General features: G+C 36.3%; 1 protein-coding gene across 1 annotated transcript; it reads left to right on the forward strand.

Moving 5' to 3' along the window:
• The first annotated feature begins 37,890 nt into the window (after positions 1-37,890).
• LOC131036046 (uncharacterized) lies at positions 37,891-38,859 on the forward strand. The gene has a single exon (XM_057967845.2). The coding sequence runs from the start codon at positions 37,891-37,893 to the stop codon at positions 38,857-38,859; it is 969 nt and encodes a 322-aa protein (XP_057823828.2).
• The last annotated feature ends 33,230 nt before the right edge of the window (positions 38,860-72,089 follow it).

Here is a 72,089-nt window from a genome sequence, read left to right on the forward strand (position 1 = left end):
AGATGATCCACCAGTTATTGACACTGAAGATGTTACACATGATGACACAAATCTTGAATCTGAGATACTATTCACTATGAATGTGGATACTCAGGAAGTGAATATTGTTGTAGATAAGGACACTGTAGAGGTTAAGGAAGACAATGTTGACAGTGGCAACATGGCTGAGAAACCGGTAGAGACTATTGAGGTTGAGATCCCAACCCAAAAAAAGCAACCATTAGAAACAGAGAAACCTACTGAAGGAATTGATGCTGGCACAAGGCCACCTGAGACTGAGTTTCTGGCAGTTGAACTTACTGAGAAACTCACTAAGGCAGAGGTACACACTGAGGCAGAGGTACATACTGAGGCAGAGAAACCGGCAATCACTGTGACATCAAAGCAGTCTGAGAAACCCTTGCTAGTTGAGATGCAAACACAGACTGATCCACCCGAGGTAAACACCAAGCAAAATGGTTACAACTGATGGAAGCACAGAGGTAATAAAGGCAATTGGTCAAACATGCGGCACATCAACAAGTGAACTCAGACCTACCAATGTTACAGAGGTACTCTTGGATTCAATCAAAAAGATAACGGATTGCAATGCTTTGGCCTACAAGGCAATTGATAACACTATACCAATTCTTAAATTGGTTGCACCTAATTGTAACATAGATCATATTAAGGATTCTTTAGGTAAATTGGACACATTATCCAAATTTATTGCTGACAATGTAATAATGATTGATAAAGTGAATGAGGATACAATAAAGGACAGAGTTGCAAAAGAGAAGAACAAATTCTTTGATGACACCATAAAGAAGTGCACAGAACAACTGAATACATTATTACCGGCATTAAACTCTACTATTTTGGAGTACAAAGAACTATACAGGGAAACATGCAAATGTCACATTCTGACAACGGACATAGATAAGGAGATCAACCAAATATAGAAAGAAATTGATGACATAGTTGATAACATAATAGGTTCATCTGGTCGCATATCAATTTTTGAGCAAGAGATGGCAGGTTTTGAGGAAAAATTAGAGAAACTTGAGAAAGAAAAGGCAAGGATAAGGTCTAATGCCAAAGAGCTTAAAGATAAACTTGGTCCTAAGTTGGAAAATCTTATCTCCCAGAGAATTGACATAACTAAGGCATTACTTCAGGGAGAATGATCATCGGAAGATCACATGCATTATCTCACCGACATGATCCAATGAATTGAGGCAACGTTGAATCACAGCAAAAGGTTTATGCAGAGTCTAAATTTGGTTTTAGCAGATATCTTTCAGATTGTAACCAACCGGTTACAGAATTTGAGGTGAAATTTTTGCACTCATTTGACTATTTTTGACAACCATTGTCATTGATGTCAAAGGGGGAGTAGTGGAGAGAAAAATACTTCTTCAGATGAGATCATTTGCTCAGGGGGAGCACATCTTTTTGGAAACTTTTTGGACTTCAGTTTTTGGATTTTTCTCATGAGTGTTGCCATCAATGCCAAAGGTGGAGATTGTTGGCATTCTACACTCTTATGAGAATATTTGATATTGTCATTGATGGAAACCAACTGGAAAAAATATGTCAACCCACCGGTAGTTACCAGCACCGGCAATAAACTTCTACATGCACCGGCAGGAACTTCACCAGCAGCGGCAATAATGCATACCGGCACTCAAGCCGACATGGAATAAACTTTGTTTATTGTTTTATATTGTAATTATCTTTTGTACAAGCCAACATGGCATATTGTAAAAGACTCATATATATGTATGAGATCTTATAGGTCATTTTGATAGAGGAGATGATGAGAGGATAGGATATAAGGATAAGATAGATGATATTTTGATATAGTTGACAGCGAAGGTTTTGGTAATAGACTGAGCTTAAACCGGTACTGAACCTGGCATACTTGATGTTGATCTGAAGCAGTACATTGTATTGGATTTTGATAATCCATTTTGTAGGTCAGTGAGACTTTTGTTTTGTAATTGAGCAGTGAGCTCTAGGCTACTAGCCTTCCTGCATGTGTAGGCCCCTCATTGTAAATAATATTTATTCATTGGCCAGTGAGTGAATATTGTGGGTCACAAATCCCACTAAGGTTTTTCCCACACTGAATTTCCTCATTAAATATCTTGTGTTATGGTGTGTTCTCTATGTTGTCTCTGTTATTCTTATTTTCTGCATTAATTCTTATTTATTGGTACACTGTTTTGGGATACAAAGTTCTTAATAAGTTTAAATATTCTACTAACCGGTTAGAAATTGATTCACCCCCCCCCCTCTCAGTGTCTTTGGGACTGTCATTGATTCTAACATTTGTGGAGGTGTAAGTCACCAACGTAGGGGTTTGACTAAGGCAAAAACCTATATAGCCACCCCAAACCCTTTTTTTCAGCTTTAGGTACAGGTTCAGATCCGAGCGTCGTTGGAAGTTTCGGGACCGAAAGAGCACACAAGGACAATTCTGGGTTGCAGATCTCAGTAAAAACCCTAAGGACAAGGGCATGATGCCCTGGTCCTACCCAAGACAATGGCATGGCACCATGGTCCTGCCCTTTGTCAGCAGGATTTGGCAGAATAGTGTCTTGCAAGCTCTGGAATCCATCTTATCAGTTGCAACTCCAGAATTGCAGAATCAGGACAATGGCATGGCACCCTGGTCCTAAACATTTCTGCTTAGATTTTAGACACATTTGCACTTCTGTTTTTTCCTTCTAATTTGTACTTTTTAGCAGTATATTTGTTATTCTTTGAACTACATTCTCAGATTAGGGTTTGCTTGCTTACTTGCATTCTAGGTTAGATTGCATTTTTACATCATTCCTCTCTCTCATTTACACCAAAGGAATAGAAAACCTAAGAGGTAATCCATGACTCTCTCTTTCTCATAAGAAGTATCCAAAGTGTGTTACCTCCCTAGGCTCTTTCGTATTCCATGAGTGTGTATGGGAGTGGGATTAGGGTTTCCATACTTAGTCTCATTTTTTCCCCTACACAACAACTTTTATATTTTTTGCCCAATGGAGCTCAAACTTGCCCAATTAGGTCAAAATTCATCATAATGGCCTCAAATGGCCTTATTTACATGAGAGAACACAAAACAAACAAAAAACTCAAATTTTGACACTATTGGCCAAACCTAGGTCTCTAGGGTGATCCTGCACCATTAAATTAGACACACATTTAACATGGGTCTCACATCATTACTCTATAACATTAAACAACTTGACATAACAACCTAGGTGGTGCAGGGCACCTATCACTCCATGCATCTTTTTTGGTTTGTTCTTAAGTCTTTTATGTTTTCTTTTATGTTGTAATAAGTAGACCAACCATTTGGGACTCCATGAAGTCATGGTTGAGTTGTCCAAGCTATTGTTTTGATCAGGATGTTGATATCCTAGAAAGATGTAATGTTGATGTTGTTCACAGGTGCACTACTCTAAAATGGAGTCATCATATGATTAGGGTGTAATGTATTTTTTTAGGTCTCCTAGAATGCCTAGAGGGCCTTTGGAGCCTTGGAGTACACTTGAGTGCAAGTTTGCATCCTAAGAATAGAAAAGATGTACTAATTCTAACCAACATTTTTGCAACATTGCAAAAGTTGCACTTGTTGTTGTTGGCGGTGAAGAAGTTGGTTCTAACCAACTGAATCATGTTTTTAAAATCCAAACACAACATCATTGTCCAGGTGGGAAGATTTGGAATACAAAGCAAGTTTTGGTTGTTAGGAAAAAACCTTGCTTTACACCGTTTTCACTATTTTTCTTCGTTTCTACTATCTTGTACGGTCCAGTACGGACTTGTCAGAGGATTATAAATGTAGGGAATGAGGTACTGGTGACTCCACTTTCCAACAAGGTATATTAGCAATTTTGATTATGTCTGGTTGTAGAGATTCAAACCATTCTCTGTGACTAGATGCAAAACCTTTGTAAGCTAGGGTTTAAGAAAGAAATAGCTCTAACCTAGGCATCCACTTATGGCATCAGTTGAAATACAATGGAATGCTAGGTTAGGGTCTTTAAATATGTTTAGTGTAGGTTTTTTGGTTTTGCAGGCCTTTGTGGTGATTTTCTAATGATACCCTAGGCTCACAGCTAGGAGCTGGTGAGACTAGGACAGTAGAAGATGTGCATTTTCAGAGCACACATGGATTGGTAGAGAAAAATTTGACACATGGTTGGAGACCCCTTTTAATTCCCTTAAAATAATCCATGATTATTTTTTGCACTGGTGAATCTTTCTAAGGCCAAGTTTGCAAGTCACCCAGGTAGGCCTAAAACCCTTAAAATTAGGATAGTTCTGTAAACCCCATGTGTACGGAAAACACAGATGCCATTTTGCAATATTGTTTGTATCTAGGAAAAGGGTACTCATATATGTAATTTATTTGTGGCCTTGTGTGGGTAGATGTGTAACTAAGCCCTGAAAACCATAATAGGAGGGCTAATTGAATTAGGCCTATTTGGAGCTCGGTATAGGCAAGGTGACCTTGGGAAGGCTTGAAAATGGGTTTAAAGGTGACCAAACCATTAGAAGACACCAAAGACAGTGTAAATTCATTTTACACTTATGGGGCAAGTTTGTGAATTCAGATCCTTTGCAAAGATTGTTGGAGCATTAGGAAGGTGTGATAGGGATTGAGGTGGAATCCTCAATAGGAAGAGTTTTTGTAAAACACTTGTGGCTATACCTTGGAGGAAAGCTAAATTTGATTAGGCCTTGGAGGTCTAACTATAAAAACCCTTACCAAGTACCATTGGATGGGCTTGAGTAGTTAGTAGGTTGGAGAGAACAAGAAAGAAAACTAGGTGATTGGGATAATCTCCAAGAATCTCTGCATCATAGTGGTATCAAAGCCACCTTTTGAAATATTGGTGTATGTCAGACTGTGAGGAATTAGAAGCAAGTTCAATGCCTCCAAAGGCAATGACTCCAGAAGCCATCCAGCAGATGGTGACAGAGATGTTAGAAGGATTGAAGGATCAGGAAGGAACTAAAGGGACCCGAGATGCTAAGAAGGAGAAGGGGAAGGTTAAGACATAATGGGGAGATGAGACAGTTGAAGAAGCAGAAGATGAGGAGGACCAGACAATAGTAGATATGCCTCAAGACCAAAAACTATTTTGGGATGCATTCAAATCCATCTCCAAGGATAAGTCAGATGGATTACCCACCTATGAAGGAAATCTCAATGGAGAGGAGTTATCAGATTGGATAGAAGCATTGAATAATCATTTTGATTATAAGGAGGTAGCAGAGGAGAAAAGATTAAATGTAGCCAAGTCAAGATTGAGGGGATCAGCCCTGGTTTGGTGGAATATGATGCAAGAAGAAAGGATACAAGTAGGTAAGAAAAAGATAACTTCATGGGAGCGTATGAAGATGAGGCTTAAAGCTCAATTCCTACCATGGGATTATAAAGTTCAAATTCACAAGAGACTACAAAATTTGAAACAAAGGGAACTAGATGTCAATGCAAACACTGAGGAATTCCACAAACTAAGTTTGAGGGCTAGGAAACATGAGAATGAAGTGGAGAACTTGGCCATATACATGAATGGTCTTATGCAAAACATACAAGATGAAATAAGCATCCTCACACCAAACACTGTTCATGAGTGTTTTTAGTTGGCATTAAGGGCAGAGGAAAAGATTAAAAGGAGAAGTGAACAAAATTTGAAGCATAGAGGTGGTAAGAACTTCAAGGGTAGAGGAACCTTTGGCAGAGGACAGAGTGCTTCAAGAAATGAGAGCATCAAAACCAAGAAGGAAGTGGGGACTCTCAAAGAGGAACATATAGAGGATCCTTTAGAGGGAGAAGCAATTTTAGAGGCGGGTTTGGAAGCTCAGGGAGAGGAAATATAGTCTTCACTGGTAGGTGTTACCACTACAACCAAGCTGGACATACCATGAGTAGGTGCTCGGGAAAAGCCTCAAGTTAATCAAGTTCATACATGAGTGAGAGAAGGACTCAGTTAGTGCAAGAGGAGGATACTCAAAGTGAGACCTCTCCAATCAGCAAGTTAGAGCTAGTAACACATGGGGAAACTTTGATGATGAGAAGAACAATGTTAAAGATACCCCAAGCTCCAGAGCCACCACAGAGGAAAAGTCTATTTAGGACCACATGTAAGTCACATGGAAAAATTTGTAAGATGATTGTGGATTCAGGTTCCACAGAGAATAATGTCTTAGTTGAAATGGTGGATAAGCTCAAACTGAAAAGATTGCCTCATCTCACTCCCTATAAGGTATCATGGCTCAACAGGGGTCAACATGTCTTAGTTGATGAACAAGCATGGGTGGACTTTGAAATTGGTGAATACAAAGACAAACTTCTATGTGGCATATTTCCTATAGATGCTTGTCATCTACTTTTGGGTTGTCCATGGCAATATGATGTGAAAGCCTGTCATGATGGAGAAAAGAATAGTTATCTCATCACCAAGAATTGTAAGAAGTATCAAATAGATCCATTACCTGATCCAAAGGGGGAAAAACAAGTAGGGTCAAGTGTTATGTTGTTTAGTGGCAAAGAGTTCCTTAAAGTGTTAAAACGAGAAGGTAATCAGGGCTATGCTACAATGCTAAAGCCTAAAGATGAAGCTAAGGCGGATCCAATGAGTGAAGTGCCTCAAGAAGTGCATGGTTTATTAAAGAAATATGCAGAGGTTATATTAGATGATGTGCCTAATTCTTTGCCTCCAATGAGGGATGTAAATCATCAAATAGACTTGATACTAGGGGCAAATCTACCTAACAAAGCTGCTTATAAAATGACACCTAGCCAAAATGAGGAGATTGCCAAACAAGTGCAAAAACTCTTAGACATAGGGTTTATTAAAAAGAGTTTGAGTCCTTGTGTTGTTCCTACTATTCTAGTGCTTAAAAAAGGAGGAAAATGGAGGATGTGCACAGACTCGAGAGCAATTAATAAGATCACAATATATCGGTTTCCCATGCCAATGATAGAGGACCTATTGGACAATCTAGGTGGAGCATGCTACTTCACATAGGTGGATTTAAAATCTGGTTATCATCAGATAAGAATCAGACCTGGTGATGAATGGAAGACAACATTTAGAACCAATGCAGGCCTATATGAGTGGTTGGATATGCCTTTTGGCCTCACCAATGCACCTAGTACCTTTCAAAGGCTCATGAATGAAGTCTCAGTTGAGTTTATTAGCAAATTTGTTATTTTGTATCTTGATAACATTTTGGTCTTTAGCAGGTCCAAGGAGGAACACCTTAAGCATGTGGTGATGGTCTTGAAGAAGTTGAAGGAGGCTCAACTCAAAATCAACCTTGAAAAATGTGAGTTCTTGAAAACAAAGTTAGTTTACCTGGGTTTTTTCATTTCACAAGGTTGTTTAAAGATGGATCCAAGTAAAGTAGAGGCAATATTTAATTGGCCTACACCTACGAGCATAAGTGATGTTAGAAGTTTTCATGGAATGGCATATTTTTAAAGGAAGTTGTGAGAAAATTTAGCCATGTTTGTGCTCCTATCCTTAACACCATTAAAGGAGGGATTAAATGTCAATTTAAGTGGATAGAGGAAGCCAATAAGGGATTTGAATTATTGAAAGCTAAGATAGCAGATTTTCCAACCTTAGATTGCCTGATTTCAGTCAGTTGTTTACAGTAGAGTGTGATGCTATCCAAAGGGCAATAGGGGCCGTTTTGAGTCAATAAGGTCATCCTATAGCATTCTTTTCAGAGAAATTGAATGAAACCAAGAAAAGATACTCCACATATGATTTGGAGTTGTATGCCATGGTGTAAGCATTGAAGAAGTGGCATCATTACTTGCTACCCAAAGAGTTTGTAGTTTATACTAACAACCATGCCCTTAGTTTCCTTAATGGGCGAGAGAAATTGAATCAGAGACACCTAAAGTGGGTTAAATACTTACAATCCTACACCTTTACTATCAAGCACAAAAAGGGCACTACAAATAAGGTAGTTGATGCATTAAGTATGAGAGTCATGACTATGCAGGAGATACAATTGCAAAGTGTGGGATTGACTGAGTTAAAAGACCTCTACAAGGATGATAAAGACTTTGCCAAGATATATGTTGTTTGTTCTGATTTTTCTAACACCTCACATGTTTCTTATTCAGAATATATGATACAAGAGGGTTTGTTGTTCAAAGGACACCTTCTTTGCATTCCCCAATGTTCTATGAGATAAAACATTATTCAAGAAAAGCATCAACGAGGTCTAGGGGGTCATTTTGGCATAGATAAAACTATGGAGCAGGTTAGTAGGTTTTACCATTGGCCCAAGTTGGAATCATAAGTGAGAAGGTTTGTAGAGCAATGTGCAATTTGCCAAAGAGAAAAAGGTTCATCAAGTAATGCAGGTCTTTACCAACCTTTGGGCATACCTCAGAGGCCTTGGGAATGTTTAAGCATGGATTTTGTGTTAGCACTAGTACATTCGGAGCTGATTTCCGATAGTCGTTTGTCAGATTTTCGATGAATTTTCATTGGAGTGTCGACAAAATCCACCGTCAAAAACTCAGCGTCGGATTGGTCGACGATGCCATGCCCATCAGAAATTAGACAATCCAATGGACTCTGTCAACGGTCAAAGAAGTCGTAAGTCAAAAGCTTAGTATTCGTCGTAATTCCGACGATGATCATTTTTATAAAATAAATAAATATAAAAGAGCCATCAAAGGAAGGAAGTTCTTTCAATTTGTTTTAAATCCTAAGGGGTTCAGGGTTTAGGTTTTAAGTTTCTTCAATACCTGAGAAAAGCCCTTTTGGTTTCTAATTTGGCGTTACTATATTCACTTAAGCGATGGGTCCATTTATCATAAAAGTGTTCTCCCCTTGTCATTTACCTAGGCGGTCCCTTTAAATATTTTATTCTTGCTCGCTTTTAATCTTCCTTTTCTAATGTCTGTCGGGCCTTATAAGTATCATGCGATTTTCTGTTGATCTGACGGCCCGTGTTGATTCACGACCAAAAAGTGCTCGAAACTTAGTTTCCGTGAAGTAGCAAAAGGTGAAGGTGGACTTGGCATATAGGTTTGGACCAAAGCTAAACACCAATCAAGTTTCATTTGATTGAACGGACAGCGTGGTTTTGTGAGATCAAGCTGAACGTGTTTTAAGCTTCACGAAGTGGCGAAAGGGTTTGGCGGGTCCCAGAGATAAGTGGTCTTCTTTGGTTAAAGAATGATCGGGTTGGAAAAAGATCAATGGCTTCTCGTTGTTTTGTGGCCGGGAGATGCATGAGCTATACCTTCAGCGAAATAGCGAAAAGGTGGAGGGTCCCACTAAGAGTGGTAGTAAATGTGGTAACCCCAGTTGGCGATGACATGGCAGTGATAAGGCACTGAGTTGGCGGTATGCAGTGGGTCCGGGCAAGGTTGTCATAAAAAGAGTAAACAACGAGCAAGTTCTTGAGATCTAACGGCTCGCGTGAATTTGCGAAGATAAGATGCTAGCAAGTTAGTCATTGCGAAGTAGCAAAAAGGCCGATGGACCCAAGGGACAGGCATGGCATGAAGTTAAAAGCAGATCAGGTCTATTTTGATCTAACGGTTCTCATGGTTTCGTGGCTGCAAGCCAAACGAAGAATAATGTTCGCAAAGTCGCGAAAGACAGGTGGAAATCACACAGAGGAGTGACGTGATACGTGGTTAAAAAAAGTGGTTGAGGGCCCGCCTAGGTGTAACTGGCAGTTATGTGGGAATAGTAAAAGGGAACACATGGTAGATTAAGGGTGGTAACTGGCAGTTATGTGGGAATAGTAAAAGGGAACACATGGTAGATTAAGGGTGGAACCAAAAGGAGTTTCCAGAGCTAATGGCCAACTGCCATGTGGCATTTATTAACTAGATAACAAGTGGGGTGAGTAATTCCCAGATAAAGGGCCCACTTAAAAGGCATTCATCTCAAGATTGATCCAACGCTTCTCGTTGTTTCGTGACCTGAAGATGCCCGCAACTTAACCTTAGCGAAATGGCGAAAATCGTTAGCTATCAAGATGAGGTGCAGTTAGTTAAAAGGATTGACGGGCCCGGTTGGAGTTAAAGGCTGGGTGATTTGAGTTTGATCTAACGCTTGGCGCGGCCTCGCGAAGGAAAAATGCACGACTGTTAAACTCCGTGAAGTGGTGAAAAGGAGGTAGGGCCCGACACTAAAGCAAAGAGATTAAACGAAGATAAAGGCAATGTAAGTTCTCGAGATCCAACGGCCAGCATTGTTTCGTGAAAGAAAAGAGCATGGGTTTTATGTTCTGCGAAGTAGCAAAAGAGCGAAACAGAGGAAAGACTTAGAGAAATTATGACCCGTTGGAGCCAATTTTGAATTCAATTTGGCAAATTTAATTCTGAAAAGAAAGCCGAAGCATGCGGAGTTAATTTCTAAAAACTTAAATGCCAACTTGCCCTTTTCAGTTCGCATCAACTTGATTGCTAAGTATTGTTTCATTGAAGTTTGTTGCAGAGCGAATTGTTGCAGAGTGAATTGTTGTAGAGCGATTTTCTTCAGGTGAATAATCAGGTTTCTTGTGCTTTTCTTGATAACTCTTGGTTTGTTCTCAAATACTGCTATGTGAATTACTTCATTAGAGGTCTGTGCTAGCTTCTAGTGGTATAATTGTTTGACCAGAATGGCACCCAGAAGAGAATTTACAGGGAAAGTGAATTACGAGGACCGAAATATCTATGATGATTTTTTAGAGCAATTAACCATGTCCACCAATGCTGGGGCTAAGGCCAAAGAGCTAGTACCTAAGAACCCTCATCTAAAAATTGGAGATGGCCTTTATGATAAGGGTAATTGGTTGAGGGACCCTGAAATAGGATTGTCAGGCTTAGGACTCTTCAAAGTCAGTTTTGGGCAGAGGAATTCCCCAGCTCCTTTGAATGGGATATGGGAGCAGGATGTAGGAAAGCTTGTGGTCCCAGGTGTTTTTATGGATGTAGGTCTGTTAGCCCTGATTGCATAGAATTATGACTCTGTGGAAAGATGCATCAGGAACATAAAGGGATCAGTCTTGATTGAGATAAATGAAGATGAATTCAGGAAAGTGTTTAAACTCAGTGAGTCCTCCAATTTGTTAGAACCCATTGACTTTGAGTCGTTAGCCCAAGTTTACAACACACAAAGGGATCATCTTAGAAGTGGCCCATTGAAAGAATTCTTTGTAAAGATAGGGGGGTTAACAGTTGTAGGCCCCAGCACAATGGAACCATTCTCTCTCAACCTATTCACTCTAAGAGCTAAGGGTATGTATTGGGCATTATGCCAAATTTTTGGAGAGGATGCTGAAAAGAATATGCCAACCCATTATATGTTAATGATTGCACAAATTCTAAACCCCTCCCTAGTAATAGCATTTGATTATGCCTCATGCCTTGCTGATGCAATTCATAAAGGGCTAGTAGGAATCAAAAATGGTAAGGTGGATAGGCCATTTGGATGGCACTCCATGTTAATGCATATGTTTCTATTCAAAGGGGCTAATTATTTTGGAAAGGAGATGGACCTGATTAAGGTCAAGGATAAAGAGGAGATGCCAGTGCAATTGTGGAGTACTGTTCTATCTTGGGATAGAGAAGATGCAAGTTATTTAAAGTTTGATAGATGCTTTGCATCTAAAATTAGGATTCTTCTATGCAGAGAAAACCCTAGAATTCATAAGGCTCTTTTGGAGTTTCTCAGACCAAAGGAGTTTGTAGAGGATATCAAGATTGTTCACAATTGGGGAGACATATATTTGTACCCTGCGTCTACTATTTTTAGAGTGTTTAGATTTAGAGGCACCCCCTTTTTACTACCCTATCAGGTCCCATTGAAGATAGGGATTGCAGAAGTCTTGAGACAAATTGGGGGAGTACAAGAAGCAGAGCTAACCAATAGAGGTAAAGGGACTATTTTCCCAACTATTACCATGGCTCACCATTTTGTGATCACTAAAGGTGGATGGAGATTTTTTGAAGAATTCTTTAAGCCATATAGGTTGTCTACTGCAGTGTCAAGATGTGTAGACCCCGAGGATTTTTTCAATGGCATGTTCAGAAAAGGAACAGTGTGCAGAGGTAGGCCACATCAATTTCAGTTCCCAGAAGATCTGATTAGAAATGAATTCAGCTTAGATGAGCAAGAACTGAGGAAGGAGAAGTGGGTGGCATATAAGAAATCCCTTGATTTTATCCATCAATTTGACACTGGCTATGACCCCCTTTCTAGCTTCAATCCATTTGAGGAGAAAATAAAATTCTTGATTCTTTATATTGAAGATCTCATGCAGACCTTAAAAGAAAAGAGGGAGGCCATAATGCAAAATGAGCCTGATAAGGCTAAGATGGTATTGGCTAAGCCTTCCTTTGCTAGAGATATCCCACGTGGTGACTATATAATGCACAAAAGGTCAAAGTACACTATGATAATGTCAGTGATAGGTGAGCCTTCCACTTCAAAAGGGAAGAGGAAAATTGAAGATGTCATTGACATCCAGGATTCCCCTAAGAAGCAGAGAGTGGGAAAGGAAATTGAAACTGATGAGCCTCAATATTCTCCATCTTAGTCTCCTATCCACATTGGAGATGAACAAGTTGTGGTTGAACAATTATTGCAGTTAGGGAGTCTCGGTGAGATTGCCTATACCTATGAGGAGACACAAGAGGGGATGCCCGAAGAGCCACCTAATGCTGAAATGGATTTGACTGATGGTGAGTTAAAGGGCCAAGAAATGGACCTTACTGTTAAGCAAGCTAGTGAAGAATTCCTAGCTGACAGTAATTTTGTCACATCAGGAGCTTTTATATAGTTTCTATGGAAGCAAAATATTGATCAATTCAAGACTAGATGTGAACAGAGGAAAAGTGAACAGCCTCTTAAAAATACAACTCAAGTAGAAGAAGAGGTTAAGCAAGAAATGATGGAGGAGTTCAAATAAATCACCCTTGAGAAAGGAAGACAAATGGTAGCAAAGGTTGGTGTGTTGATTCTCCCTGAATGGGATATAGCTGATGCCTTAGTGCTTGATGCAGTGAGGAAAGAAACAAAGCCTATGGAAGGAGTGACATTCAACAAAGATAATGTTTCTCTTGTCATGTGGTCTTTAAAGAAGGATGAAAACAAAAGAAGGAAGGATGCATTAGATTCTAGCCTCTTAGGAGGCATGATAGTTAAAAGAGTCCAAGACACAGGGGTAGTGAAAGTTGCAAGCACAGTCCTAGAGACTGCAAAATTCAGTGTTGCGGTGGCAGAGAAAGAGGCACAAGAAAAGGCTAATCTCCAATTGAAGTTGGAGACTATTTTAAAAGCTTACAATGATGCTAAAGAAGGAATGGCCAATAGAGACAGCATAATTGCTAGACTCCAGAGTCAACTGGCAGGTCAATATCATCTTGGTGAATCTTCTACACTCATGATAGCCTCCTCTCCAGCAAGACCCCCTCCTACTAGTCCCATCATCGAATATCCCCCTTCTCCTATGCCTTCTAGTTCCCAATTACCTGAAAATGTCGAACATGAGTTGGAAAAATTGAAACAAGCTCAGACATTGTATGCAAACAAATATGAGGAGAAGGTGAAAGCCACCATCTTGAAGTTTGCTGACTCAGTCAAAACCTCCAATGTATACATAAATATGAAGAGGATTCTTGATAGTTTGATCAAATTGAGAGAAGAAGAAGCCACTTTGGAACCAGTCCTGAATAAGTGGGTGCCTAGAGGTAAAGAGTTAGAGCTCATGTGTTCTTCCCATGCAGATGTAGAAGAGAATGACAATCTAAGGTCCACATGTGAGTTTATAAAAGAGATGAATATTCTTTTAGTGGAAGGAGTAGGTATAAAAAGAAAAGCCAAACTTTATAGGAAAGAATATTCAAATCATAAATTTGAAATGTTTCCAAGAGGTTTCATTGTTCTTGTCCAGCTAAAAGAAGAGAAGACTTGGTTAAAGGAGGTGGACCACAATTTGTCCCTAAGGATCAATCAGATTATTAGTATTGATGACACATCCTTATTTGTCCAAACAATTGAGGAAATTGAAAAAGTGAAATCTCATTATGGTTTCATAGAAACAGAGATTGGGCATGTACGAGTCACTTGGAAGCGGCTAGAAGATATGAAATAGAAGATTGCTAGTTTTACTTGGCCTAGTGATGATGTGTATCAGGAGTGGAAAGATAAGTATATGGGACAGAAAGAAGATGCTTGGGAGCAGTTACAAGAGGTTGCAACAGAACAACAAGCAGAGGAAGCCACAGATGCTGAAAAGGACTTATAACCGCTTCTTGAAAACCACCAGTTGTTTGTAACAAACTTTCTTTTGAAGGGTCCAAAGCTTGTATGCATCCATACTATTATAAATGGATACCAGGACTCCTAAAAAAAGATCGCAAGTAATTGTAAGAAAACGCTACAAAAATTTATCTGAGCTTTTTTCTAGTCTTATGGAGAATACTCTAAGTTTTGTAATATTTTCTCAAAATTAATATCAATATACAGACTATAAATAGTGTATATACATAAATGTGCATAGCAGTCATAGGGCAAGTCATGTCAAATGTGCAACTCAATACAATAAATAATCTTAGTTTGTAGCCCTATAGCATCATAATGCAATCCTTGACCAAGCATGCATACAAGAAACATCTAGTTCTATTAAGGCACAAGCATCAAAGTCAGAGGTTATGACAACTAGTGAAAAACATCAAGAACAAAAAGTTTAGTCTCAAGAATTAGGAGTTGTAATAAAAAAACTTATAAGGATGAGGCATATTCATAACTTTTGCAGTCTCACCTTGGATATCAACACTAGAAGCAACTCATATTGTTCGTGTACAGACAAGACAATATGGGAGTTCATTATACCCAGCAACTCATGGTGTTGTTGTTTGTGTTGGCTCTGTTGGACCCTGCAATTAAGATTCAATATACATTATTCAATAAGATTAACTGTGCAACATAATGAAATATTGAAAAGTGTATTACCTTGTTGAACTTCGCTTGGTTTCAAGAATAGTTTAATACTCTCTACTTAACAGGGCCAACCACGTGAAGGTGGAAGCTCATTTGGCCCCTCCCCCCCCCTAACATCACTCTAAATTCCCCGTTAACATCTTATAACATTCATTCATTAATTCTTTCTACCATTAATAAAATATAGCATTCATTCATTAATATCATCTAACATTCATTAACACATAACATTGATTAACATTAATTAACATGCAACATTCATCAATATTAATTAACACATATCATCCATAACCATTAATTAGCACATAATTACATTCACTAACACATAAAAATCAATCATTATCAAATAACTTAGATTACAATCATTTATTTCTTTGTTTTTTCTTTGAAGCTATGAAAAGACTAAGTGGAACATCGGTGTCTTCATCATTTCCCCCCTCTGCAGATGTTTCGCTAACTGCTCATGATCTCAATGTATACCTAGTCCTATACTGAGGACGAGGACACTGAAGCGAAGGGGGTCCTCTACAAAAACAAAGAAATGGGTTAAATTCAAAACAAAAAAATTATTATTGTTACAAGTATTTCATTAATTTAGAGAACATAATTGTTGTGCTCTTTACCTGATGGGGCCACATCATTTTGTGTAGCCTCAACCTCAACATGCTGAACACCACGGTCCTCTTCACCTGAGTGGGGAACATCACGTTCTTTAGGTTGTGTACCCAGATCATGCTCCACTCGCTCACCACCGACTACATGCTCTAAAATATTAACAAGAAAGGTTACATTAAATACTACTCTAATTACAAATTAAGATGTTTAATTGTATTAATAGCTAAATAAATAAATTTGAACAGAAAATGAATACCTCCACTACTGGGATGCACATCCGGACCTTCATGTGCAGGTGGTGTTTCACAATTAGCAGGTTGCGTTCCAATGGCATGCACATTGTTATCATTGCTTGCTTATTTAAAACAAATATAGTCACTTTATGTTGGAACTCAACATCAATTAGATTATTGGTAAAGTATTCAATTCGAAACAACTTCCATTTACCATATTTACCTGTGTGACGGATGCACTCGAATATTGTGTATGCCCAATCAATTCTTGTAGCCGATCAGCCACGGCTGAATAGCCTTGCTGGTAGGCAATTCTCTTGTCATCTTCTATGGGCGCTCTATTGAATTCAGAGCCCTGCATTTTTGCTTGGTACCATGAATTTTGCTTGCATTGTTTGATAAAAAAAAATGTTTTCAATTTATTAATATTTTGAGACAATATGGGAGTTTACATGAGATACTTACAATTCATGCAGCAAGTTTCATGTAACCACCAGAGCTGAGTTTGTGTTGCCCGTTCTTTTCTTGCCTTGGCTTGGTTACCTTTGACGTGTCACTCAGTCTATAAAAAGTTTGAAATATGTTAGATTATATAAATATAAAGAGTAATTAATTAGTACATAATTACATTCATAAGGCATTTTGTGGAATTCCTCTTCGTCAGCGCTTTCGATATCCGAAGAAGGACTAGAAGGGGCACCGGCGATAGTAATCTTAGGCACCGGGGTGTACCCCAAGCCTCTGTTGTATCTGTAGGAGATAGGATTTATGGGTTCTTTTCTTCCTTTCTCCTCTGGTCCCAGACCGTGTCCTTTGTAACCCATTTTTTCAACTATGGCAAATGTTTTTGGGTACATTTCTTTGGATATTCTTGTTGGATCATCGTCCTCTTCTCGGTACAACCATGAAGAGATATCTGCTTTGAGGTTCTCGTTATCAAGTGGGCCCCATTGCTAGAAGGTGGTGTTTTGATATTGCATGATTGGTTTTGGGTCCTTTTTTAGCTCTTTTGGTTTACCAAATGACTTAGGAGAGAGAGGGAGGTTGCCTATTAATAAGATGTCCTCCAATTTGTATTCTCCACAGCCATTGTCCAAGATCTTGATTTTATTATTTGGTTGGGATGATGTGGAGGCAACATTTGATGTGTCAGATGGAGGTGTTGGCGAAGGTCTATTTAGTGGGAAATGATATGGATGCTTCCCTTCTAATAGTTTGCAATATTGAAAAGGTTGGGGATCACCTTTGACAGTGATCACTTTTCCATTATAGGGAAATTTGATGCATTGGTGATAGGTGGAGGGTACGGCCTGCAAGGAATGAATCCATGGCCTCCCGAGGAGAATGTTGTAGGGGAGATCAAGATTGAGTACTTAGCAAGGGGTTTCAATTGTAATGGGGCCCACTTGAAGAGGTAAGGTGATCATGCCCTTTGAAATTCTTTCCGCATCATCATATGCCTTTATTGTGATCCTTCCTGATGTGTCTATCAGATCCTCAGAAAGTCCCAATTGTTTTATTAATTTGTATGTACACAGATTAAGCTCGGATCCACCGTCTATCAGGATACATTTGACCTTATGCTTGTGGATGAGAGCTTCGATGTGCAAAGGTTTGTTATGGTCCTCATTTGCGGGAGCATCTTGGGAGTTAAATACTATGTGCTACTGGGCAGCGAGGTTTCCAATGAGGGTTTGAAATTGGGTGGTGTTGATATTATCAGGAACGCGTGATTGGAGAAGGGCTTGTTCCAAAATTTCTTTATGGACCAGAGAAGTCTTGAGAAGTTCCAAAATGGAGATCTGCGCAGGTGTCTTCCCAAGTTGATCAAGGAGGTCATATCGGCGGGTGGAAGACATGGGTAGGGGGTTTGGTGGGGGAGGAACTCCTTGGATGGTGACTCTTCCTCGACGTGTAGTTGCATTACAGTCATTCTGGAAATGGGAGGTGGAAGGCGTGGCACCTTGAATGACTATTCTAGCCGGATTTGGTCTGCTTTGGGAAGAAGGAGGATTAACTCCTTGGATGGTTATGACATTGACATGATTGTCTGCAGGTTCAATGCGACTTACTAAAAAATCAAAACCGGTTACATGATTAGCGTAGTCATAATCCATTGCGTTAGATGATGAGCCTTTTCCTTTATCATGCTTTGGGAAGGGTTCCTGGTACATTTTGAGTTTGTCATTGTTATTACCAGGTTTTGCATTTGCTACCTCAATCTCACCTCTATCAATGAGATCTTGTATGTAGATCTTCAGTTTCATACACTTTCATGTATCATGTCCCTTGATACGATGGTATTCACAATACTCATTTTCATTATACCATCTTGGTTTAGGTTGATTGGGATCAAACGGGCGAGTGATTGGAAAAACCACTATACCTGCTTGGACAAGTTTTTGAAACACCACTTCAATAGGCTCAGCAAGAGGAGTGAAATCTCTTGGAGTCCTGTTATTCAATCGGGGTGGTCGTCCTTGGATTGAGACATTGTTGTGAGGTTTTTGAGATTGATTTGAATTGTTTTGATTGTTGAATTGATGAATATTGGTGGTGGATTTTGGGGGAGCGGCCACGGTTTGGACCCCCTTTGCATCAGTTACACCATCATTGACCACGTTTTTATTTTTAGCCTAGAATTTTGGCTTGTCGTTATGATAAGAGGAAGAACTTTGTGATGACTTCTGGTAATGTTTCAAGGTTCTTTCCTCCAACAAGACACGTTCGAGGGCGAGGCCCTTATCGGTCAAATTTTGGAAGGATTTGATACATTGAGATATTAAAGGTCTTGAAAGTTCAGGCACCAAGTTCTTTTGAAATAGTTCAATTTGATGTTGTTCTGGCATGTCCCACTAGAATTTTTTGATAAGATGTCGCCATCTTTGTAGGAAATTGGCGAAGGTTTCTCCAAGCCTTTGTTTTGTATTACATAGGTCCATCATAGAAACATCATTACCCATGTTGTATGCATAGTGGGCCACAAATTTTTCTACCAAGTCTGAAAAAGAGACAATGGAACCTCATGGTAAAGATGAGAACCATGCCAGGGCATCTCCCGTGAGACTCTTGGGAAAGAGTCTGCGAAGATAAAGGTCACTATAGGAGACTTCTTGGCATAAGATGTGGAATTCTCGGACATCGGTCTCCTTTGCCTTCATACTTGGTGAATTTAGGGATCTCAAATCCCGGGGGATATGGTGCAACTGATATAGATGGGTCATAAGGACAAGGGAAAAACTCTTCGAATGAGTAAGCTTTCCTTTTATTAGTCTTTTCTTTCATGTTTTTGATGATATTCTTCATGTCTTGAATTTCCTTGATGAGGTCTTGTTGTGGACTTTGATATTGATGAATTGTATCTGCCCCAAGAATTGGATGAACTAAAGAAGGTGCACCACCACCAATATATTGATATGATGAGGAGGTGGGAATGTGGGATGTAATGACCGATGTCATTGGGGTTCATGTGATAGTTGGTTGCGGTCCGCCAACTGTTGTGACGGGATTGAATGCGGTCTAGATAAAATTTGTGACATTGTTGGGAGAAAGGGAAGTTCTTGGAATAGAAATATGTGGTTGAATAGAAGGAGGTGGTATAGAAGTTTGTTGGAGAATGGATGAGATTGGATTTGATAGTGGTATGGATGGTAAGGAGGAAGAAGGCGGGATGGAGACCATGGTGGGAGGTGTCGCGGGTGGCATTGATTGGGCTTGGATGATTGATGGGGCTGCAATTGATTGAGTTTGAATAGTAGGTGCAGCACTTTGTGTGGGAGCGAGGTCTCCTTGTGGTTGTTGGACGAGAGCGGATCTATTAAATTCAGATGGAAGTTGAGCTCCATGTTCAAGAAGAGTTTTCAGAAGTGCAGTAGGATTATGTTTAATAAACTTTTCTATCATCTCTTGGTTATAAGAATCCGCTAGGAAAGTTTGCACTTCCGAACAAAGTTCATCTTGGTTAACCATGTCAAGATTTTGGCTTTGATCTTTATCGCTTGGTTGCCCACTTTGTGTATGATCTTGTGTGGGATCTTCATATAGGACACCAATGTCTGGCATGCCATATTGTTGATCAGCCATCTTTTTCTTTTGGGATCGAGTTGCGACCATACACGATATTTGTGTTGAAAAGACTTAGGAAAAATGTGATGAAATGATTTAGAAAATTTGTGATGGAAGGATTTTAGAAACTTGTGATGAAAGGACTTAAGAAATTTGAGGATGAAAGGACTTAAGAAATTTGTGATGAAAGGACTTAAGAAATTTGTGGATGAAAGGACTTAAGAAATTTGTGATGAAAGCACTTAAGAAATTTGAGGATGAAAGGACTTAAGAAATTTGAGGATGAAAAGACTTAAGAAATTTGTGATGAAAGGACTTAAGAAATTTGTGGATGAAAGAACTTAAGAAATTTGTGATGAAAGGACTTAAGAAATTTGAGGATGAAAGGACTTAAGAAATTTGAGGATGATTGATGAAGAAGGTATGGTAGTGATGGTTTAGAAGAAAACTTGATGACTAGGTTGTCTTTGGCATGAACATGAAGGATCTATTTAAATGGCAAGTTGTATGAAGGGATATGACCACCCTGATTTGGACGATAGTAGGTGTTTCAAAGGACAAACTTGAATGTTGACGTAGAGGATAAACTCTTAGCTTCTCTCTTAGGCTTTTAAAAAATGGGACGGACGGAGTTTTGACGCAATTTTGGACTTGGTGTGGGTAATGACTTGGACAATTTGTTTGTGTCTTGACAAATATTTTTGCAAAGTGTTTGGGGATAGTGATGTGTTTTTAGTCTACTCTTGGCAAGTATGTATCAAACAAAGTAAACACAATGATTAAATGCATATTATCTCAAAGACACTCATGCTCACATACAACATTCTTAAGGTTGGCAAGGACAATAGTCATTGAATCCCAATTGGTTTCCCATCTACGCTTACCCAGAGCGGACACTTAGATGCTTGACCCCACTGGCTCCCCTCCACGGCACTCACTTCTCAGGGCAGCCAAGCATCAATTCCCATGAAAACTCCTCATGGCGAACTTTGTGTCTCTACTAAGGGATGTAAGAATATGGGCTGCTTCAGAGGTCTAACCTCCTGCACCGATGACTAGAGGGTTTTTGGCCACTATGAACAAGGTGTTTAGTAAGTCTTCCCGTTAGGAGCTACCCTTCAAAGTTGCGCAAGCGCAATTGAGGCCTATAGCCCAATGAAGCACCAAGAACTTAGTAGTCACGCAAGCATGATTGAGATCTCTAGGATCCTACTAAGCATCCAATGTGAGAGTGAACTCTCATATAGCCCCAACCATTAACCCTTTCGTAGTCAATGGCCTATTTATTATAGTGAGTTGGGAACCCCAAGTCCGGGTGTACTCACTTGGGTCGTTCCCCTCTTACCTTCTCAAAGAGCAAGTTGGGAGGGCAGGCCCGCTAGAGGTAAACACACAATCAAACAAGAAAAGGTTGGAGGGTCTGGATTTCTGATTGTCTAGTAAGACAAGAGCATACTTTCCTACCTTTACGCTTTTCTTAAAGACACATAAGACAATGGTTCATTCCATTTTAATTAATATCTAAGTGCCTAATTTAAATAAATGCACAATATTTGGTTGAATCAGCTAGGCAACCTACAAAACCACTTGATTAGTAGTTTGAAAAATGGAGTCTTCAAAAAGCATCCTGCAAAACAACTTGATTAGTAGTTTGGAAAAAATAGTCTTCAACAAGCATCCTACAAAAATCAACAAAATGACAAAAATAATATTTTTTTTTTTTTTTTGGGAATGAATAGAAAAACATGAATAAAAACTTTTTTACTAATGACAAATGTGGATTTGAAGAAAGCTTTGATGGGTAAATGGGGTTTGACTAGGTTTTTACCACTTTCTAAGAGATAGGCAAGCGAAAAATGGGGATTTTGGAGGAGAGATGAAGGAATGGGAAAATTTGTCCAAGAGGGACAAAGAAGCAAAAGTTGAAGATGGATAATATGGGAAAAAATTGGAGGTGATTGGATGAAAAGGGAAGAAGTTATGTCAAACCCTAAAAATAGATAAATATGGGATTTTGGGCTTCAAAAAGTGGATTTTTGAGATAAGGCCTCCAAGGAAGAAAATGTGGAAAATGGCAATGTGGAGAATCTGGTGAAGTTTGAAGGGAAATGGAGTCAAGATAAAGAAGATATGGCGAAAAAACAGAAAAAAAATTTACCCTAGATTTAACGGAACAAAAACCCTAAATTTAACAGAACATAAACCCTAAATTTAACAAAACAGAAACCCTAGATTTAACAGAGCAGACAAAAACCCTAAATTTAACAAAACAGAAACCCTAGATTTAACAGAGCAGACAGAAACCCTAGATTTAACAAAGCAAATTGTCGCACTAAACAGAATAAAATAAAAATGTCAAAGGTCCGGATTTCTGATTGTCTAGATAGACAAGAACATACTCTCCTACTTTCACACTTTCTTGCGGGCGGACAGATTAAATTTAAACAAAGCAGATAACAAATCAAATAACAAATCAGATAACAGAGTTGTCGTGCTGCAACAGAAACAGAAACATAAAAAAAAAAGAAACAGAACAGAATAAGGAGGAGCTGTCGCGCAGAAATGCAGAGCCACGATTCTGGAACCTGCGAAAAAGATATATATATTATTTTTTTTCTGCAATCGCGCTATTCTGGAACCTGCGTCTCACAACTCACAAAAACCTAAAAAAAAACAACAACATTAGTTCTCAGGGATGTGAGTCCCACCGGGTGTGCCAAAATGAAGAGGGGAAAACATATTTGAAAGGTAAACTGATCAAAACATAACGAAATAAACATACAGAATGCTAAAATATCATTAAAAGACCATTTCACCTTGCTATTTTACCTTCTCCTTCGGATTGAGCTTGATGAAGTGAAGGTGCCCCTTGATAATGCTCCACTTGATGTGCTCCTTTGATTGCTGGATGTAGATGGCTCTCCAATATTATGCACAAATGATAAGGATGAATGATAAGGATGAGATGATCAAGTTGCCAAGATGATTTCCTGGGCTCAAAAGGGCAGCATAAGCTTACTGGATTTCAAGATGTTTTTGAATGAAGGGATGGAGCCCTATTTTATAGGAAGAGGAGAGGAAAACGGATGGCTAGGATGAATTCGAGATGAAGGGCTAAGATTTACTTATGAGGTCACACAAGGTCCAAGAGAGGGTGTGGAGACCAAGAAATATGCCTTAAAGGCATTTCGTATCTCCACACTCTACAAGATGCATTAGAGGAATTTAAAATTCTCCAAAAATGGATATTATGGGGATTAGAAGAATAAAAAGGAATTAAAAATTCCTTGGGAGAGGGAAATGCCTAGAGGAATGTGAGATTTCGAAAATCTTACATTCATCTAGAAAAAGAGCATTTAAAGCTAGTGGCTAGATGAAAGGACAAAGAGTTGACTTTGTGGCTAATCATGATGATTAGCCATTAACGACTCATTAGGAGGGGAATTAGAGGAAATGTTAGGTGGGATTTATATTTGTAGGAGAATTTGACTAGGAGAGAGAATGAGTGGAGGGAATAAAAAATTAGAAGACTAATGTTAAGTGAGTTTAGGGAGTTTCTAGAAGAATTTATTAGGTTAATGATGAATTAAGAAGATGATTTGTAGGAATCATGTAGGTTAACTAATTAATTGAAATTAATTAGCTAAGAGGAAGATTTGTGAGGATTTGATTTTTTAGAAGAATAAAGAAAGGGATTGATTTATTAAATAATCAATCATATGCTATAGTGACAATATTAATTATATTTAATTAATATTGAGAAGAATTTTAATTAACATAATTAATTAATTAATTATGTGAGGAATTAAAAATAATTAAAATAATTATTTTTAAGTGTCTACACATTCTTAATAGTATCTCGTACCTTCTTCTGGCGTCTACTAGTGTATTTCCTTTTTTCCTTTCAATTCTCTCCTTGGCATCCGAAATCAGGTCCTTCCACTCCCTCTCTGGAATCATGGGGGGACGCTCGTACTTTAGGTTCCTCTCCAAATGGGTCCTGTATTGGTCCCTCACATACTTTAGATATGTGCCAGCTTTTTCAAGGAGCTTGGTTTTGTCAAAGGTGTCATTTCCAAACCACTCAACCATTTGGTTTGTCAATTCATCTTTTAACCTTTTTTCTTGGTCATTCCACCTTTTAAAGCAAAAACAAACCTGTTAGATTTAGAAATGAACTGAAGCTACATTTATTACACTTCAAGAAATGGATCAAAGGAAAAGTATTCTAGCAATGATATGAAATCAAAAGTGGATAATGGTTAGTTCACATATGATGTACCACCTTTTACGTATGGTGGGCCCAAATATCTGCAATGCAATGTCACTAAGATGTTTATAGAAAATATCATTGCCTGCAAAAAATTCATGGGATCAATATTAGTCCAAAACGAGTGATCATAAAGTAAATTACAATTAGAGTATATATAATAATAATTTTAAAGTACCTAGAACATTTTGTATCTTTAATGGAAGCATTTCTTCGTCGCTCACCACGAATGTGGCCTGCAATGTTCCCGTACTAGCAATACGAGAAGATCCAGGAAACGATGCTATGTTATCAGCAGTAGTCGCCTCTGGCACATCCTCACGTGCATCTCCTCCTGCAAAAAATGAATCCACTATGAAATGGCATTAGAATTCAAGAAAGAACACTTGAAGGGAAATAAACACATGATAGAAGATAGAGCAAAAGAGGGATCTACCAACAGTGGGCAGGCCAATATGACGTGCACTAGAGGATGTTTGCATGCTACGTGTTGCTGACATTGCAGTCGGCAATACAGGTGAGGGTGAGCTCTGATGAGGCGGCATCGACATTTGGACAGTAACATTGACAACACCTAAAGAATAATACATTAAATATATCAAACATTAAATATATGAAAAGTGCAAGAATTGTAAACAAGGATGAACCTTTATTTTGAAAATTGACAGTATCAAGTATGATGTGTTTTGGGTACTCAAAGTGATAAGCCAAGCAAGTGATAATATAAGAAAATCTTCATCACCTGATCCTGCAACACCCTGATCGTAGGAACAACTTTCATGAGGGTGGATAAATTGTTGTAAAAACAATACGTACTCATTTTAGTTAATGACATAAAAAGAGAATAAAATATAAACCATTATTGAACTTTTGTTATAATTAAAGCTTTCATTACTGCTTACTTGCAAGTTTTTTGTTGTCTTATACAATAATTCCACCCTCTGTCATATCTCATCAGTGGTAGGATGCACGGCTGCCAAAGCAACAATCTCTTTTCTAATTTTTATAAGAGGCATTTTAAAGAATTTCACAAGGTCTGTGGGATCTTCAGGGTCATCATTGCTTAACCCTAATGATTCCACATCCATAGAAAGGTGCTCAGGTACTACAACTCCCTTTCCCTTTCCCCGAACATCCGCCTATGTCAAGAATATCATTAACAATTACAAAATTAGTATAAATCACTAAAAAAAAGAACATAATAATGTAACAGTTTGCTTCTACCTAATTTGTACAATTAATGAGGTTTACCTACTCGGTAGAAGTGTTGCAAGGTACATCTTTGTCTGTGATATGTGATGGATCCATGTCGGCCTGTGACAAAGAAAAAATATAAAAAATGTTAGCGAAATTACACCATACACAACATGAACAACATGAACTTTGTAGACAAAAAGAGTATTAAATAATAAAAAGATGTTGTCATCAAAATCATTGTAAATTTTGTAATTTCTTACCTTTAATTTATGTAGACTATGTAGGATCCTCAACTAAATGGTCACATAAATAGTCACATAGCTAATAAATAATCCAATTTCCATAAATAAACACAGTTTAAAAATTGTCACATAAATAGTCACACCCCCTATCTCCATCTCCATATTAAAAGGTGCATCATGAATTAATTATGTAATGGCATTAGAATTCAAAATAGAATGAATTAATTATGTCAAAAAAATTCTATCAAGAAGTCAATATTCAATAGATAATATACTAATCGCATTCCTCATACATTTCATTCCTCATCATCATGAACATCAAGGTCATCATCGCCATCATCATCGTCGTCGTCGTCGTCGTCGTCGTCATCGTCGTCATCATCATTGTCATTGTCGTTGTCATCATCATCATCATCAACGTCTTCGCCATCATCATCACCACCATCATCATCAACGTCTTCGCCATCATCATCACCATCATCACCATCACCGTCATCATCATCATCATCATCTTCTTCTTCTTCTTCTTCTTCTTCTTCATCGTCATTGTGAAACTGTCAATCATGATCATCATCCACTTCATCTTCTACTTCTTCAGTATCTTCTTCTTCCATCACATCATACTTTATCGGCCTTCCTCTTGGATCATGTCTAACAACAAATGACCAACCCGGTTTATGTGGAACCTCTGAGTAAAATACTTGCTCACATTGGCTTGGAAGAACATAGGGCTCATCCCCAACTGGTTCAAATGACCTTGTATTTAGCATTATAAATCCATTATCATGTTCGATAATAGTTCTATCAGGATAATTTTTATTCAATCGTAGCCTGTACCATTTGACAACGAACAAAACTAATTTGAAGAAATTAAAGTCACAGTCAAGTATATCATCCAAAATGCCATAGTGTCAATTTTGAGACTATTGAGGATGAATGTCATTTCTCGATGAAATATTTGTCACCTCAAAGACTGCAGTGATGCTAAAATCACAATTTTTCTTCGTGTCATCCAACTTTTTTATGCGAAATTTATGACCATTGCAGCACATAGCGTTGTGGTGTTTGACCTGCGATATGTCAAACATGTAAAATTTATTGCATTGTGAGTTGATAAACATATGGGTGATTAATAAATTTATACGTACCTATTTATCTCTTAAGCCATATGCTAAATCAATTTCCCTTTGCGTAACATTGGAATCTCCATTACGATGTGCTTCTTTAACCAATGAAGCCACACCTTCCCATGTTAACATGCGTCCAGAATGTTGACAACGTTCAATCCATACCATCATCCAATCAAGATTGTTTGCAATATACAAATGTAGTGCATCCCACTCTCGACCAATTGTACAAAAAATAAATAGACGTCTTGCAATCGATTTATTTTGAAGATTAAGAATTAATTAACTACAATAACATCTTATAATTACCTCTCACTTTCCTTAATCTACCTTTCCCCGTCAAGTACTCCTCTTCAAATTTTTTAATGGTGTTGGGATCCCAAATGTGATCCATGTGGATGTTTGCTGCAAACTTAGGAAGATATTCAGAAATGTACACCATAGTCTGGTATACCATATCTCCCTCCACCATAGAACCCTCAGGATGTGCTCTTTGTCGAACCAAAGCCTTCAAAAATTTCAAGTGCCTCTCAACCATCCACATTGACCTAGTGTGTACAGGTCCACACAATTCAATCTCCTCAACTTGGTGTATGAGGTAGTGTTCTTGTGCATTGAAAAAAGCTGGAGGTAGACACTTTTGCATTTCACACATTAAATGAGGAATTTTTCTCTTCCAATATTTTATATCGTCTTTATGGATTTCTTTACATGAAAACCACCTACAAGGTATTCAAGATGCAAAAAAATATATTACATAAGAAGTAAAACAAATCGCAAATATAATATCTATACAACAAACTAAACAAATATCACTACTTACCTTATGTATTTTCCAAGATCATATATGACTTGCTTGACATTATTGTCGAAGTCATCTGGGAGAGATAGAGGTAGAACATATTGCAACAATTATAAAATTATCTTTTCATTTTTTTGTAACATAATGAAAAGTACACGTACGCTCAATACTTAAATACATACTAAAAATACAAGAACATGAATTACATTAATGAAGGTATGCCAATCATGCATTTTCATCCCTGGCCCAAATTCACTTTTCTTTGATATGAGATTGTTTATGTTCGCAGCAAATCCTGTGGGAAATCGAATTTTTCGTATGACTTCTTTTATAGCATTGCTTTGTTGATCCGTTAATAACCAAGGAAGCTCACTTATATTAATCCGGTTTCCATGGCTATTTGATTGAATGACATTTATCATTGCATGATTGGAATCCTGAATGTCACTACATATTTTGACAATTTTTTCTTGATCACGCCTTCCATCCAATATTTTCCATAATGTCTCTGTTATATTCTTTCCAATATGCATACTATCAAACAAATGAAAAATTTGTAACTGCTCGTAGTAGGGCAACCTACTAAATTGTCGGGGATAACTTTTTATTCCCTTAGGAAGGTGGTCATTTATGCCTTCACGACCTTCATGATCATCAATCACATCATCAGTAAACAAAACAAAATAGAAAAGATGTTTTATGACAAACCAATAGATGGAATGGCATTACCTTGATGATTAATTCTATTATATTCCAACTTCCACAGGTGAGGTGTCATTCTTCGTGGCTTTGATGTATTCTCTTCTTTCCCATTGAAAAGATGTTTTTCAGTATTTCGATACTTATGATTTTTGTGGAGAAAGTGCCTATACTCATCAAACACCTGCTTTCCTAAACTTTTTGAATGACGAGATTTCATCTTTGGACCACAAACAGACATGCAAATTTTCCCTTTGTTTGAAGACCTACAAGATAATGTATAATTGGATTAAATATGATAATTTTTTGAATTATAATGTTCATGCACAACTTAAACACTATAACATACCACAAAAATGTGTTAGCCCCGGGGCATCATGTATTGTCCATAGAAGCATCGCACGGAATTGAAATTGTCTTTGTCCTATTGGTCTAGAGACGTCATACATAGTGACACCATTCTATAACTCCAGCAACTCGTCGATAAGAGGCTCAATATATACATTCATATCTTTAACTTGGTACTTACCTAATCGAATGAACAAAAACATTACATAATTATTATGACCATTTTACAGCAATATTTATAATTAAATTTAGATGACTATATTTAAATGATAAAATACCTGGAACAATCATTGCCAACACTATGTACTCCCTCTTTATTGACATCCATGGAGGAATGTTATTGTTGATAACAAAAACAGGCCACACTGAGTAAACAGATCTCATCTCTCCAAATGGATTGACGCCATCCGCTGCCAATGAAAGCCTGAGATTACGAGGTTCTTCTTTAAAGTGTGGCCACTTTTCCTCTCTGTCCATAAATGTTGAACCATTTGTAGGCATTCGAATAATGTCATCTCGACTTCTATTGCGTGCATGGTAATCCATAAATTGTGCCAAGCTAGTGCACTTGAATAATCATTGCATACATGGACTAATGGGAATATAGCGAAGAACCTTGCGAGGAACCCTTTTTGTTATTTGATCTGTTTGATATCTACTGATGTGACATTCAGGGCATTCAGTTCAAAATTCATGTTGTTTGTGATATATAATATGATCATTGGGACAAGCATCTATTGCTTGATACTCCATTCCAATATCTTTCATAACGGCAGATAATTCTTGGTATGAGCGAGGTAGAATATTTGATGGTGGTAACAAAAACTCATCTATTAATCTACAGCAACAAAATATAATTTGTTATAATAAAGAATATTAATGGTACAGCATGATTCACAGTTTATTATGACATATATGACATGCCTTAACATACGTGACATTGTTATGTTGGATAAACCAGTCATAACCTTCAAGTTCACCAACAACAATACAGCGGAGAGAAGAGTTGCCTGCGAGCCTTCATAAAGGGCCTCAGATGCCTTCTCAAGTAGAGGTACATCATGAACAACATCAAGGTCATCTTCATCATCATGATCAGTTGCACGAGTACTAAATGATTCATGGATCAATGTATTTGTACCATCATCTTCAATTGTGTTTTCTGGCTCATGATCGTCATCTTCCATGGGATCATTATCTTCAACTTCGATATTCACACCTCCATGTTCGTCCACTTCGAAAACCATATTCTCAGGGTTGTGTTGATCCATACCATGTGCTCTAGGGTGCTCGACCTATATAAAATTGATATACATAAATAAAATGTGATCATGATCTCATCATCACGTGATTTATTATGTATATAAATTGTCAAAATGATATAATGAAAAACTTACCAATGGATGATAATCATGTCCACCTTCAATGTGACCATGCAGCCTACAATGTTTCTTCGTTGTTTTGATTAGAAGTCTTCTAGTCTTTAACCCCTTACAAATTTTGCACGGACAATAACATTTTCCATCACCTTTTCTTTTCAAGTTAGACCACAATCTAGCAATTGTCTCCTTATTTTGTTGTTCGTTGATATTGTCTGACATGGTCTTTCTTCATAGGCAAGAAAATAGAAATTAGTGTCTGACATGGTCTTTCCCTCAGGAGCTGGCAAATCCTGCTTCCATACTTTAATTCTATTTTCTCAAAGGACAATCTTAAAAATCCATGCATTGCAAACAACTTTTTACACCTTTGTTGGTTGTGGTGGCGTCACAGAGAGTTTACATCAATAAATGAAGAACATGCCAATGCTTTTAATGCAGCAATAGAAGTCTATCTCTTATTCAATATCTCTAGTGAAACCCCCATGATCTTTTGTTGGAGTAGAATTTGTTATATTCTAGAAAGGGTCTTGTCCTTTGTTGATGGGATATTCATCTACCTCAAGAAATAACTGTTCTTTTCTCCAACAAGAAGTGGAACTAAATGAAGATCTAGCACCATGAAATTAATCCTCAAAAGGATTACTATAGTTAGTTTTGGTAGATAATGATCTGGGTAAAATACTAATGTGTCTTTACGAAACATTATGTACTAGCTTAGCATACTCTAACAACTTTGGTGCGACATGCTACATCCAATTAAGTCTACATCGGTATCTCTATTGTGTTTATGGATTGGGATTCAATGTACTCTTTTTATACACAGATTTTACTTTCAACTGAGGAGGTTTGTATGTACTTACTTTTCTTTCAATTGTATCCCTATTTCAATAATTTCTTCTATCAATAAATCATTTGTTGTAAGTTGTACAAGTGGAAGCTTGAACATGCCTTCCATGCTAGCCTTGTTGATACGTTCAACACCATCTTGTGCAACAAATCTTTAGAACTCCATTTTTCCAAATTGAAGAGGGAGTAGTAGGGACAATCTAGGACACTTACAGAGGTTTTGCAAGAGAGATAAATAGACCTAAATATTATGGCTTAATAATGATCAATAGGTAAACAGATAAGAAACTCTCAATATCAAAATGACTTTCTCAATTGTCTTTACTAGAAATGGATAGATCTGCCAATATTGGCTTTATGACTGTATATCAACTTTAGATTCGATCCAAGAAGAGCTATAACTAATATGCAATATCTAGATTTATGATCTCTATAATATAACAATCCCATAATTATGTTTCCATGCATCTATACCACAACACAAACATCATGCTAGTGTCCAGCCATAGCAATTGATATCCTAATTATAGAATGTGAAATATGCACATAACTATGAATAAAGATTAAGAAAAACAAAGAAAGATGCTTATTGCAAACATAAATGACTAATGGAGAAGAATTGAATTCATTGTAGATAGTTTTGAATATCAAATTCACTTATTTGTGTGCATTTAGTAACTCATGTACTTGTGGCCAACCATTTATCTCTTTCATAAATTAAACACTTATTAATAACATTAAATGGCTGAGTAATTATGTTTTAGTTGAAATTGAAAATAAAATATTTTATTTCAGGACAGCTCACACTATTACCCTATCATATTTTAGACTCTTGGTTTTGTTAGTAGTGGTTTGATGTCTTTGGAGCTAATCATTGCATTTCTTTAGTTACTTTGCCAGCCTACTCCCAGCCTGTGCCAAAATGGGAGCTTTGGAACAGGGTATGGACATCCATCAAAGCATAAAAGATAGAGGAATTTTGTCAGATGTAGTTGCAACTACACAAAATGGATTTGTTGAGAAGGCTTTAGAAACTTTCAAGCAAATGCAATCGGTAGGTGTAAAGCCAAATTCCACGACCATTGCTACTATCCTCCCCGCCTGTGCCAAAATGGGAGATTTGGAACAGGGTATGGACATTCATCGAAGCATAAAGGATAGAGAAATTTTGTCAGATGTTGTAGTTGTAACTGCCTTGGTAGACATGTATACAAAATGTGGAAGCATAGACAAGGCACGTGAACTATTTGATAGAATGCCTGAAAGAAATGTTGTCTCGTGGACTACAACGATTGCTGGATATGCACAAAATGGATTTGTCGAAAAGGCTTTAGACACTTTCAAGCAAATGAAATTGGAAGGCATAAAGCCAAATTCCACAACCTTTTCCAGCATCCTCCCTGTCTATTCAAAAATGGGAGCTTTGGAACAGGGTATGGACATCCATCAAAGCATAACGGATAAAGGAATTTTGTTAGGTGTTGTACTTGCAAATGCCCTACTTGACATGAATGCAAAATGTGGAAACATGGATAAGGCTCATGAATTGTTTGATACAATGCCGCAAAGAGATGTGATCTCATGTGAACAATCAACACGCGCGTATACGGGAGGAAGGGATTGTTGATACAAAATTGAACGCTCACTCCTCAATCACAGTTCTATGGTTTTACGAGATTAAACTAGGACATTTAACCACCACATGTATATTTTTTGCAACATGAAATTAAAAACTAGGGCAATTTGAATCTACCTCCTGTGTGGGATTACCCTTGACGCAGGTTTGATGTTCTTGGGGGTTGAAGTCGCCACGAACGCCTACGCGGGATTGCAATTCACAAATGAATTCCCCGCCTCTTTTTTTATTTTGTAATGGCCGCTGTAGTCGGAATTACGACGAACTCGAGCAATTTTTTGAAAAAAATAAAATTCTCATTGCTAATGCCTTCTTCGTCGAAACCAAATGGGTAATTGTCGTCAGAATTACGACGAATGCGGGCATTTTTTCAAAAAAAAAATCAAATTTGGCCACAATATACCTTCTCCGTCGGAAACCTCAGTCGGAAATCCAGTCCAAATGTATTAGTGTAGGCTTACCAAGAACTCCAAGGGGATTTGACAGTGTGTATGTAGTGGTTAATAGGCTCAACAAAATGGCACATTTATACCTTGCAAAAGCACCAATGATGCCACCTATATTGCAGGACTCTTCTTCAAAGAGATAGTTAGAATTCATGGCCTTCCAATCAGCATAGTCAGTGATAGGGATGTAAAGTTCTTAAGCCACTTTTGGAGAACACTATGGAGAAAGTTGGGCACAAAATTATCTTTTTCATCTGCCTATCATCCTCAATCAGATGGTCAGACAGAGGTAGTAAACAGATCTTTGGGTAATCTGCTAAGATGTGTTACCAAACAGCATGAGCAGACTTGGGATTTGGTAATCAGCCAGGTAGAATATGCATACAGTGACTCGGTTAACCAAAGTATAGGTAAAAGTCCCTTTGAAATAGTGTATGGTTTTCATCCTAGGGGCATACTAGAGCTCAGGGATCTCGGTTCTATGACACCTAAGGGTGCACAAGGTGAGAATTTTGCAGAAGGAATCAAAGAAGTGCATGATAAGGTAAGATAGACCTTACAACAAAAGTCCGAGTAGTATAAGATGAATGTTGATGAAAAAAGAAGGAATGTGCAATTTAAGATTGGAGATTTGGTCCTAGCATACCTAAGGAAAGAGAGACTTCCAAAAGGGTATCCTACTAAGCTATTGATGAAGAAGATTGGGCCTCTCTAGGTGGTGCATAAATATGGTCAGAATGCACATGAAGTTGAACTCCCTCCCACCTTGGGTATTTCTCCTATCTTTAATGTATGTGATCTCTATCCATACAAGAGAGAATCACAAACACAACAGTTGGACACCTCATCACAGGGTACTGAATATTGGGTGAGTGATTTGCCACCAAGCCAAACAGTGAAGTTGGAAAGTATCTTGGACACCAAGGTAATAAAGAAGACAAGGAAAGGTGTATACAAGAATTATCTTGTAAAGTGGGCAGGGTTACTTGAATCAGATGCTAGGTGGATGTCAGAATCATATATACTTCAGCATGGTGTGGAAATTGCAGACCTCTTAACTCAAGGGACTTGAGTTCTTTGTCTCAGGGGAGTATGGTGCAGGGAACCTATCACACCATGCATCTTTTTTGGTTTGTTCTTAAGTCTTTTATGTTGTCTTTTATGTTTTAATAAGTGGACCAACCATTTTGGACTCCGTGAAGTCATGGTTGAGTTGTCCAAGCTTTTGTTGTGATCAGGATGTTGATATCCTAGAAAGATGTAATGTTGATGTTGTTCACAGGTGCACTACTCTAAAATAGAGTCATCATGTGATTAGGGTGTAATGTATTGTTTTAGGTCTCCTAGAATGCCTAGAGGGCCTTTGGAGCCTTGGAGTACACTTGAGTGCAAGTTTGCATCCTAAGAATAGAAAAGATGTAAAAATGCTAAGCAACATTTTTGCAACATTGCAAAAGTTGCACTTTTTGTTGTTGGCGGTGAAGAAGTTGGTTCTAACCAACTGAATCATATTGTTAAAAGCCAATGACAACGTCATTGTACAGGTGGGAAGATTTGGAATGCAAAGAAAGTTTTGGTTGTTAGGAAAAAACCTTGTTTTACACCGTTTTCACTGTTTTTCTTTGTTTTTATTGTGGTGTACGATCCAATACGGACTTGTCAAAGGATTATACATGTAGGTCATGAGGGATTGGTGAATCCACTTTCCAAGAAGGTAGATTAGCAATTTTTATTGTGTCTAGTTGGAGAGATTCAAACCATTCTCTGTGACTAGGTGCAAAACCCTTGTAAGCTAGGGTTTAAGCAAGAAATAGCTCTAACCTGAGCATCCACTGATGGCACCGGTTGAAATCCATTGGAATGATAGGTTAGGGTCTTTAAATATGTTTAGTGTAGGTTTTTTGGTTTTGTAGACCTTTGTGGTGATTTTACAATGATACCCTAGGCTCACAGGTAGGAGTTGGTGAGACTAGGACAGCAGAAGATGTGCGTTTTCAAAGCACACATGGATTGGTAGAGACAAAGTTGACACATGGTTGGAGACCCCTTTGAATTCCCTTAAATAATCCATGATTATTTTTTGCAGAGGTTTTGACTTGTGAATATTTCTAAAGCCAAGTTTGCAAGTCACCCAGGTAGGCCTAAAACCCTTAAAATTAGGACAGTTCTAGAAACCCCATGTGTACAGAAAACCCAGATGCCATTTTTTAGTATTGCTTGTAACTAGGAAAAAGGTACTCATATATGTAATTTACTTGTGGCCTTGTGTGCTTAGATGTGTATCTAAGCCCTGAAAACTGTAATAGGAGGGCTAATTGAATTAGGCCTATTTGGAGCCCGGTATAGGCAAGGTGACCTTGGGAAGGCTTGACAATGGGTTTAAATGTGACCAAACCATTAGAAGACACCAAAGACACTGTGTAAATTCATTTTACACTCATGAGACAAGTTTGTAAATTCAGATCCTTTGCGGAGGTTGTTGGAAGATTAGGAAGGTGTGATAGGGATTGAGGTGGAATCCTCAATAGGAAGAGTTGTTGTAAAACACTTGTGGCTATACCTTGGAGGAAAGCTAAAGTGGATTAGGCCTTGGAGGTATAACTAGCAAAACCCTTACCAACTACCATTGGATGGGCTTGAGTAGTTAGTAGGTTGGAGAGAACAAGAAAGAAAACTAGGTGATTGTGATAATCTCCAAGAATATCTGCATCACTAGGACACATGAATTAAATGTCAAACATAAGATAAGATCTTATTCAACAATTAAGACTTCTAGAAAGAGTCTTAGGACCTAAGTTAACATGTGAATAGGACCCTGCTAAGAAATTAGTTAGGTACAAAATCTTAATTACGCTAACACTTTATTTATCAATTAAGATCTAGCCACATTTAGACTTTGAAGTGTCACTTCTTCCACCCATTTTTTAATGTGAATACGTAATGTAACATTTTTATGCAAGTAATATAAGGTAATTATTTATTAAAAAAATTAACAAATTTAGATAGATGAGAAATGAGAAAAAAATGGTCTAGTATCTCCTCAAATAGGAATCTAAAAGAAATGATACAATTAGGAAAAGCATAGATGCAACACCATGCCAAGCACTGACATGAAATGGTGCTTTTTGGCATGACATTAGTGAGGTATAATATTATTTATATTAAAATAAAAAAATTGAAAATAAAATTTACACGAAACACATATCATGGTGTTTTTATGTATGAGTGTTGGGGGTTCCTACCTACCAAAGACATCAAATACATCTTTGAATAAAAATTTTGTGTGAGAAAGAGGTAAGACAACAATGGTTCTTCCATGGATTCAATCAAACATACTTGAAAATATAAACAAGTTAAAACATCCCTCAAAAGGAGGTGGTTCATTATTATTATCTCTATTCAACATGGCCTAAACTTGACTATCCATTTGGTTATAATGGATGCACTACAATAATGGAGCATCCAAGAATAATTCTTATTACTCTTCAAACTCTATAAGTTTAATGAGAAATTATGGCTCAAATTAACTAAGAAAGTTGTAGTCTCAAATAGAAGGTAAGAATGGATTGTCATTAAAGAGAAAAAAACCAAATAAAAGCATTTGGAATTCAACATGCATACAAAATGCTAAGTATAGATGTATATATAAGACCAAAAACTGATATGTAAAGCCAAATTTGTTACCCTATATTTTCTAGCCCTAATTACATGAAAATTACTATTGACATCATTATCAATTTGAACAAGAAAAATTTGGATGATTCTTCACTTTTGTTAAACATCTTATGGTCAATTCTTTAATCTAGTTGATTAAAATTTGCAATGGTTGTTTCATAAACAAAGCACTTTCTAAAAACTAAAACATTTAGAAACCTTCAACAACTTTTAAAATAACTTAAAATATATAATCATATCATAAAAAAACATCATATATCAAATTTATAGTATATTGTTAGAAACACCAAGCCTAAGACCCTTACAGAAATAAATGATAAATTATGAGAACGATTATTTACTCTATAAAAAAATGAAGCAAGCATTAGAGATTTCAAATACTCATTCATTTAGGTGATTCTCCATCTTTGTTAAAGGGGCTTATGGTCGACTCTTGAATTTAGTTGATTAAAACCTACAATTGTTATTCCATACACAAAGCACTTTCTAAAAACTAAATCCTCTAAAAACCTTCAACAACTTTTAAAATGACTTGAAATATATAATCATATCACAAAAACATCAGATATCAAATTTATAGTAAATTATTAGAAACACCAAAGACCCTTAAAGAAATAAATGATAAGTTATAAGAATGATTATTTACTCTACGAACAAATGTTGCAAGCATTAGAGATTTCAAATGCTTGTTCATTTGATTTCAAGACACTAGAATGCAAAACAAATCCATTTTATTTACTTTTATGATACACTCTACTTCTTTGTTTCCGAATTCTCGTGTGTATGATTTTGTTTGCATCAACGTTTCAGATCATACTGTGATAAGTGACTTTTCTCCTATAGCTCTCTCATCATAATGATAAATCATAAAGTATGATTTGTAACATTCATGCAAACAAAATCATACCCAATAAAATCTAAAAACAAAACAATAATCATTATGTACTATGAATATCTAATCTCTCTTAAACTCTAATTTTTTAATAATTCCATAAAATTTGTTTAAATAAAATACACCAAATGATGTTATACAACATCTTTTCTATTCACTTCCATTGCCATTAATAAGTTATTGGAATGGAAAAACTTGCATAAAAAGCTGCATACCAAGATAAATTAAAACTAGTAGCCTAACTAATTCTCCCTCACAAAAAAAATATAGGATTGGCCCCAACCGATGCGTTTGGAAGCACCACCCGGTTCTCTTTCCATTGCTATTTAAACAAACGCTTCATTCCCTCCTTAACAAGAAAACCCCTCCTTAAACAAAAAAAAAAACCAGTTCATTCATTCATTCATATTCGACTGCAGGCAATCAGGAAATTGTTTTCCCTCCACGACATGTTCAGGCGATTCTCCAAAAAGAAGCGCACCTCAACAGACAGGGCCAAAGACTACAACTCCTCGAGGTCAGAAGATCAAACCCCCTCGACAAAATACACCTACAATGCAGCTGAGGAGGAAGAATTCATTGAACAAATGCAGAGACAGAACAAGCTATCCATGGGAATTTCAGAGCAGAGGAGAGCAATAGTCTGGCAAGCTGCAATGGGTGGGCAAGATCTGTACCGCTCAAGCGAAGGAACCTATGCCCAACTTCTATTAAGAACCTCTGTGTGGGAATCCCAAATAAGAAAAGACGTTCCTCGCACATTATGCTCGCATCCCCTGTTCAAGGACCAAGGTGGGTCAGGGCAGAGGGTTCTGTTCAATGTTCTCAAGGCTTATTCAGTCTATGATGTCGAGCTCGGATATACCCAATCCATGAATTTTGTGGCGGCGGTTCTGCTGCTCCACATGACCCAGGAGGAAGCATTTTGGAGCTTAGTGGGCCTGCTCAGAGGCGGAGAATTGGGTGAACCGCTGCGAAATCTTTATCTCCCTGGACTGCCCCTTGTGAATCAGTACTCATTTCAGCTATGGAGGCTTCTGCAGGAGCATCTGTGTGATGTTGCAGAGCATTTCCAGCGCCATGAGGTGAAAACCATTGTGTTTGCAGCCCAATGGTTTATGACCCTGTTTGTTTATAATCTGCCTCTTCATGTTGTGGAGAGGGTGTGGGATGTGTTTGTGTTTGAGGGGGTCAGAGTTCTTTTCCAGGTAGGCTTGGCTCTTATCAGGTACCATGGTCGTGCTCTGCTCCAGTGGGATTGTGGTGAGATTGTGGGGGCATTGGCCCGGTTTCAGGACATGGATGCCCATGTACTCTTGAGACTGGCCACTTCCATTAGGATTACCAATACCCAGTTGGAGGAACTTAGATTAGAGTACTGGACAATGAATAAGGAAACTAGACATATGCTTTACTAATTTATTATAATATTAGAATGCCACTGTGAGGGGGCAACCTCCTAATCTACTTTAAAGGGATACCATAAAGCTTACCAATATCTAGTTGGAGGAATTTCGGTTGGAATACTCAATTATGAATATTGAAACTTGACATATGCTTTACTAACTAATTATCTGACATATGCTTTACTAACTAATTATCTATATAATTAATAAGTAGAGATTTTAGACTTATTGTGTGATATAATAAGTGGAGATGAAATACTTATTATGTTAGGGTCTTGTCTATTGTATGTTGATTTTGATTAATTTGATGATTGTTCTTCTATTTATTCTTCTTTTCTTCTTATTTTTGTCTTTCTACTTCTTATTTCAAAGATCTCAATATGCATGGTCTTCCATAAGTACCAATACCTAGTTGAAGGAACTTTGGTTGGAGTACCAGACAATGAATAAGACACTAAACAATATGAGGAGCATCCTATCCCAATAGCATTAGTTCTTACTATGGTTTTTTAAAGGCTTATTTTATAATGAATATTAGATTTGTGTAACATGACATTTAACTATCAAAGTTTGTTGTAAACACAATAAAAAATTGGTCTTCATAACTTAATCATATTTTGTGACTTTTGCTTCTCTATGTGGGATTGAGTTTAATCATACAAGAAGTTATTTATGTCTATGTTATAATTGGGTGAGATGGAGGTTTAATGTACAAGTTTTTATGTAGTTGATGTATTCTATTGATAAGTCAGTAGTGGAGTGGGGAACTCTACCTCTACGTCAATGATACTTACAAACTAAAATTTGTTAAATCCTACTACTTACTAAAGATCCAATAAATTAACATAATCATTGGCAAATGGCCACCAATAAGGAAAGAAGAGGTAATTCAAATATAATGGACAAATCAAGGAGAGGGATTTTAGGATTAGGTGTGTTATTAACATTAACTTAATTGTGTAGATGAGAAATATGTAATAGGAAATATGAAATTGTAACTTAGTTGCACAATAGAAGAATGTAATAGGAAATATGCTAAAAAATATTTGATTATAGAAATGCCCCTTTAAAGGAGTAACCTCCTACTCTATTTCAAGGGGGATACTCCAATATTCTTCAATAAGAATTTGATACTCAGCATAACTTAGATACTTAACTTTAACCTTTAGAATGACCTAAATACCTATATATAATTATAACAATGATTATGTAACTTATAAAGAGTTAAGGTAGCCACAAGTCAACTATTTGTAACCCAACACACACTATAAGATTACAACATAACATTCTCACTCTATTTACAAAAATATTGATCTTAATGTTAATTATTTATGGATGCTTCTACATTAAATTTTCATTTTCATTTTTTCTTCTCTCTTCTTCTACTTCTTAAACTTGTATATTTCTTCTTCATATCTTTTTTTGGCTTTTGCTTTCTCTTTTGTTGTTGCTTATTGTTCTTGTTCTTCTACTTCCTTTTCTACTTCTTATCGTGAAGATGTCACTTTCCAAAAATATCTATGAACTCCTTTGATTGGTTAGGGTGAATTTGGTGGAAACTCTAATTTTATAATAAATAATACAAAAATAAATTTAGTCAACTTAAAATTTAATTATTGTAGCTTAATATGACTTAGCACTTCCCCAAAAAATATCTAAGCATTTCACTAATTTGTAGTCATGAGATATAATTTAGTGGAAACCCTAATTATTTAATAACTTCCTTTGATATCTACTTCAAATCAAGATTGCGAGTATATAAATTCATTTGTTGTCAACTCTCTAAATATTAGTAAAATATTCTCTTAATTGAAGCCTTAGTTGTGAATTTTATAAAAACCCTAATTTTGCAATAACTACTTTAGTTTTGATCTAATTTCCTTCAAATTTATATTGTTATATTTTCAATGTGACCTTAAAAGACTTTTAAAAACAAGAATTTTTTAACCGAAATCAAAAAGATATTTGCTTCTACATATAACCTCTTAAATTGGAAAAAAAATGTCTTAATTTCATGTTACCTAGATCAAGCTAGGGTACCACTATATCACTTGTAATGAAACAATTTGCATAGTTTAAAAGAATGTAGTAGGATATATGCTAAAAATAATCTATAATAGATTCCACTTCAAGAAGAACACCTCCTAATCCACTTCAAGGGGGATACCTCCAATATTTTTCAATAAGAACACAATATTGAGCATGATGAAAATAACTAACCAATAACACATACACTTAAATATGCCTTAATTGTCACATAGGCCAACTTAGATACTTAACTATAACCCTTAGGACAACCTAAATGTATATATATGATTATAGAAATGATTATGTTGCCATTGATCCAACTACTCAATCTCAATACACATTATAGAGTTAGAGCTTAGAAAAATGTCTAGTCTCCAAATATCATTAAGTGAGACCAAGTTGGATGCCCATATGAGGGGGTAAAATTTATTATTATTTATTTAGCCTCTAAGATACTTGAGATATTGTATAAAAAGATATTAAATAGGTCAAGCTTGCAAGTTGTAAGAAAATATTTTGTATTTGGTGTTATGACAAGGAAATTAATGCTCTCATGGAATGATTAGTATTGATGTCTTAGTTTAATCATTCTAATCAAATTTATGGTATTAATGATGTGTAAGGGGTGTGTAAGAGGTGTAAAAGGTGTTTTACATACTTTTCAAGGTGTTCAACCATGGCCATAGGGGCATTGGATTTTTGCTATGACTCATGGTTTTGGATACCACTTGATGATTTCTTATTTTTTAGTTTCCTATATATTGGAGATATGGGATAATAGATCAAATGATTTTTTGTAGGTACATTTATGTAGCCAATCTATTGTCAAAGAGATACGTGGATTGTATTATTATACTTCATCTTTTGAGAATAATACAAGCTTTGGTCTTTTGGGAATTTATTTTTTCTTGCAAGAGTTTCTTCATGTGTATAATTTGGTGTCATGGTTCTTATTCAATAAGTTTTATATTTTTTATATTTCTCCTTTTTATCATTTCATTAATGTAATATCATTAGCTTAATCACATCACAATTAGATTAAACTTTAGACTATTCATTATTTCCATTGTGTTGTTTACCTTGAATTTGAACAAGATAAACACTAATTGAAAGGACATGCATGAATGAAATAAAATTAGTCAAAATTAAGGAATTTTTTCTACATATACTCAAGATTGGGGTCAATTTATATGAAAAAAAGTCAATTTGATCACTCTGACAATATGTCCATGATAATGTGCTCATAATATAACTAAAGTGGTGTAAAAGGTACACACTCATTCCTTAATTTTTTTCCTTCACATTGGTTTGCATGTCAAACCAAATGATTCATACATGCTAAAGTAAATTGTAAGATAAATGAAATATCAAGAAGAGATAACTTTTAGTTTTTGGGTGTTAACTTGCAATTCTTTATGAACCTTTAAAAGAAACATCATCCATACATGCAAAAACAAGTCATTAGATATAACTAAAAAATAATAATATCAGCCCAAAAAATATTTCATAATTAAACAATATATTTATATAGATATGTACTATATAATTTGTAAAGTGATTAGGTGTACAACATAGTACATGATATAATATCATGGAGTTGTGAACAAGTTGGATCTTTTGATATCTATAAGCATAAAACCATGTAAAGATGATAATGGAATCATGATGTATAAGGAAATCATGGTATTGTGATAAATTTGACACACATTATATTGCCACAAACAAAGAATAATAGCAATAATAACAGAGTGTTCTAGATGTTAGACAGAGCCACAAACAAAGATCTAAGAAGGGAAAGTGAATTAGAACCCATAGCTGAAAATTTGGGCCAAATTGTTAGGACCAGGTTGGTAGGTCGCCCTGGTCTTGCAACTTATGGATGGGAAAATGGGATGTTTTCCAAATCAAGGAGCCCATACAATATCCACTATCGAAATATCAGGCAAAATTCTTGGGACCAAGGTGGTAGGTCACCCTTGTCCTCCACTTCTCCCTCCTGTAAAAGTTGAACTTGTTCGTCATCGATTATTTTGTCGAAATATTTGATCACAGCTCCTGAGAAAAAAGGTTGAGGATAGGGGTTTGCCTTGGGTCAAACCCCAGCTTATGAATTAACCTTTAAATTGAAATGATAATTGAAATGGAAATAGAATTGAATTGTAGCAAAATGCTTTCCTTGTGAGGGAAAGGCTATATCTGAAATTGAATGCTTGTAATTGAAGTTGATACATTTATGAAGCTTGCTTTAATCCTCACACAAGGGTTTAGGATGTCATGCACTATTTATTCATGTAAATTTGATCATGGATGTAATCTTGAATGCTTGAACTTGACTTGACCTCACCTTGAATCCTCACACAAGGGTTTAGGATGTCATGCATAATTTATTGATGGAAGTTTGATAATGGATGTAATCTTGAATGCTTTAACTTGACTTTATTTATTTCCCACTTGAATTGAAATCGCTAGAGTGTAATTGAGAGAGAGATCCAACTTAGGCTTCAAATTCGACCCCAAATGAGAGGGGTAGGCCTCCTTTTATACTTAACTGTCAAAAAAATATTTAAATTTCCTGAGTAGGCCTAAATTCCCACCCACTTGATGTGACCGTTGAGGGAACCAAATTTGGGTCCTAATTAGGAGGACCAGGGCAGTGGGGCACCTTGGTCCTAAGCTAGGATAATGAAGCCCTAGTGCTCAGGTTCTGTTAATCGGGACTCAAATTTGGACAGGGGACAAAAGGGGAACTAAAAATGCAAGTTTCAATAAGGTGTGAGTAGAATCAAAGCAAACATCAAGCACTTAGATATAGAATGCCAAGGTGAGGTCTTTGTGAGGATGAAATTATATGTGGATACAATTCATGATGCTACATTTAGCCCCCACTTTAGTGCGAGTGTGAGACTTCACCCATACTCACAGTAAACTACAAAGTCACATTGAAAAACTTTCACCAAGATACGAAAGAGACAAGACATGCCAAGCCACCAAGGGCTTTAAGATCTTACTACTCTAATATCGAGATAAAAGGGACAACACATGAAAGGGAAAGGAACATGACTATGCTAGCCTAGCAAGATTTACTTAGTATGAGTCATGAAAAGGAAAATTTTGAAATACCAAATTACAATGCAAAAGGATTAGTTTACAAAGTAACTTGAATATTTAGAACACGTCATGGTGTGTGCATAAAGTGTAACATTGAGTGGAGTGTATGCCCCCATGTTAAAGCGATTGTGTATGCCTTATTTGGAGCAATAACTTTAAGTTAGCATGCACCCAAAAGACAAGCACATTACCACAGTGAGATGCCCCCAAGAAAGGAAAAATCAAAGGATAATGGTCACAAAACATATAAGAAAAAACGTGTAAGGGATCCACTAACTTTGGAATCACTAATGCACTTTTGATAAATAATGTATATCAAGAATAATTGTATTGAACTGGCCTCATCCCCCAAAGGTAGTGGAACTATGAACACAATGGATGAAGAGAACAAGAGATAACAAACAAATATCTTTTTGAGTCAACATAGAAGTGACCAAAAAGAGATCTCAATGCTTTGCATAGTCCTTAAGTAGATAACAAAAAGACACATTTACGAACAATAGCACATGTATCACATAACATAGAGACAACATATGGAAGAATTGAGATACAAATAGAGAAATGTCGCAATGAATTCAGCCTCTTTATTACCTTGCACTAATAGAGTAACAAGGGTCATCCAAAGAGAACCTAGCATAACACAAGAACATATCAAGCAACACATCACGAGGGAAGCACATTACGAACAAGAAAACACATAAAAGAAAATTCACGACACAAATGAAGCTAGTCAAGCAAATCATCTATCTCCCAATATTGCTTAACATCATTTAGGGATGGTGGACAAGATGCAAGATGATACATTTAAGTATGATAGGTGGAGTTGCTCCAAGTTCCAAACAAGGACTATGCTTTAATGATGAATCACTTTGTTTGTCACTAGGAGCTAGGGTTAATGCTTTTGAAAAATGTGAAGATAACTCATGATTAATCTCAACAAGCTAATACATATCATCATATTCAATAGGATCATTGGCATTAGCATAAACAACATTATTATCATTGTATGCGGGAAAAGCGGGTTGATAGAACTTAATATGTGAAAATGTTCCAGAATACTTGTCCACACACACACATGGGACTTCTTGATGCAAGCTATGGAGTAATGAAGTATTACTCAGCTTCCCAAGGTTGGTCTCATGGTTCTCTATCTCACAATGTCCCTCAAACCAATGTTTTTTCTCTCAGATCACTGAGCAAAATGGTTTAGGGATGGCAAATGCAAGAACGAGGGATGCTTTGATAGATTTTAGTATGAGATGCATCCTAAGCTATGCATGATCTTAAAATGCAATAAACTAGATTATAAGATGACAAGGTTAGTATGAATACTATCCTAACATGATATATTAGTCTATGATTGAGCTAAAATGATAAAGAAATTATTCTAAACATGCATATTTAGACTAGTTCCTGATTTAAAAGAGGCTAAATGATGAGCATAAAAATGATATGAAAGCTTGAATGTATTTGAGCATAAGTATGATACTACAAATTTGGAGGATGATTTGAAATGGAGGAATGAGAGCTCTATTTATAGCAAAAACAGGGCAATGGATGGTCAGGATTGAAAGAGTTGATCAAGGGTTGAGTTTAAAAGTTGGGGATCCATGTTTGCAATTTGCACCAATGAAATGGTGACAAGTGTCAACATAGGGTTGGGTTGAGAGAAGGGGTTGGAGACATTAAATGCCTGAGAAGACCTTATGGTTATCTAGAGGGTAAGGGTCAAGTCTAAGTTAAGATTACCCACTGGATTAAGAGTTAATCCAAGGATAAACCTTTGTGCAAATGATTAAGAGATAATCATGGTCAAAGCATTAAAGGCCTGATGAGACCCTTGGGTTGGATGAAGGTTGAGTTAAAAGAAATAATTTAACCATGTAGGAGGGTTTGAGTTAACCATTAATGGTTATGAAGACTTTGGGGATTTAAGTGGTTGAAGGCTTGAAGCCTTTAATGGTTATCAAAGACTTTGAGGAATTAAGTGGTTGAAGGTTGGAAGCCTTTAATGGTTATCAAAGACTTTGAGGGTTTGAGAAGTGACCTCCCCTTGCTTAGGGATGTGACAAAGTTTAGAAAATGGGTTAGGCTAATTAGAAGTGATTAGAAGAGTCTAGAAGGGTTTAGAAAGGGGTTTTGGAAGGCAAGTGGGAGATGTAGGATTTTGCAAGTGGATGGAGGGATAATAGGATTTAATTGAAATAAAGAATTTCATTCAATTTGGTCACAATTAAATAAATTAGATTTATTTAATTTAGGATAACTATTTAATTAAATTTGAATTTAATTAAAAGTGGATGGGGGGGTTTAATTGAATAAAATGATTTATTCATTAAATGGGTATAGTGAATTTAATTTAAATAAATTCAGTAATTTACTTAATTAAATAGAGGAATGTGGATAATTTAATTAAATTGGATTTAATTAAATAGAGAAATGAACATAAAATATTCATTTAGGAATATGGTCATTTTTATACGTCTACAATCATCATCCATATCATCATCTAAATTAATAAAAATAGGATCTTTAACACAGAAAGAAGTCGAACCATTAATTTTATTGAGCATTTTTAACTTAAGTGAGTTGAGTTTAACTTCCTCCCTAGGGTTATATGAAGGTTGTACTAATGGTACCAAGTCAACAATTGGTGTCTTCGAGGAGGAAAGGGTTTGGGAATCAAGCTTGCAATCCTTAGCACAATGTCTTTGTTGACGTTCTCTCATACAACAATTCCTTTTATTTTTAGTCGAGACTTGCGAAGGTTGAGTATTAATTGACATAGGTTCATTTTCTTCCCTTATAGAGGGAGGAACAAAAGAAACCCCAATAGGCTAAGAGATACATGATTCCAAGCATTTTTCTTACTAGGATGTAGGAGGCAGGATTGTGGCACATATAGGAGGGATAGAAGGAGTGGGAAGAAGACCAAGTCCAAGATGAGGAAGAGGAATATCTATGGTGTAGGGTCTCTAGGTTTACTCAAGGCCATTGTCATCTCATTTTTCCATTTTGATAAGATAAGAAAAGGATGTCATTTTGAGGCTTTAAGGGCTCCAGTTGCTTAGGCTAGAATTAATCAAGAGTTAAATTTCTACGTTTAGTTGTGGGTTGGTAAAGGCTATGATTAGTCGTTATAATAGTGTAATTATGAGGGAATTTCAAATATTTATGAAATGTAGAAGGAATAGCTTTCATGGAAGAGATCCAAGGATGTCCCAACTTCACACAAAATTGATCTGATGTAGGAATAATACCAAAGGTGACATCTAAGCACTTAGTACCAACCTCAACAAGTAGGGCAAGAAAAACCATCTTGCATATTAATCATAACATTAGTTTTATCATATGTTGCTTGGTGCAATTGTTGAGTAAAAATATGTTCTTCAATAATCACATTCACTATACATACTAGATCAATGAGAATCCCTTGCGAGAGTTTGTATTTGATCTTTATAATAATATATAATGTGCCATCATGTGCAACAATAGTCTCACTAGGATCAAAAGTAATGCATGTGTCTTTTGTAGGTTTGGCTTTATCAATGAGGTTCACAATATTATTAGATTCTACGCCAAGGTCATTATGGGAGAAGACAATTGGCTTAGACTCAAAAACATTAGTAGAATGAGAAAAGCAAAAAATTGGTGAAGATTTGGAGGTTTCTATTAGGAGAAGCTACAGACTTATTCCCTTTGGCATTCATACTTGCTATAGATATAGTATTGCTATCAATAAAGTATCGAATCTTATTCCTCAACTAGTAATATTTCACGATTACATGACTTGGTTGATGATGATATTAACAAAAATCTTTAGGATCATGGGATGCTAACAATAATTTAGAATGGTCAATTGGTTTTATGGGAGGAAGTTGAAACACATTAGAATTCAACAACCTCACCATTATATTTTGCAGACTCAAAAAGATGAGTTAATTCTTTTCAAAGTATTTGGATAAAGGGGCCACACCTGGTGTTGTGGTTGCCACTTGAGTGTTGATGTTGTCATCTACCTTGATAAAACCTTTGTTATGTTTGAATTTCATAAACGATTGTTGAGCGCTCTCATTCTTATCAACTGAAACCATTAAAGAGGATGATTCAAATTGACTCACTTTAATCTAATAATTATGAAGCACTGCACATAATTGCATGAAAGAAAATAGAAGCTTATCTTTATTATCCTTTTATAAATTAGCAATAAAAATTCTTTGAATGTCATGATTAGGCATAAGATAAGAAATGTGTGAATGCAAATACTTATATCTACCAAAAAAATCAATCACTTTATCTTTAACTCCTTGCTTACAATGAAGAAAATCAGTCAAAGTAATCTTAGGGCCAATGTTATTTTGGAATGGTTGAATGAAAGTATTAGCCAATTTTAGAAAATAAGTAATAGAATAAGGAGACAAAGAATAATACCATTGCAAGGCTTTATCTCTAAAGTTTCGTGTAAATAATTTCTCTGTGTCTTTGATCATGAGAGAAATTACTACACAAGGTTATAAATGTATTCACATGAGTCAAGGGGTCACCTTTTTCATTGTATAACTCTAATTGGGGAACTTTGAAATGCTTAGGAGGAACCACACAGACAATCTCATTAGATTGTGGGATCACTACATCAAATATGGGAACATTAAATTTGGATTGAGTTAAAAAAGCCAATTGGTGTTGTATAGATGCAACAGTTTAAGCTAGGTTATTCATAGTTGCTTTAGCATATGATTTGGAATTGGACATATTGGATTGTGATGGAGGAGTAATATTGTTGTAAGTGGAGGTTGAGAATAAGGAGGGAGAATATTATAATATGTTGGTATGGGAGATGGTTTTGAAATAAATGGAAGACTCGTGAAAGGATGTATGTAAGAATATTGATTAATAGGATTGCCCCCATGACTAACATGTGTAGGATTAACATTTTGTGTGAAAGCAGTCATGATAGAAGATGCAAACATAGGCACACCAGGAAAGGATGTAGACATAGGAATGGAATGGTTAACTTGGCTAGTAGGTTGAGAGTAATCAAGAACTTCCACACAACTTTTGATTGGCATAATATTGGTATCAAAAATATGAGAAAGGCTACACAACACATCCACACCTACCTTATCACTTTGAACCATTCTCTTCAATCCTTCAATTAAGAGGATTTCCTCACCATTTGGATATTGTCGACCCATCCATTATTGAAGATTTTCAAACTCATTATCAATCTTCTCCAATTGGTCAATAGTAACCGTATATATTGATTCATCCTCATCATGAGAAGTATGAGGTGAATGAGGCCATATGAATATTAGGTATGTCATTTATTGGATTATACGAAGCACCAACATTTACATGAAATATGTTAGTCAACTAGGGCTCCATATCCTCAGTATTTAAACCTTGGGAAGCCCTAAGTCTATAACTTATTCTCACTCGGATATTTGATGTAGGAATAAGCGTAACAAAATCATGCACAAAGAGGGAAATATTGAATGCAAAGATTTAAAATCTAAAATATGATTAAACAATGCAATTTATTTGTTAAATGATTAATTAACCAATGAATTAAACAATGTGAATTATGATATTGAACACTTGATGCATCTAAATTTGAACATAATGTTGGCCTTCAACAATCAATAGATAAATGGGCATGCCACATCAACTCAAAGATATAGTATCTTTACTGAGCAGCCATCAGATTTCATCACTAAAGTTGATTTATCTTATCAAACCTAGGGACGTATGACTTGAAATGGCACAACACTATTTATACACTAAGAGATTTTAGGAGTTATGATATCCTAACTTCAAACAACTAAAATGTTGAAATGAACATTTCAAGGAAAGTACTCCTAATGCATATTGACTGCATTCTACTCCAACTAAAATCAGTCTTAAAATAATAATCCTTTTAACTAACTAGAACAACTATGCTGCTTTGCTTCAGCTAGAGGAACAATCACAAAGCTATAGTCCTTTGGCTGCAGGAACAGTCGATTATGAAATCTACCAGAAATAGAATGAAAGTAACTAAGAAGTGAATATGCAAAAAGCAAATACACAGAATCCTCGCCAAGTGGGCCCCCTTGGATGAGTCTTCTCAATTGTTAATTGTAATCTCAAATACTACACACACATAATCACATCACGACTCATGTTGATAACAAATGGAGTTGAATTTCATCTTTATTCAAATGCTCAAATCAATAAGCAGAAAAATTGCATGCTTTCTCCAACACAGTTCTTTAAGAAAGAGTGGCAGAATTTATAGAAAAATAAGACTTAATTTCCTAACTACTACAACCACTCCACTCCTAATATTTAGGAGGAGGGATTTTATTAAAAACATGGAATAACTAGAAACTAGCAGGCAGAAATAGAGTAGGACTTTGTTTCTGCATTATTGCATCTACATATTATTCCTATATTTGCTCTCCCAACAAACATGACAAATTATTGAAAAGGTAATTGCCTTATAACTGATCTGTGGAGTCTCTAAATGGTGACAATAGCTGACTGGCCACATATAATAGATTTGACTCCTTCTTGCTTTGTTGTACATGACCACTTCAAAGTTCTGCCACATCCTAGTATTAGCATTTACTACATCTCAACAACTTAGACTTCTTCTTCCATCAACTGCATCCATCGAAGTTAACATACAAAGATCTTGAAATTTTCATAATTACTTAAAATACAACATTTAACACCATTTATAGATAAAACATATTTATATTGTGTTCGTATATTGTCCATGACAACATCACAAAAGACTAGGGACATAACAAGATTCTCCAACACTATGACTTCAAAAAGGTTATAAACACAAGGTTCATGTCTTCAAATGTAAGATATTTAAAGTCCCAAAACAACTTAAAATATTTGAAATAAAAGAGCATAAAATGGGCTCATCACCCCCCCTAACTTAAGCCTATGTTGGTCCACCAACAGGAGGTTTATGATTTTCTTTCCATGTTAACAACCTTTAGTCTCCTACACTGATTTCTCTCTTAGTCTTCACAATTGAGCTCCAGTAGAATCCCTGATATTTTCTAATGTGCTCCCATCTAGACTTTTGTTGTTCAACATCATAGCATGTGAGACCTTCCTAATGTGGAATAGGCCACCATAGCATTGGTGGCTGAAAGATTAAGGGTATCCACTTCTCTAGTTGATCCCTTCCTAGATGTATATATGTTGCTGCCCTACAAAGTGTTGCATGATAGTTTGCAAAGAATGGGGCTTTGATATTTTCAAATTATCTGGCAACCAATTCCATCTTTGTGTCGGGTAACCAAATACTGTCATAACTAAGGTGTCCACTATCTTCTCATAATTTTGATGAGATTCTTCCCTCGGTGCTATAATTCTTTTCCTCTGATCAAGATCATACACTAATTGATTCCTTTCATAGAAGATCATGCTAGGTTCACCTACTTTAGCCTATAGGGGTAATGAAATAATCTATTCCATATCCTGATATACTTTGATTTGTTCACCTCTATTGTTTTCATTTTGTATGTACAACATAAATTCTCTAAGGTGTATGTCTTCTATTGTCAGAGTGGATTCCATTGTAGATTATAATGAACATTATAATTATGTAGATAGAATTCACAAAGAAAATTTTGTGTTGATGAGTGGTTGTTTGGTAAGAAAGCATAAAATCTTCAGGACTAATAAGAGATGAATTTAGCACAGTGAGTTCTCTAAATAGTTTATAAAAAAAATATAACTCCTTTAAGTAAAGGGCATATACCCTAGGTGGTGGTCTACATTCAACAAGTTGTGGTACCAAGGTAGCTACATTTTGTATCATATCCTTTAGACTATTAATTTCTTCATCCTTCTTCCTAATCTATTCCTATAGTTGTTATTTCTCTTCCTTCCACTCTTTTTCTTTATTTTCCATCAATTTTCATAATTCTAATGCAATGGAAGCCCATGAAGATTGGGGTGGAATATACATACATACCCTAGCCAAATGTCTTTTCTATTGTTTCCTTCCCCTACTTAAATTGGTTACTTTCTCTGCTATTGTTGCAATATTTTTCAACCTCATGTAGTTAAGCCTATAAACTAAGTATGGAATATACATACTTACCCTAGGTGGTGGTCTGCATTCAACAAGTTGTGGTACCAAGGTAGCTACATTTTGTATCATATCCTTTAGACTATTAATTTCTTCATCCTTCTTCCTAATCTATTCCTATAGTTGTTATTTCTCTTCCTTCCACTCTTTTTCTTTATTTTCCATCAATTTTCATAATTCTAATGCAATGGAAGCCCATGAAGATTGGGGTGGAATATACATACTTACCCTAGCCAAATGTCTTTTCTATTGTTTCCTTCCCCTACTTAAATTGGTTACTTTCTCTGCTATTGTTGCAATATTTTTCAACCTCGTGGCAATGGGTTCTCTTCTCAATGGTTGGTCTTCAAAATTGGTGGCATGTGTTTCCTCATTAACTGGTTGCTCCTGACTAACCAATTCTAGTATATGGTTCAATGTAAAGGTCAAATCGTATCTCTCTAGAATGAACTAACATTTTCTCCATTTCCTCTGATAAGACTTGTTCTGCATCCTTATTCTCCTCAGTGTCATAGAAGGATGATGGAGGAGACGGTGTTTGAAGCATTAGAGAACCCCTAACAGGGGATTGATCCTCCTCTTCAGTGTCAAAGCTTCAAATAACAATCTCTTCAGTAGTTGTATTCTTACTTTTAAACATCTTTTTAAGCCTATGACTCCTTCTTGGGGCTTTCTTTGTAGTCACTCTTGTATTCTTTGTTGGTAAAACAATCTTTTTTTACTTCCTAGTGGTTACTAGTTATTCTGGCCTCTTGCCTTTTTGTTTTTGGAGCTCAAACTTCTTAAGAACGGGTTTTGAATTTCAAATTTTCTTTTTGCCACTTGTCTTCTCTTGTGTTGTTGCTTTCCTCTTCTTACCTTTAGCTTTTGAAGGTGATGTTGATACAAGGGTCTCCTCAGGAGTAGAACTAGGGTCTTCAACTACCTTAGCAAAGTTTTCACCAAATAATTCTATAGGGGTTGATTTAAAAGAAGAAGCACCTTCTATCCCCTCAACTCTAGGCCCTTAATTCAGTTCTTTTCAAGGATTCATCCCATGACATCGCGGGGTTTGTTTCCTCTAGGGTTTTCTCAATTAATAACTGAATTAAACAATGATGAGAGATAGATTGAACACTACCTTTTTGTACTTCCTTTGCCATTTTCTTCAATATGTGTTTTCATTTTGTATGTACAACATAAATTCCCTAAGGTGTATGTCTTCTATTGTCAAAGTGGATTCCATTGTAAATAATAATGAACATTATAATTATGTAGATAGAATTCACAAAGAAAATTTTGTGTTGATGAGTGGTTGTTTGGTAAGAAAGCATAAAATCTTCAGGACTAATAAGAGATGAATTTAGCACAATGAGTTCTCTAAATAGTTTATAAAAAAAATATAACTCCTTTAAGTAAAGGGCATATACCCTAGGTGGTGGTCTGCATTCAACAAGTTGTGGTACCAAGGTAGCTACATTTTGTATCATATCCTTTAGACTATTAATTTCTTCATCCTTCTTCCTAATCTATTCCTATAGTTGTTATTTCTCTTCCTTCCACTCTTTTTCTTTATTTTCCATCAATTTTCATAATTCTAATGCAATGGAAGCCCATGAAGATTGGGGTGGAATATACATACTTACCCTAGCCAAATGTCTTTTCTATTGTTTCCTTCCGCTACTTAAATTGGTTACTTTCTCTGCTGTTGTTGCAATATTTTTCAACCTCATGTAGTTAAGCCTATAAACTAAGTATGGAATATACATACTTACCCTAGGTGGTGGTCTGCATTCAACAAGTTGTGGTACCGAGGTAGCTACATTTTGTATCATATCCTTTAGACTATTAATTTCTTCATCCTTCTTCCTAATCTATTCCTATAGTTGTTATTTCTCTTCCTTCCACTCTTTTTCTTTATTTTCCATCAATTTTCATAATTCTAATGCAATGGAAGCCCATGAAGATTGGGGTGGAATATACATACTTACCCTAGCCAAATGTCTTTTCTATTGTTTCCTTCCCCTACTTAAATTGGTTACTTTCTCTGCTATTGTTGCAATATTTTTCAACCTCGTGGCAATGGGTTCTCTTCTCAATGGTTGGTCTTCAAAATTGGTGGCATGTGTTTCCTCATTAACTGGTTGCTCCTGACTATCCAATTCTAGTATATGGTTCAATGTAAAGGTCAAATCGTATCTCTCTAGAATGAACTAACATTTTCTCCATTTCCTCTGATAAGACTTGTTCTGCATCCTTATTCTCCTCAGTGTCATAGAAGGATGATGGAGGAGACAGTGTTTGAAGCATTAGAGAACCCCTAATAGGGGATTGATCCTCCTCTTCAGTGTCAAAGCTTCGAATAACAATCTCTTCAGTAGTTGTATTCTTACTTTTAAACATCTTTTTAAGCCTATGGCTCCTTCTTGGGGCTTTCTTTGTAGTCACTCTTGTATTCTTTGTTGGTAAAACAATATTTTTTTACTTCCTAGTGGTTACTAGTTATTCTGGCCTCTTGCCTTTTTGTTTTTGGAGCTCAGACTTCTTAAGAACGGGTTTTGAATTTCAAATTTTCTTTTTGCCACTTGTCTTCTCTTGTGTTGTTGCTTTCCTCTTCTTACCTTCAGCTTTTGAAGGTGATGTTGATACAAGGGTCTCCTCAGGAGTAGAACTAGGGTCTTCAACTACCTTAGCAAAATTTTCACCAAATAATTCTATAGGGGTTGGTTTAAAAGAAGAAGCACCTTCTATCCCCTCAACTCTAGGCCCTTAATTCAGTTCTTTTCAAGGAGTCATCCCATGACATTGCGGGGTTTGTTTCCTCTAGGGTTTTCTCAATTAATAACTGAATTAAACAATGATGAGAGATAGATTGAACACTACCTTTTTGTACTTCCTTTGCCATTTTCTTCAATATGTTGTAAAGGAAATGTAGTGTCATAAAATTGCAACCTTGCAATTTTTTACTACATTTGGGTCTTTGCATTGGCGGATGAATCCCTAAGCCTGATTGGAGACCCGAGACATGCTCAAAACACTTGAACTTGTACCCCACACTACTTTCTATCATTGTTCATCCTAAATTAGGGCAGGACAGGGGCATGGCACCCCTGTCCCTGCCCTATTTTGGGGTCTCCCTTGACCAAAACCTACATTGGGCTTATCAATTGTGAGCGGTAAAAAGTTTTCCTAATCAGTTAAAAACCCCTAATTGGAAAATCCTTTGTGAAACTTACATTCCTCTTTTGAGGGGAGTAAAGCTTTCCACTTGATCTCCCCTCATCACTTTTCACCACATCACATTTTGGTGAACCCAACATCTTACATGCTTGACATTGAAAATTATTGCATATTTTTCATTTACAAGTTTAATTTTCTTGCAAAACTTAGTGGTTAATTCAATCAAACCCTAGTTGTTAAAATTGAAATTGAACTTGTGTTTTGCAAAAATTGCTATCTATTGTTTTAGATCTTAAAATTACATTGCTTATCAAATTCAATTCTTTCATTGTCTTGTTCAATTTGCAAAATCAAATTTACAAAATTAAGTGGTTAGTTGTCAAAACCCTCATTTTCAAAAATCATCTTGAACTTGTGCAAAAATTGGATTTACATTCAATTTTCAGATTTAGGACTATTTTCAGACTCGTCTTCTTGCCTAAAATTCAAATTTTCAATTTTCCTCCTTTTTCCAAAATTCAAAATTTCAAAATTCAGTTGTTAGGCCTTAAAACCCTAATTTTCAAATTTGCTTGGATTTTGTGCAAATTTCAATCAATTTCAATTTTTTAAATATTATTCAAGGTGACCCTATCCATTAGGTTTGACCTTTCTCAAATTTGCAATTCAATTTCTTATCTTTTTCAAAACCCTAATAGGGTCCTATTTTGACATTCAAACCTCAATTTCGCCTATCTAAAGTTCGTAAAATCAACCATTTTTGGGGGGTTAGCTCTCAAATCATCGTAGCTTTCATCCCTAAAAATTTTTGAAAAAGTTGGGCGGACTAGATACACCTTCAATCTGGTCCCTGGCTTTTTTCCCAAAATTTCGTGACTGTTATAACTGTATTTAATTACTTAGATCCAAAAAATTGGCTGATTTTGTCGAATTTTGATCCCTCTAAAATAAAAAATATTTCCCAATTTCAACATTACAACTTTCAAAGAAACATTTACAATTAAGTGGTTAATTATAATCTGTCATGATTTTAAAACCTTAATTTTGTCAATTTTAATTAACTGGTATCCCATTGGCCCTAATTTTAAATTTCAATCTCTTTTTATCATAATGTTTTTTTGAAAAGTGTGTCATTTCTTCTTTCCACAAAGTTCAAATTTTCTAATCATCATTTTATTGAACATTGCATTACTCAATTTTGCAAACTTTGTTCCCAAAATTCAAAATTCAAATTCAGAATCCAATTTTCCCTCTAGCGCATGAGTTTTACAACTCTTAGTCCTACCTATACTATCCCCATGAGACAAAGCATTAGAATTAAGGATTCCCAAGGTTTAATTCCCGAAGAGATGGATCCTAATTTGGGTGACTTCTTCAATGAGGATAATGCTAAGTCTTCTCATCCTAATAACATCCCTATCTACCCAATTGATGATTCCAATGACGAAGAAGAAGCTTTGACTAGAGTTTTCATATATCAACTTTCAAAATTGGATAATCAATTCAATAACTTCCAACAATGGATGTCCCAAGAATATCCTAATAGTGAAGCTCTTCCATTAATTGAAGGTCTAAAATGCATGATTCAATGTGATAAGATTGGAATTGATATATTGTGTGGTATTGCTCACATTGTTGATTCTAATGTTATGCCTATAAAGAGTTATGCTGAGAACTTAGGTTATTCACAACCTCCTACACAAATCAATCATTCTATTCCTTTGACCACTTCAATGACTAGTATTCCTACTTTCACTTCAAACATCATGACTACATCAACTCAAAATGGTATACCTATAACCATTAGTCATGGGGGCAATCCCTCTTCCTCAATCAATCCTCCATCTTTATCTATGCCTTCAATGAGTATTCCTATTGTCTCTCAACCAATCAATGTGACACAAGGGGCAATTCATCCAGACATTATATCCCTCCTTTCAATATACCATTTCCTACTCAATCATCACCCATGCCTAATTACCATAGTGTTCCACTACCCTATTCTCAATCAATGCCTTCTTTCAATAACATAACACCATCTTCTCAATCAAACATGTCTAACATAAATTGTTCAACAGAAGCAACCATTAATAACCTTGCTCAAACCATGTCGTCATTGCAATAGCAAATCACTTCTATGAGTCAATCCAAGTTTAGTGTACCCACATTTGATGTTGCAAGACCACTTTCTCTTGATATTGTTAGAGTTGCCCCTCCTAAACATGTTGAAGTCCCTCAATTGGAACTCTATAATGGAAAAGGTGATCCTTTAACACATGTCAAAACATTCCAAACTTTGTGTACTGACTTTGCTTATGATCAAAGATTGCTTGCCAAATTGTTTACTAGAACATTAAGAGATAAGGCTTTACAATGGTATAGCTTTTTGCCTTCCTATTCCACTACTTCTTTTAAACAATTAGAAAATGCTCTTATTCCACAATTTCAAAACAACATAGGTCCTAAAATCACTTTGATTGATTTAATGCATTGTAAAAAGGGTGTTAAATAAAAAGTGACTGATTTCATTGGTAGATATAAGCATTTGTGTTCTCAAATTTCTTTTCCAGTGCCTGATAATGATATTCAAAGAATTTTTATTTCTAATTTGGAAAAAGACATTAGGAAAAAACTTCTCCTTTTTGAGTTTACTTCCTTTCCACAGTTGTGCACAACACTTCACAATTATCAACTGATTGTGAGTCAACTGGAGCAATCTACTCCTATGGTTCCGAGTGATAAGGGTGAGAGTGCTCAAAAACCATTTGCCAAGTTCAAACCGAACAAAGGCTTCATCAAATTCAATGACACCATCAACAACAACAATGTGAATGTTACAACAAGTGTGCCTCCTGTAGACACCTAAAAATATCTCATTGATCATGTACTAATTATTCCTCTAATTGATTAAATAATATTTATTATTTAATTAATTTGATTAATCTATTTCTTCTAATTTCATATTTCCTCACTATCTTACTAATTATTCTATTTTCCTATTCTGTCATCATTTAATCATTTTAATCATTTCCTAAATATTAATTAAATATTTATTATTTAATTAATTCTGATTAAATTCCCAATTTAAATAATCTTTATTATTTAAATAAATTACTAATTATTCAATTTCTATCTCTGATCATTCAATCATTAACCCTCTTCTAAATATTAATTAAATATTTATTATTTAATTAATTGTAATTTAATCCCTTTAATTTAAATAATATTTATTATTTAATTAAATTCCATTTCTACATAATTAAATAATTTCTTTAAATTATTTAATTAACTAATTAATTCTTCCATTTCTAAATCCCCAAATTCTAATTTCATATTCTTCTAATTTCTTCCAAATTCAATTACATGTGCATGATTTCAAAAACCAAATTGAAAATCAAAGTCAAGTTCTAAATATATTCAAATGCTAAATTGAATTAATAAATTCAATTATTTGAATTAAAATCTCATGCAAAGATTAAATTGAAAATCTAAATCTAAATGCAAGCACATGCTAAATTAATTAATTAATTAAATTATTTATCTCTTCAACTTCTATTTCCATCTTTTAGTTAGCTTTTTCCAAATTAAGCTTTGTGTCATCTTCTTTATTTCCTCCAACCATTCTTTTTCTTCCTTCAGTCAGCTTTTTCTGAGTCAGTTGACTCAATTAATCTATTCAGTCTATTGAGTTTCACTCCTACAATCAGCAGTTCAACTATCAATTTTCATTTGAGCTCACCTGAGTTCTACCTCTTGATCAATCTATTCCACCTTTCAATCAATCTTCTCCAATTTTCTATAAATTGAGCATCCAATCTCCACTTTCAACAATCACAAACTTTGAATCTTTGTGTCACTTGCAGGTTACCAGCGCAATATCTGAGAGCCATCATACCACGAAGAGGAGAAGAGCAATGGAAGCAATATGCGATCTTGGGATAGGGAGTTTTGATTTGATTTGATTATTTTAATTCCTATTTGCTTGATTGTGTTATTCCATTGTGTTATTTGTTAAATTCTTTGGTTAGGAGGGATTCGTGATTTCCCTTTTGCTTCTAATTGATTACTTGTTTTTAAGATGAATTTTACATGTAGACATTTTGGTGAACCCGACGTGAAATAACAGCAATTTAACCTTCATTATTTTTCTGTGTGATTTTTGCAGATTGTGTGGATTTTTCTTTTTTTTTCACGTTGCATGAATTTTGAGAAAAGATTTTTCCATCACGCAATCGCATAGATAGCATCATGCATTCGACCCTTTGGGGTCATGCATTCCTTCTGACAGGGTCATGCAATCGCCTTGTCCAGATCACGCAATCGCCCTTTCCGAATCACGCATTCACAGGAAGCTTTGTCATTTAATTTTTTCTTCCGTCTGTTATCTATTTTGTGTTTTGTCTTAAATTTGGTTAATCCGGGATCAAATTGCTTTTATTTTTATGATTTGATTGATACAGTTTATGGCAAGAAAAGTACAGTTCAGGATTTCAGGTGCAAGAAGGACAAAACAACAAAGAAGAGAAGCCAAACGCTATCAAAAGGTTCTCCAGGTAGAAAAATTGATACAGGATTCGGAAGAGCAACTGGCCTTAGATAGATATAATAGCCTAGTTCTTTCTTATACAATTAAATATGATCTAATCAATATTGAATGGATGATGAGGGATTTGGCTAGGGCTTCACAATTGGTTTTGCAAGTTCCTGATCGGGTTTAGATTTCTTTTATTTTTTTAGTTTTTAACTTTTGTTGTTGTCTGCCTTCTGTCACGCAATCGACCTGCTAGTGCTACGCAATCGACCTGATATCATCACCCATTTGGTTGGTCAGATTTACGCATTTGCTCTATCAGATTCATGCATTCGGTCTGTAAGTATCACACAATTGCACAAGTAAAATTACGCATTCGCCTCTATCAAGTTTTGAGTTTCTATTTTCTATTAGTTTGGTTTTACTACTAATCTTCTGTTTACAGCTTGTGGTAGATTTTCAAAGAGGAGTAGATTAGTATTTTTGCATGCACACTTCACATTTCATTTTTAGTGCTTAAAATCAACAACGGTTAAAATGGACATGCATGGATAACTTCACATTTCATTTTTAGTGCTTAAAATCAACAACAGTTAAAATGGACATGCATGGATAATCTCACACTTCATTGTTGGTGCTTAAAATGAACATGGGCTAAAATTGACATGCATGCATCTCACACTTGGTTCTTGGTGCTTAAAAGCAACAAATGGTTAAAATTGATATGTATGCCTTCATACTTGGATTTGGTGTTTAAAATAGACATGCACATGCGTATCTAACACCTAAATTTGGGCTATAAAACGAACGTGAATCAAGCTGCATTAGATTAAATCATTTTTCATTTTCTTAAGGTAAAGAACTTTTTATTGTGTCTGGGGTGGACCTACTGTTGCACTAACTAACTTTCCACCCGCCTTCGGGGTCTTGGGAGAAAGAAGGAAGGTGACAACAACATCCAAATTTTCTTTTATTCTACGTAGTGAGGGGTATCTTTGACTGGGGATTTCATCACCCCACAGAGGTACTTCGAATTGGGATGTGTTGGGGATATCATCTCTCCCAGCGTACTCTCAAGCAGGTTTTTTGAGCCACTATATAAATATATTGGTCAGGCGGCTAGAGTGTTGAGTGAATTCGATGTATGTGGGGGCCTTCCTTGCACCGATAAGCTCAACTAAAGCCTTAAGTGGTTTGCTCTGAGAATTCATCGTTGGATCAGGACCCCTCAAAACCTAATACTAAGAACCAATTTAGTTGCCAAAAATCCTACATTCAGTGGTTTCGGGAGTGCGGATCCTACCCCATAGATACCCCTCATGTACCTTACATTATGAGACAGAAATCCCTCGGTGATAAGATCTTCAGATCTTTGGGGTAAGAGAGACTGGCATGTCTGAGAAGTGTGTGTCATGGAGTGGAGCCATTGCTGCAAGACTCTCTATCTGTCCATCTTGTTTCGGTATTTTGTTGTGGGGGCCTCACTGAATGGTGTCCACTATCCAGCCTAAGATTGTATTCTGTGCTTTTTTATGTATCAATGTGCTAGACCAGTATTGAGTCAGTCCCTTGGGCTATTTCAGGCCCTTTCCCACATATCTCTGAATTTTTCGAGATTGTATGAAAATTGAGTCAGTCAGCTATACATACCTACTAGCAATTGTTCTCAGATTTGGAAAACTACAAAACATTGTCCTACACATGAAGCTATAGAAAACAAAGTCCATTTTGAAACCGAAACTCAAAAGTCCTTACAAACTTGTGACCCTAGGCAGTCTTTTACATAGTCCTTTGCATAGTCCCACTTACATCCTCATTATCATCCTATAGTCCCACTTACGTCCTCATTATCGTCCTACGTCTTTTGCATAGTCCCACTTACGTCCTCATTTTCGTCCTACGTCTTTTGCATAGTCCCAATCATGTCCTCATTATCATCCTCATTCTTTTGCATTATCATCCATATTAGTTACATAGTCCTACATTATCATATACGTCTTCATCTAGACCTCATATACATCTCTCCATTGTCAGTTATAGGTTCATAGCATGTGCCTTCATGGGTCTCCTAGGTGATGGTTTTCTCCCCTTCGAGCAACCTAATTTAGTTCCAAACGACGGTCAACGAGAAATCATTGATGGTCTTGCTAACTTAGCTTGTGATTTAAGAAGAAGTGCACCTCAATATATAGGAGTCATACACGAGATAAACATTGAGTCTAGGATTTCCCGTATAATTGATAGAGAGATTGAGGTTGAACAACTTCGTCAACAAATGGAAAGACTTGAATTAGATAAATCTAGGAATTCTCAAAAGGTCTCACGTCAAAATCCTTAATAGAGAGTCTAGTGTAGCCTTGCATTTACATCTACAGTCTAGGGTTAAGTCATTGTGTTGCATAGAAACACCCTCATATAAGCAATTTTAGATGCCCGCCACAAGGTCGCAGAAAGCGAAAGGAATAATGGACCCGAACAACACACAGTCTATAAACCCTACTTGGAATTTAGACATGTCAACAGGTCAACACTCAGGTACACAGATAATGTCCACCCTAAACGAATTACAATAGCATTTGAAAAAGGAAGAAATTGAATCCGCACAACAAGACCCACATGTCCTCATGATCCTAGATACACTTATACATAGCAATAGGGACAAGTATCTTTCATTGTTAATACAAAATGGGGCAAAACAACCTGAGGATTTTGATGTCACAAAGATTTTACCACCAGGAAAAACTTTAGGTCAAGATAACAGTCAAACACCACCCTTGACACAAATACAAGCAACGACCTCCAGTTTTCTTCAAAACATACCTATCCAAACAAATGTCAATACAAATGCAAACTTTCAAACAAGTGTGTCATCTTCGGCAATCAATGCTAGTATACCATCATAGAGAATACCGATAATATCAAGTGTCTCAGCACCTATTCAAACACAAGCAACAAGTGCAACCCAATCTCCAGTTTCCTATTCTATGGGATCCACATATAGTCAACAAAATACAAATCTAGGTATTGCCAATACAACAAGTACAACTCAACCAAACATGGGTTCGCATATCAGCTATTTCACAGTACCTAGTGGAATGCACAACACACAAGGTTATAATCTCAGTACCTTCCAACAACCTCCTAGTTATGCAACCACAAATCCGTTTGTGGGACATACACAAACACAAGGTATACCTTTGACACAAACAGATATTCTGACACAACAAATACATAATTTACAACAACAAATGATGACCATGCAAACTGGTAACAATAAAAAGAGCTACACAATGCAAGACTTATGTCCTTATCCATTTGATCACACATTATACATGTCGCCTTTCCCACAACATTTTGAAATGCCCAAATTTGATAGATATCGAGGAAAGGGTGATCCTAGAGATCATATCAGAGAATTTTTTACGGTATGTATAGAGGCTGCCTCAGAAGATACTTATCTAATGAGATTATTTCCTAAAAGTCTAGGAGGTCTGGCTTTAGAGTGGTTTTCACATTTACCACCAACCATCACATCATGGGGAGAATTAGCTGAACAATTTATTGCAAACTTCTCGCACAACACTGACACCCCGATTACTTTGATGGACTTGTGTGTCGCTAAACAATATGAGAATGAAACATTTGCATCCTTCATACAATGATGGAGGGCTCTCTATAGGAGGTGCAAGACAGTTATCCCAGAAACAGAGCAAGTGGATATGTTCACAGAAAATTTGATTCCTAAGATTAAATATCCAATACAAATGCAATGTTTAACCACATAAAAACAAATCACAGAAAAGGCGCTCAAATGTGAGAAGGGACTAGTAGAACAAGGTCTTATTAAGTATGGAAATACCAACAACAATGACAAATGTAAGTTTTGGTCGAAAAACAAAAATGTGACCAATGATGGTATTGTAGACACCAGAATGATAAATAGAACTCGACCCGTTTTATCTTTGGGAACGAGTATGTCATCTAATCCACATACAGGAAATAACACAACCTCAACAAATGTAAATGCTACACAAAACATGAACACAAGATACCCCAGGGTAAATACTCCAAGAAGAAATTACACACCTCTAGGAGAACCTATTGAGTCAGCGCTCAAAAAGTTAATACAGACAAACATGATCACTTTACCTGAGGTAAGAGTGTATGAACCAGGTCCTTTCAAACCCACATGGTGGAATGATAATGATTTCTGCGATTATCATAGGACTAAAGGTCACAAAATGGCAAGTTGCTACAAATTGAAAAACTTGGTCCAAGATATGATAGACCAAGGGGACATCACAATTGATAGCGATAAAACCTCAGCAAACACAAATCATATGATTTTTAAGGATCCTTTTGTTAAGCATGACAAGGGGAAAGCTACCACATCAGGTACCCAAGACAATACAGCTAAGTACACAAAGGTCTCATATGACTACACTATTCATGCAATTAACTCAGGAGATGTAGCAAACAACGATTCACAAGAAACACTGGATCAAGATGACCAATATCAAAACACTCACATAGATGATAACCAAATTTGCATGATATTAGAAGCACCGAAGTATGATGATGATAGAAATATTTATCTTTGTCTCAGAGACTGGGGGCATGATCAACCATCTCACTCAGGTTGGTTTGAAGATGAACTCATAGAACATATCATGGATGTCAAACATACCCATAAAGACTATGAAGAGGGATTTAACATAAATCTTGATAAAATAGCCTATGATACAAATGATACAATCGCTACGATCACCATAACTCCTAGAGACAGAGACTGTGTCGTAGTTACTCGCAGATCAAAGGTAACTTTACAAGGAATACCACAAAATCAACCACCAGCAGTAGGAACTTACAATGTTGTTGACCAACTTAAGAAAATTGTTGCACAGATATCATTATTTGAACTATTATGAATTTTGCCCACTCATAGAGCTATACTAGACAAAGCACTTCAAGATTCGATAGTGAACAGAGATATAGATGAAAATGCCTTCCATTCTATGGTGGGAAATCTGACATAAGGCACACGTATTGCATTCACGGAACAAGATATTCCTAGTGATAGACTTCTTCATAACGACCCTCTACATCTGGAAGCTTACATTCATAAGAGAAGAATCAGAAGAGTACTCATAGATGGGGGAGTTGGTCTCAACATTTGTACTTTAAAGCTGGTCCAAGCACTAGGATATTCTGAACTTCACATTGATTCTTCCAAGAGGATAAATATCAAGGCTTACGATGATGAAGAACGTCCATCTAAAGGCATTGTAACATTACCTATACAAGTAGGACCAATAATGACAGAGGTCACTTTTCAAGTCTTGGACAGAGAGCTGGGATATAACATGTTATTGGGCCACCCATGGATCCACACCATGTAAGCAATACCATCCACATTCCATCAATGTGTCAAATTCCCATATAATGGTATTGAAATCACCATAAAGGGTGATCCAAATCCATTTCAACATTGCAATTATCTAAAAGATAGTGTGGATAATCAGGTACCTATCAATCAGGCCGCACCTCTCATACACAGCTGGAAACATTAAAGATCACAAAAGCAAAAAAGGAAATGCCTACAACATCCTCCTTACAAATCAAAGATATGGGTTGTGGAGAGTATTCTATTGCAAATATTTTAACTGGGAAACAGTTGTCTCTTTCTCCTAAGTCCTTTGGGAAACCTCACACTACAATACAAAAATAGGACAAAGGAAAATAAATTGTCAGATACACAGACTCATGCTCTTTCATTAGATGGGGTGACTTACAAGAAGAATCCCTAAACGAAGATGTTAACCATTGGATATATAGAGAAGAATATCATATGACAATACTCAGAATACACACAGATCAGTACGAAAATGGATTCAAAATACTCCAAAGACATGGATATGATGGTACCACAGGCCTTGGGTTATAGAAACAAGGAAGACTAGAACCTGTTGTTCCTAATGATAATCCAGGGAATCAAGGATTGGGATACAAGCATGTACAACATATCACAGAAGCAAGACAACGTACCCTTGATATTCTAAATTGACCAAGCAAACCATCAGATTTCATATCACAAAATAATTTATCCACATAGGCGATCCCATCTTCATCTCAAACAAGTAATCAGGTACCTACATCACCTAGTGCAGAATCAGATGGAGAAGACATGAGACAACTCTTGCAAGAACCTACCACTGAGTTACAAAATGATGCAGTTATTGACACAATAGTACAGGCTAATGTGGCAACAGATGCAGGTTTACCACCACCACCTTAATCCCACCCATGGATATTGTCACTACTTCTACCATGAGAAGCCACTCAGGCTCAACCTAATGAAACAGATGAAGAAAGATTGCAAAGGCTTATACCAGACTTAAGAAGGGTAACTAATGTCCAAAGAAGACCAGTCAATCTACAACAGAATTAGAGACAGGAACAAGAAGAAATAAGTGATAATAGCTCATATGATGAAACATATATTGAAAGTAAGACAGACTCTCATGACTATGAATTCTTATCACTCCATGATTCTAGCCCACCAGAAAGTGTAATATTAAGGAATCAAATAAGGCTTATACGGGATGAAGATACACAATGTCAGTCAAACACTCAAGTCTTCATGTTATTAGAGTCTACTAAAAAAGGGAATAATGATTTACCCCTAGTTCATTCACACTTGATTGTTTGGGGGCAAGAAGGAAAACCAATGTTGGATTGGTTTGAAAACGACGAAGCAATTTCAAAATTTCTAGGAGTCAGAGAGGGATTTCCACAAGGTGATCATAAAGAACGGTATGTTATAGACCTGAATAGAACAACATACTTTGGAGAAGAAAGTTCTTCTGCAACAGAAAATAAGGATCAAACTACCCATAATGGCAAGAGTGAATTGGGTAATCTTCCTATGGAAAGAGAAAGTTCAGCATTACTTACAGAGGAAACAAAAGAAGTAAACATAGCAGAAGGGGAGGTTGTACATAACATCCATCTGGCAAAATCACTAAGCAAAGAAGAAAAATACAGATTCATCCATTTTTTCAAACAAAGACCTATCAACTTTGCTTGGTCCTATTCAAATATGCCAGGCTTAGACTCTGAATTAGTGTTGCATCACTTACCTTTGATACCAGGAGTTAAACCTTACAAGCAAAATTTGAGAAAAATGCATCCAAGTATCGCATTACTGGTTAAAATAGAACTACAAAAGTTGTTGGATGTAGGTTTTATTAGACCTATTGACTATGCGGAATGGATATCCAACCTGGTACCTATGACTAAGCCCACAGGAGGCATAAGAATCTGTACTGATTTTCAGGATCTAAATAAAGCTTGTCATAAGGATGACTTCCCGCTACCTAATATCGATATGTAGTTGACCTAACAGCTGGAAATGAGATGCTATCCTTGATGGATGGTTTTTTAGGATACAACCAGATTAAAATTGCACCAGAAGATCAACATAAAATGGTCTTTACATGCCCATGGGGAGCATACTGCTAGAATGTGATGCCATTTGGTCTCAAAAACGTCGGAGCAACATACCAAAGAGACATGACAACATTGTTTCATGACATGATCCACAACATAATGGAAGATTACGTGGATGATATATTAGCTAAATCACAAACAAGAGAAAGTCATCTTGCAGTTCTTACACAAATATTTGATCAGTTAGAATAGTATAATGTCAGATTAAATCCAAAGAAGTGTGTGTTTGGTGTAACAGCAGGTAAACTGTTAGGGTTTATAGTGTCAAACAGAGGAATTGAAATAGACCCTACCAAGGCAATCATTGATATGCAACCTCCATCAACACTTAAACAACTTAGAAGGTTACAAGGAAGACTATAATCCATAAGGAGATTCATAGCACAGTTGGCAGATAAGTGTCACCCATTCCAGCATTTACTCATGAAAGGAGCTACTTTTAAATGGACAAAACAATGCCAGGAAGCTTTCCAAGCTCTAAAAGATTATCTTTTGAACACATTAGTGTTAATATCTCCTACTCTAGGACAACCTTTATTGTTATACATATCAGCAATGAACTCAGCTCTAGGAGCTCTATTGGAACAGCATGACAAAAATGGAAAAGAAAGAGCCATTTATTATATAAGTAGGACTTTGATCGGCTATGAGCTTAATTATACTCCCATAGAGCGAGCATGCTTAGCAGTAATCTTTGCATCCCAAAAGCTCAGACATTACATGTTGAGTCATAAGGTACAACTCATTGCACGCTTTGACCCACTCAAGTACCTATTGAGCAAAGCAACATTAACCGGGCGATTGGCTAAGTGGGTTATGATCTTGAGCGATTTTGATATAGAAGACATAGACAGAAAATCCATCAAAGGACAAATTATAGCAGATCAATTAGCAGAGGCTCCTATACAGGACAATCACTCGTTGCTAATAGACTTTCCAAACAAATCCGTGTTTACATTAACTACCTCAGTAATGTGGAAGTTATACTTTGATGGGTCATATACAAGTCATGGATCTAGAGTGGGGATTCTCTTCATTACTCCTTAAGGGGACGTTATACCTAAGTCATTTAGGATCAATTTCCAATGCACCAACAATATGGCTGAATATGAAGCTCTCCTCATAGGGCTTCGTACAGTTGTACAATAGAAAATACAAGAGTTACAGGTCTATGGTGATTCGCAGTTGATTGTAAACTAGGTCAATGATGATTACAACATGAAGGATGACATGCCTTATAAGAAGTTGGTCGAAGATTACAAGGAGCACTTCAACAAAATTACCTTCGAACAAATCCCAAGAATACAAAATAAGGCAGCAAATGCAATGGCAACCATAGGATCTCTTCTGAATATGCCTGCTAACGAAACTCAGTTTGAGTTCATCATAGAATAGTTGATGCTACATGCATATGAGACTTGCCTATCAGAATATGTATGTGCAATCGTGGGTCCAGAATCACCTTGGCACAATGAAATATATACATATTTACATACTCAATACATGTCACTGGATCTGTCCAGGAATCAAAAGAAGACATTTATTTGTCAGGCATCTAGGTACACCATTATAACTGATACTTTGTATAGAAAGGGTTTCGATGGAACTCTTCTCTAATGCCTGGATGAGAAAGAGGCACACCTTGCTTTAAAAGAAGTCCATGATGGAATTTGTGGGGCTCACCAAAGCAGTCTGCCATTGTCAAAGAAATTATTGAGAACAGGTTATTACTAGCCAACCATGGAAAAGGACACTTACAAGTATGTACAGAAGTGTAAACAATGCCAAATGTATGGAGACCTTATTCATCCACCAGCACAAGATCTTCAACCCATCACATCACCATGGCCATTTTCACAATGGGGATTATATCTAGTGGGTAAAATCAACCCTACTTCTTCCAATGTGCACAAGTTCATCTTGACAGCCACTGAATACTTTACCAAATGGGTTGAGGCAATTCCTCTAACATACACCACTGGAAAGCAGATAGCAAAATTCATGCTCAACTACATTATATGTAGATACAGAGTTCCAATGTGCTTTGTTACAAATAACGAGCATCCAATTAAAAACTAGGAAGTGAAAGAGTTGTGTGAAAAATTTCATATACAACAGAGGTTTGCCACACCATACTATCCACAAAGTAATGGGCAAGAAGAGGCTACAAATAAAACAATACTGAAAATTCTTAAGAAAGTAGTCATTGACACAGGATGGGGTTGGCATCTCCAGTTAAATCCCGCTCTTTGGGCTTATAGAACAGGAGTACGCACACCTACAGGAGCAACACCATATTCCTTGGTCTATGGGATAGAAACGATACTCCCCATTGAAATAGAAATACCATCTCTAAGAGTCTCCTTACAGAACATCATATCAGAGGAAGACTACAGGGTAGCAAGGTTACAAGAACTCGAAGCCCTTGATGAAAAAAGACAAACAACATTTAACCATCTACAAGGATATCAAAACAGACTGAGATGAAATTATAATAAACAGGTCCGCCCACGAACTTTTCAAGTGGGAGATCTAGTACTTAAAGAGAATCAAAGGAACCTAGCAGAACGAGAAAAGCTAGGGAAATTTGAACCTAACTGGCTAGGTCCTTTCATTATAACACGGGTCATAGGCAATGGAGCATATAATTTGGCTACCATGGAGGGAGATCCACTCTCTGACCCTATGAACATCATGCACCTCAAGCGATATTATACCTAAGGGCTGTATAGTTTAGGTTTTTATTTTCTGCATTGCATATCATATCATTTAAAACACTACATTACATATAGTTTCTTTTTTAAATGCATCGCATTCTCAAAAGTTTCGGCAATTAAATATAGCAACATCAATAAAACAAGGCAACTGTCCAAGTTTATCATCTGTTTGCATCTAAGGAAAATAAGGGTCATTTCCTCTCTTAGATATTCGGACATGAAGTCTTTGAGGTCCTAAGGTCATTCATTTTCAACATTACCCTATGATGACGCTTTACTTATGGTTGGGTAGCAATTTCACTATTTGAGACTTGTTAACCCACAATCTATCAATTGCTATATCTCACACATTAAGAAAATCTCTAATTCATTCTAGACACCTAGTTGATCATATGACTAGTGAAAAATCTAAAATTCTACTTCAGTGCCGCAGTAATTGTCACACCCAAGTAGTTTTCGTTACTTACAAGTCAAGGCAAGAAAATAAAAAAGGAAAAGAGCTATGTCAAATATCCATCTCAAGGCAAAAGAGAAATGATATATAACTGAAATATCACGCATACAAATGCGAGTAACTCCATCAGGGCTATGAACGTCTACTAGCAATGGAGCAATATTTGAGAAATTACAGTCTATAACCTCGTCGGAGCTCTCAAGGCTTGCTGGCAGCGAGGCTCTATTTGGGATAATTTTAAAGTTAGAATAATCCATGTAGCTAGTCATATAGGATGCTAAGGATCTTTAGTGAACACAAGAGCCGAAATTAACTCATCTGCACACACATGGGCAAAAGAAGATCAAAGTTTCAAGAACCAATGGGGAAGTTTTCCGCATCTCCATTTGTAAATCCTAGTCACTAAGTGTGTAGAGATGAATGTTCCAAGGGACCTTAGGGATCAACTGACTACTTATCTATGAGATGTTTTGAACCTTCATTTCAATTGGTGTATTACAAATGCTAAAACAAACACAGTCAACCTTGTTCGAATAGAAAATGCATCTTCATCTTGCATATTGCATTCACATAGGTCATGTCAAAAATTCATTTGTCTCCACATACATTCTGCAGATCATCATGTCTTACAGGTCTGCACACTAGGGGCATAACTGAAAAAATCCAAAAAAATCATATAAAGTCCTCAAAAAAAAAATCATATAAAGTCATGAAAAAATCCAAAAAAATCTGATGATGTCCTTCAAAAAATTCAAAAACAGTGAAAAACACAAAATTAAAAAACACTAAAATCCTACATAACAACCAAAAACATCCATATAATGTCATGAAAAAATACCAAAAACATTCATATAGTGCCTTGAAAAAAATACCAAAAACATTCATATAATGTCTTGAAAAAATCAACCAAAAACATCTGCAAAACAATCCTTCAAAAATCAAAAACATTTGCAAAAAAAAAAAAAAATCATTCAAAAACATTCAAATATCGATCTACATAATCCAAAAACATCGAAAAAGCTCTTGGAAAAGAACTAAAAATCAAAAATCAATCAATCAAAAAACTTGCAATAAAATGTCTTGTGAGAAACAAATACCCTAGCAGATATCCAGCAAACACTTTGCACGAAGTTAACAAAGGATACGACTATCCAGTCAAAAATCTTCAATCAACTGATCAAACTGTCTTATCAATCGTATCATATCCATATCAACGTGATCATTATCTTGTCTTAAACAGAAGAGGATACACTCAAAATCAGACAGGTCAGTCTTGAACAGGGTCCACAACTTTATGAGATCAGACATTATCAACCATCACATCAAACAACTGAGAACGAAGGCACAAGGTCAGTATAGCTACTGAATTTTGTCCGGGTCAGTCTTTATCTTTTTATCATTTGGCGACAGATATTGTTCCTATGCTACTCAAGGATGTCTACAAGTGACTAGAGGAGCAATGATGGGCATTATCTTTTTCTTTGCTTGCTGTTTGTGGTGTGAACCAATGAAATTCTAAGGAAATTACACTAGTGGGTGTTTGTGATAAGAGCCTTCACATCAAGGTGAAATCGCCACACATACCTCGACCCCTAGCGTAATTCCTAGAATGGAGGGCTCACTCCTTGTCTGCTACGT

Source organism: Cryptomeria japonica, chromosome 5 (genome assembly GCF_030272615.1).
Source record: "Cryptomeria japonica chromosome 5, Sugi_1.0, whole genome shotgun sequence".
NCBI classification, from domain to species: Eukaryota; Viridiplantae; Streptophyta; class Pinopsida; order Cupressales; family Cupressaceae; genus Cryptomeria; species Cryptomeria japonica.

Bases quoted from the DNA above. Each gene is read 5' to 3' on its own strand.
- LOC131036046 (XM_057967845.2), top strand. From the start codon at position 37,891: ATGTTCAGGCGATTCTCCAAAAAGAAGCGCACCTCAACAGACAGGGCC.